This window comes from Dryas octopetala, chromosome 1 (genome assembly GCF_963921425.1).
Source record: "Dryas octopetala chromosome 1, drDryOcto1.1, whole genome shotgun sequence".
In the NCBI taxonomy this organism is placed as follows: Eukaryota; Viridiplantae; Streptophyta; class Magnoliopsida; order Rosales; family Rosaceae; genus Dryas; species Dryas octopetala.
The window spans coordinates 21,150,948-21,211,895 of record NC_141366.1 but is presented as its reverse complement, the minus strand read 5'-3'; the positions used below and the strand labels follow the sequence as shown (position 1 = coordinate 21,211,895).

The 60,948-nt window shown below is 36.2% G+C and overlaps 5 protein-coding genes and 2 long non-coding RNA genes across 17 annotated transcripts; 3 read left to right on the top strand and 4 right to left on the bottom strand.

Moving 5' to 3' along the window:
- Positions 1-412: 412 nt before the first annotated feature.
- On the top strand, positions 413-7,889 carry LOC147299066 (rRNA biogenesis RRP36-like protein). The gene is made up of 12 exons (XM_086229898.1): positions 413-601; positions 758-857; positions 1,013-1,120; positions 1,950-2,072; positions 2,187-2,320; positions 2,428-2,494; positions 6,062-6,114; positions 6,619-6,673; positions 6,761-6,835; positions 6,990-7,107; positions 7,299-7,345; positions 7,461-7,889. The coding sequence occupies exons 4-12, from the start codon at positions 1,992-1,994 to the stop codon at positions 7,563-7,565; spliced, it is 735 nt and encodes a 244-aa protein (XP_086086024.1). The 5' UTR covers positions 413-601; positions 758-857; positions 1,013-1,120; positions 1,950-1,991; the 3' UTR covers positions 7,566-7,889.
- A 746-nt stretch (positions 7,890-8,635) lies between these two features.
- LOC147299065 (RING/U-box superfamily protein) lies at positions 8,636-12,778 on the top strand. 2 transcript variants are annotated; one of them, XM_086230160.1, is made up of 5 exons: positions 8,636-8,880; positions 9,777-9,837; positions 9,985-10,393; positions 11,479-11,510; positions 11,631-12,778. In XM_086230160.1, the coding sequence occupies exons 3-5, from the start codon at positions 10,069-10,071 to the stop codon at positions 12,600-12,602; spliced, it is 1,329 nt and encodes a 442-aa protein (XP_086086286.1). In that variant the 5' UTR covers positions 8,636-8,880; positions 9,777-9,837; positions 9,985-10,068; the 3' UTR covers positions 12,603-12,778. The 2 variants fall into 2 exon arrangements, with proteins under 2 accessions (XP_086086286.1, XP_086086287.1); XM_086230161.1 differs by lacking the exon at positions 9,777-9,837.
- An 840-nt stretch (positions 12,779-13,618) lies between these two features.
- On the bottom strand, positions 13,619-18,518 carry LOC147299064 (membrin-11-like). Its single transcript, XM_086252166.1, has 6 exons — positions 18,256-18,518; positions 18,027-18,142; positions 16,707-16,984; positions 16,479-16,599; positions 16,239-16,388; positions 13,619-14,125 (listed from the first exon to the last, which is right to left on the bottom strand). Exons 3-6 carry the CDS (start codon positions 16,952-16,954, stop codon positions 13,964-13,966), a joined length of 681 nt encoding a protein of 226 aa, XP_086108292.1. The 5' UTR covers positions 16,955-16,984; positions 18,027-18,142; positions 18,256-18,518; the 3' UTR covers positions 13,619-13,963.
- A 15,142-nt stretch (positions 18,519-33,660) lies between these two features.
- LOC147299063 (uncharacterized) lies at positions 33,661-37,706 on the top strand. Of its 8 annotated transcripts, none has more exons than XR_015123454.1 (12): positions 33,661-34,310; positions 34,446-34,502; positions 34,640-34,655; positions 34,792-34,831; positions 34,974-35,036; positions 35,242-35,306; positions 35,524-35,651; positions 36,658-36,766; positions 36,852-36,945; positions 37,071-37,101; positions 37,255-37,338; positions 37,464-37,706. It is a non-coding gene; the product is annotated as an uncharacterized LOC147299063 (long non-coding RNA). The 8 variants fall into 8 exon arrangements; XR_015123451.1 differs by having other exon boundaries at positions 36,852-36,953; XR_015123442.1 differs by having other exon boundaries at positions 35,161-35,306; positions 35,578-35,651.
- A 5,819-nt stretch (positions 37,707-43,525) lies between these two features.
- Positions 43,526-46,004, bottom strand: LOC147299062 (membrin-11-like). Its single transcript, XM_086229520.1, has 4 exons — positions 45,742-46,004; positions 45,261-45,381; positions 45,012-45,164; positions 43,526-43,980 (listed from the first exon to the last, which is right to left on the bottom strand). Exons 1-4 carry the CDS (start codon positions 45,996-45,998, stop codon positions 43,819-43,821), a joined length of 693 nt encoding a protein of 230 aa, XP_086085646.1. The 5' UTR covers positions 45,999-46,004; the 3' UTR covers positions 43,526-43,818.
- A 2,216-nt stretch (positions 46,005-48,220) lies between these two features.
- On the bottom strand, positions 48,221-52,662 carry LOC147299061 (uncharacterized). The gene is made up of 5 exons (XM_086229329.1): positions 51,033-52,662; positions 50,788-50,918; positions 50,591-50,666; positions 49,532-50,514; positions 48,221-48,292 (listed from the first exon to the last, which is right to left on the bottom strand). The coding sequence occupies exons 1-5, from the start codon at positions 52,660-52,662 to the stop codon at positions 48,221-48,223; spliced, it is 2,892 nt and encodes a 963-aa protein (XP_086085455.1).
- Positions 52,663-54,643: 1,981 nt separating this feature from the next.
- On the bottom strand, positions 54,644-56,315 carry LOC147299060 (uncharacterized). 3 transcript variants are annotated; one of them, XR_015120004.1, is made up of 5 exons: positions 56,177-56,315; positions 55,864-55,923; positions 55,709-55,759; positions 55,002-55,062; positions 54,644-54,874 (listed from the first exon to the last, which is right to left on the bottom strand). It is a non-coding gene; the product is annotated as an uncharacterized LOC147299060 (long non-coding RNA). The 3 variants fall into 3 exon arrangements; XR_015120003.1 differs by having other exon boundaries at positions 55,864-55,943; positions 56,177-56,253; XR_015120002.1 differs by lacking the exon at positions 56,177-56,315 and having other exon boundaries at positions 55,864-56,128.
- Positions 56,316-60,948: the final 4,633 nt, after the last annotated feature.

Here is a 60,948-nt window from a genome sequence, read left to right as displayed (position 1 = left end):
AAAAATATGTTTTATATAAATTATAAAACATTAAAATAATAAAACATATATAAATGTAATAAAAAGATCAAAGCCCAAAACATATGTTTTATAATTTTTATAAAACATTAAAACATATGTAAATGTAATAAAAAGACGAAACCCCACTCTTGTCAAACCCCATAACATATGTTTTATAATTTTTATAAATCATTAAAACATATGTAAATGTAATAAAAAGACGAAACCCTAATCTTGCCAAACCTCAAAATATATGTTTTATAATTTTTATAAATCATTAAAATATATGTAAATATAATAAAATGACGAAATCTCAAAGGAAAACCAATCTAAATTCTAAACCCCAAAAATAAAAAAACTTTAATTCACTACGACAGTAAAACACAAACAAGCTAAAACATAAACCAAACCCCAATCTCGCGCCGCCCTCTCTCTTTCAGTCTCACAGTCCGACTCATCTCTCTCAGTCACCGACTCACTCGACTCACTCAGCTCTCTCGCGCTGGCCTCTCTCTCTCTCTCTCTCTCTCACTCTCTCGCCATCTCTATCGAAGACTAGAAGGTCACACCGTCGCAGGCTTCGCAAATCGCAACTGAACAGGTATGTCTCATTGTCTCTCACTCTCAAGTCTCAATGTCTCATCTCTCTTTTTCTCGTCTCTCAGACTTTACCCTCTCATCTCTGTCTCTCATCTGTCACTAGGGTTTCGAATTCTAATTTGGGGATTTTTGTGTAATTGCACTGCAATTATTGCAGCTCTCAGTCATCTCTTTCACTCTCTCGCCTCTCGCCTCTCATCTCTGTCGAAGACTAGAAGGTCGCACCGTCGCAGGCTTCGCAAATCACAACTGAACAGGTATGTCTCATTGTCTCTCACTCTCACTCTAAGTCTCAATGTCTCAATGTCTCATCTCTCATTCTCTCGTCTCTCATACTTCACCCTCTCATCTCTGTCTCTCATCTGTCACTAGGGTTTCGAATTCTAATTTGGGGATTTTTGTGTAATTGCAGCTCTCAGTCATCTCTCTCACTCTCTCGCCTCTCGCCTCTCATCTCTGTCGAAGACTCAAAGGTTGCAGGGTCACAGGGTCGCAGGCTCGCAGCTTCTAATCTGAACAGGTATGTATGTCATCTCTCTCACTATGAAGTCTCGTCTCTCATCTCTGTCTCTCACTCTAAAACAGTGAAACTAGGGTTTCGAATTCAAAGAATCAAATTTGGGGATTTTTGTGTAATTGTTGCAGGTTTCGAAATTCAATTAATTAGGGATTTTTGTGTAATTGCTAAAAGAAAGTGACTTAGGAACCGAATTGATTTGTTTATATGTTGTGCATCTTTCATATTTGTTTATATGTTGTACTTGTGCATCTCTCAGATTTGTTTATATATTGTGCATCATTCAGATTTGTTTATATATTGTGCATTTGTGCATCATTTAGATTTGTTTATATATTGTGCATTTGTGCATCATTTAGATTTGTTCATTGCCTTCTCTTATTTACTGCATTTAGGGTTTAGGAGGGATGGACCCCCAACATCAGAAGCAAGACGAGTGAATAATAGCCCATTAGGCCTAGAACCGTGGTGGAGAACCGCACCGCACCTTGAATGGTCTGGTTTGGTTTGGTTTTTTTTATTTCTTTCACGGTTTTAAGCACCAAACTGCACCGTGTATTAATGTCCGGCGCGGCGCATGGTTCCAGGGGAAAAGTGAGTCGAACCGCACCGCGCCCACCCCTAATGGAATGGGTTTATGGATATGGGCTGCCGACTGCCAAAAATCTTGAGTTTTTCTGAACTAGTGATGTGAATGGGTTTACTTTGTATTATACGCACAAAAAAATAAAAACTTGAGTTTTCTGAGGTGACCCTTTGTTAGAAGTTCCTGGCTCCGCCACTGCCAATAAAAATTATATGTTTTTTCAAATTAAGTAAACTTTGATTTCAGTTTTAGGGCAAAATCCAAACGTGTTTTGCTCAGAAAATCGAAATGAGGAAACCTCACAGCACAGTCGCAACATCAAGCAAAATAAAGCTCAAAGAACCCGAATCTTCCTCTTCTTCTGAAGATGTAAGTAATCAAAATAAACTGTCGTTATTATTATTATTGTTATTATTATTCTATTTTTAAGAAAATTCAATTTGTTGAAATTTGGTTTCTTTTTTTTATTTCAAATTTTTAAAGGAGGAGGAGGAGATAGAGCATGAGCTTGCAGAGGTGACATTTGGGGAACTGCAGAAGGCGCGCTTGAACGGGTCGCATTTAGTGTACCCAAAGCCTAAAGAAGAGAAGAAGGGTGGCCGGGCAAACAAGAACCGGTAATTTTAGCATGTATTTGATTGTTTTCCATTGGTTTTTGTTGGGTTATTTTGTAACATGGTTGAAGTAGCTGAGTGCGGGTGTGTGTGTTTATGTGTCTGTGAAGGCCAATGGAGGTTAGTTGCAAGAGGCCTGTAAAAAGATTTCGAGAGGTCATTCAAGCTTCAAAAAAGGTGAGCTTTTGATATTGAAGTTTGCTCTGCTTTGTAATTTATATGAGTTAATTAATTAGGATTCAACCTTATTTTTCGGATCCCTGTTTGTGTTCCATTTGGTTCCAAATTTTCATGGGAAAGAATAGGTAATGTAAATATTTTACTATGAATAAAACTTTACAATAAAGAACTGCAGCTTGTTGCTTGATTTTGTGCTTTTATGTTTTTTCTATGAACTCTTAGGAACCAAACCTGGTTTTGATATTAAGCATGACATATCGGAATTATGGTTTTTAGTATTTCATGTGCCTTTGGTGTTTAGGATACTTTCTCCCTTTGGAAATATTTGACGTGTCAAAGTTATGTAAAGCTAGAAACATATGAGAAAAGTTGAGTTGTCAATTGATCATAAAGCTAGGTATTTCCATACGTATAACATCTACTTATTAAGACAATTAATGGAGGATTGGAGTCAAAAGAAAGACTTACATGTGATATTCCTTGACTTAAAAAAGGCCTATGGTAGAGACAAACTTTGGTGGACCCCACACAAAGAAGAGCTTTTATTAACTATTTTAAAATTATTGAAGATATTTATAAAAATGAAAAAACCTGTAGTACCTGTTACATGTGGAGAAACTAATGACTTTACAATAAAAGTAGGACTATACCAAGCATCAAGACTAAGCGCCTTTACTTGTTTATGATAGTGATAGGTGAAATTACAAAATTTATTTAAGAATTCATTCATGATGTATGTTTGTTGATACATATGAACTGTCACTTGCAGCAAAACTGGTAACATGGACAAACGCATTAGAATCAGAAGGTTTAAGAATTAGCAGAACTAAAGCTGAGTATATGGAATGCCAATTCAATAAAGATACAAAACAATAATAGTTTAATAATAAATCAGGAGCAAAATATCAGTTAATGCAAAATGACGGGGAATAGATGATAAAGTAATAGATAGAGTTGGAACATGTGAAAGTACATGAAATACTAAATTGAAATAAAAATCAACAGTTAAAAAAGCAAATCGAATTTAAATTTGTTTAATATCTTCTGAAATAGTCTCCAAAGACATTAATCAAACATTAAATTCTCAATTCATCCAATCCACTTCAAAACAAACATCTCTGTCTGCAAGAAATGTTGAAATCAAGACTTTAGTTCTTTATTATCCATGAAAAATCAGTTATATGTGTTTTGAATGAGTTTTTAAACCTTGAGAGAAAATAGTTTGGGATGCAAAATTCTTAGTTTTAAAACAGTGCAAAGTCTTACACTGTGACGTGCATAAAATCCCATAGAGTAGCCGTATTGAATGCAAAGTCAGAATTTCACACCTGAATTCTCATACCAATGTGGTAGATTCAAATATCAATATAGTCCAATTACAACCATTACAATCCTCTTCGAAATATTTACAGTCTAAAACAACTGAAACAATCACCTATACTGAGCCTCAACTCACCAAAATGCTTAAGTTCTAGCAGTCAACAAAAGATGAAATTCCAACGTATGACTCCAAAAATTCAGCAAACTGACTCCCAAAAGTCTCCATCTAGCAGCATCTGAATTGTTAGAGAAAAGGATGAACAAAACAACTATGCTCAGTAGGAAAGAGATTGAATTGAATTCTACCTGCTTTTGCTTTTTTTTTTTTTTTTTTTTTCTATGATGAGTATGATATATCCAAAACTTTCTTGTTTGTTTGCCTTCTCATGCACAAACTATTGATAAAAATTATTTTTGTAACATATGTTTGTTTCCAAACCACATTTCACATCATGTCATGTTGGCTCAAAGTAAGCATGAGAAGACCCATTAGTAATTTGTTGAAGTATCATCCGATTTCCCTACCTCAATGCACTATGATGGTGTTTAATTGTTCAAGGAGTGCTCACTATTAGCTTGCCTTTTGTTGGCTTGATCCTCCTTTTGCTATTAAACACCACAAACATGATTTTTAGTTTTCAATTTGTTTTTTATTTGAAATCGTCTTTATCGATTTTCATCTTCTTATAATGTATCAATTGCTGATGCGAGTCTTTCCCTCTTATCCTTAGGTTTGGAATCTTCACTTCTGTAGAAACTTAATTGATATTGAAATTGATTGAATTTCTTCTCTTTTATCTTCAATTTAATGTCTCTTTGTCTCGTGTGGGTCTATAGAAGGGATTGACTACTTGAATCTTCCAAAATATTTTCCTGAAATTGCATTTCAGTTGGTTGGTTCATGAACCATCGTTACTCTTTTACCATCCATCTCAAATGATTTGGAAGGCTAAGATTTCCTTGCAAGGTTCAAGTACTTGTTTGGATAATTTCTCATGCGAGCCATGCGAGGGTCAGTACTTGTGATTCCATTCAATGTAGGAAGGCATAAGTGAGTCTTTCATTATCTTGGTGCATGGAAAAAGAGTGGAACTTAGATTGTAGCATCTGCTCTTTGCAGAGGCGAGAATGATTTGGGTGGTTCTGGCCTCTTAGGTAACATTATTGGTCGAAATGCGTTGTGCCTTAGGGGAAGCTTCTAGGGCAAGAGTTTTGTGATGGCTGTTTTTTTTAGGTGATCTGGTTAGAAAGGATGATAAAATTATTGAAGATAGGATTGGGGCGGAGTCACTTGTATTGGAGTGGAATAGATTGAGATTATGTCCTTGTGTGCCACAGTAATTGTTGAATCGAGGGACGTTCCCATTTTTATCCTTCATCCAGACTGGGGAGCTTCAGTTTTCTGAGTTAGAGGTTTGTTTGTGGGTCTTTGAGTGCAGTTTGTACACTGTTTGTTTTAGATAGAATGTTTTGTGGTGCATTCTAGATAGTGACCTGACACTCTCTTTGTTTATTATTTAAAAGAAAAAAAAAGACTAAGAGACCAGCCACGACTAACATGAGAAGAAGTAATACAAAAAGATCTGAAAAAAATAGATGTAATAGGAGACACTGCATATGATATAAAACAAAATGGGAAGTAGAGAATTTATGCAGCTGAGTGGATGGATTTAGGACAAACAAAGGGTGATAACAAATGAATTTTTAAGCACAAGTGGATGCATCTTTCATGCTTCATAGAGTGTCACACTGTGCTTTCTAGTTTGTCTATCTGAATGGGCTTTCTAGTTATTATGCTCATTTCTTTGCGATGGGATTTCTCGGTCATGATATATCTTATGTAATGCTTATAAAAAAATGTTGAGATAAAGTAATAAGTATAAAAAAAATGTTGAGATAAAGTAACGCTAAAAAAAAAAAAATGTTGAGAACAATCTTATCTCAACAATACATTAATCTGCCAATAGCTTATTGTTTCATTATTTATTAATTAAGTACTTTGGTTGAAATTCCTTCTTGTTATGGGGCTTAATATGCCCATTTCTTTGTGATGGGATTTCTAGGTCATGATAAAACATGAAATGCATGTTCTTATGAAAATAAATGTTGAGCATCTTATCCCAACCATTATTCGGCGAATAGATTATTGTTTCATCATTTTGTTCATTAATGTTCAGTATAAAGCTTTGTTGCATTAATTATTAATCAGTTACTTTGGTTGAAATTCTTTCTTGTTTTGTTCAGGTGGTACGTGACCCACGTTTTGAATCTTTATGTGGAACACTTGATGAAGAGGGGTATAGTCTCTCTCTCTCTCTCTCTCTCTCTCTCTCTCTCTCTCTCTCAGTCTCTCTTGCCCCCTCAATTTTTGGTGTATGTGTGGCAAATAACATTTATTCTAGATAGGGGAAAGGTGTTATAGAATTCTAGAGAAGGGAATGGTATTATGGAATTGTGGGGTGTTTTGGCTGGAAAGGAATCAAAGGATTTTTTTTGAAGTTTTTAAAGGGGCCAGGGTAGAGGTCTTATGGGATAAAGTAATGTTTTGGACATCACTTTGGGTTTCAGTTTCTTTGGAGTCTCAGGAAATTATTTTATTTTTTGGTGCTATTCCTGCGGATTGGAAAGCTGTTCTTTTCTAGATTTTATAGTTGCATACTTGCATAGTAGCTAGAGATTTATTGCATTGCCTATTTGTTTGTAGCGGACAGCTTGTCCGTAAGACTAGTAATGGCTTTGGCTTCGACAAAGTTATGTTTTATATAAAAAGAAAGAAAGAAAGAATAACATGTATTCTACAGGACTATGAAGAGATATGGTTTCGTATATGAGGACTTGATTCCTGCCCGAAGAGAGGTAAATTTTCTTTAATCAGTTATATATCTTCAGTTTCCTCTATCTGTGTGTTTATTATTTTTTCTGAGTTTTGTTTGGGTATGACAGGAACTACGGAAGCAATTGAAGAAATCCAAGGACCCAGAAGACATTGAAAAGCTAAAGAAAGATTTCTCTTGGCTTGTAAGTGCTTGCCTTTTTGAGACATTGAATCTCTCATTTATTTGACCACGCTGTACAAGCATACATTCCTTCTAACTTCCTATATTGTTTGAAGCAAAATTAGAAATATTGGTTCAGTCACTATTCAATTTTCTTCATTGTTGTGTCTTTTCAGGATAAAATGCAAAAACCTGAGTCTGCTAAGCGTACTGAGGGTGTAATTCTGGCTGAGCACAAGAAAAAGGAGAGAGAAGCAGCAAAGCAAGGGAAACAACCCTATTTTCTTAAGAAATGTAATGCCCTTCCCCTTTCTCCCACCCTCTCCCTCTTTAGTTAGTATTGGTTTAGCTTTGGTAATTTGTATTGAGATATCGCCCTAATAGTACCTAATTATATAAAGACATGAGAACATTAGATAAAATGCTAATTGATGATTGAGCACATTTGCTAATTGATGATTCATATTTTCTTTTCTTATTTGCAGCTGATATCCGAAAGAAACGACTTATTGATAAGTATGAACAACTCAAGGTGCATATTCTCTTTTTTCTCATGATGTGTATTTTATATGCTAATATACATTGTTGGGACTAGTGCCTAGTTATCATGAGTTTGGAAACTAATATTAATATTTTCATATGATTAGGGATCTGGGAAGCTTGAAGCCTTCATGGAGAAAAGGCGGAGGAAGAATGCTGCAAAGGACCACAGATACATTCCATACCGTAGGCCTGACAATACTGAGCAATAAATTTAATGGTTTCATCACAGAGTCAATTTTGATTTCTGCTTTCAAAGCATGATTAATGGTTCATCATCTAGCTGAGGAGGTCAGATCATTGTTGGCGCTAACTAATCTCTCGAGTTTTTGTTATATACCGAGAGATGTTATATACCGAGAGAGCGTAATAGGATTGCTCACTTAGTATTGACGGAACATTGTATGTTCTTTTGATTAGAGAATGACCTCACGTGGCTTATGAATTGTATTTAATTTATGCATCTTGTAACCGATTTTGATTCTTAATAAAATTCAGTCTCTTCTTTAAAAAAAATTATAAACACAAGATCATCACAAAAATAAGAAGAGGATCCTAATTTGTCCAATCATCCCTTATCTGATGTTTATTTTTATTTATTTATTTATTGAAGTTTTATTAAATTAAGCAACTAAAAAATAAAAAAAGGGTTAAATTGGACATTTTGAATTTAATTTAATTTTATAATAAATTTTATTTTTGTTTTGTACCCGGATGTATGTATTGCTTAAATCTTTGGGCATGGCCCATTGTTTTATTTAACATCATTACATCACCAAATGGAAAAATGGAATGAAATGACAAATGAATTAGAAATTATTTGGTATAACTAATCACCGTCATATGGTGTAACTAATAGTGTAATTAATATATGTGTTATAATATGAGTGAATGTGAATAATATTATACTTTAGGAGAGATAAATATGTTATTCAATAATACATTTACATATTGGATTAGTTACACCACCTAATGGTATATCAATTACACATAAAAATTATCGGCAGCTAGCTAGCACATTGCATTCATTTTTTGATAATTGATACCATGCAAGTAGCCCATTATTATATTTATTTATTTTTGGTCAGAAGAGTAGTATACTACTATACTCTATATGATGTATGAAGAAAGCATATAAAAATAAAAAATCACATAAAGAAAGAAGAAAAGGTGCAGGCTTAATGCCTAAAAGCAGGATTAAAAAAAAAAACCCAAAAAAAAAAAAAGAAAAAAAAAAAGAGAAGAGAGCTCAAAACGAAAAGCAGGAAAGACCCCAGACGTGGCACAATTCCCCATGCGTTCCCACTTCCATAGTTCCATTCCCTAACTCCGTCACAACGATCGTCGTCCCTTTCTGCCGCCAATTCCGACCCCTCCACTTCCACGCCGTTATTCTCAACACCGCTTATATCCCTCTCTCTCTCTCTCTCTCTCTCTCTCTCTCTCTCTCTCTCTCTCCCTCTCCCACCTCTCTTATTCTGAGGACGAAGAGGAAGACCTTCCTCGCTCTCTGAAACCCTAATACAGGTGATTCTCGGCGACTTTCCCTTTTCTATCCATTTTGGCTTTTCCATTTCTGTTTCCTTCACTTCGAACAGTTTTGCAAACCCTAGGTTTATTCTCTAATTTTTTGTACGCATTATTGTTGAGCTTTGCAGCCAACAGCCAGCTATGACCTTCTAATCCAAGTTTTGAATGCATGTCTAGGTGAAATGCTTTCAGATTTTGCTAGTTCTAGCTGCTAGGAAGTTTTTATTCTTCTGATTTTTGATGATTATTGGATCCATAGAAAATGTTATTTATTTAGGATTGTTGTTTCTGTATCTATTAGGCTCGTTATTACTTTACTTGATTCTTAATTTTTTTTTCCCCAAATTGTTGTAATTTTTTTTTTTTCTTTTTGGTGTGTGTGTATGGTTTCAATTTGATTTGGTTTGGTTTCATTTTTGAATTTGAAGCTAAAGGAGTGGGTGGACTTTATACTCAATGAGTAAATGTTGAACTAAACCTCACTTTTACTTGCTACCATATAGTATGCTTCATTTAAAGCAACCATATGTTGTTTAATGTTATGGGTTTCGGTGGTATCAATCAGGAATGAGTTTGTTTCTTGGTATTAATATGTGGCCATTGCATTAAGTTTTCTAGTCAGAATGCAATAATGTGTATAATGTTCCTTTACAAGCCAATTCAATACAACAAATTATGCTGCAGCAAATTAAGCATATAAGTATATAACATGGGAATTGAATACACCAAATAGCGCTGCAGTTAATTGGGTACAACAGATAATGTGGCAGCAATTTATTTGCATTTTCCTTTCATAAGGAAGGGCTCATATTGATATTTTATTTTAAGTTTTGGATTTGGGTTCTTAAGCATGAACGACAGACTAAATCTTTTTCCCTTTTTGTACTTTTCAGGGGAGTAGCATTTCAGTTCTCTGTGAGAAAATGGTTTGAAGCAGTTTTTGAAATTTCTTGTGTGCGTATATTTCTTGGAATTGCAGTTGCTCTTCTTTTTTCTTTTTACCTCCCTGCTTATATGCAATTGCTCTTTTAGTTGTGATTCCTGTGAATGATAAAGTCAAATTGTGATTGTTTTTCTTTGACCTTTTTTTGTCCATTACAGGGACTTTTAGTGTTGTCTTTATTCTCTGTGCATTCTATTGTGGTCTGCTAGCCACTGCAATAGACTTTCAGTATCTGGGCAATCATGGGGTCAGCTTGTTGTGTTGCTGCAAGGGAAACAACCCACCCAAACAGAACTGGAGGTGAAACATTGCGCAGGAATGCCATATATTCACCATCATGGAGTTTTCGGTGGGATAATCGACGGCGTGTTGCTGGTGAAATTGATACTCCATATCAAGCCACTCGTGGAATTAGTAGCAATGCTAGCATGGAGTTAAAAGGGCCATTAAGTTCTGAAAGAGGTAATTTCTCGGATCTGGGAAGCCCACTGGAGAATTTTGGAACACCTACCTCCCAAAAGTCCCCTGTTCATGGGGGAACTACAAATCTGAGGACTCCATCTTCAGGTGAACCTTGTATTTAATTATAATTTCCACTTCTGGAAAATGAAATGTTATGATTTTCCCACTTTTCATCCTGAAATTACATACAGTTTAAATAATCATGCTTGTTCCAAGTTTTAAATAATCATGAAATTACATAATTGTGTGCTATCTTGTTTAGAAGACTAATTTACAAAAGTTTGAACGGAGTGAACATGCAATGGGCTCTAGTCCTGGGTTTATAAAGTGCCACATTAGAAATGGCTGTCAGGTGAAAATATATTTTTCCAATCCTCTCTAGTGATGTAAAGGACACAACGATATCATGTTTGCATTGTAGGACTTTCTGGTAGTGATGAAAGACCAACCTAAAAAGGAGTTTGTAACCTTGTATCTTAAAATTTATGTTATAACTTAAAAAATTGCGTACTGCTATATGTTTTTCCATATATACGCAAGAACTCAGCCAAATTGGGTGTGTTTATAGGAAACTGCACAAGTATGCACCCTCTGTCAAACACAAGAATATTTCCACTCTTCACTGCTCGCTTTACATTGGGCTCTGATTACTCGGACAGCTACATGCAGCATTTTTCTTGGATGTGGGGGTGTGGGGTGTTGTAAATCCGAGTTTTAGGATGACTGGATCTCTCTCATACTTTTTTATAAAGTTCAGATTTTCATTTGGTCATTAGAAATAAAATAAGGTTCAAATGTACATTTTTGCTTTTGACAAAATACAAACTATTGATATTTTGATGTTTCACTGTATTAAGCATGTTACAGATGAAGTCTTACTCCCATCTTTTTGTGACAGAAAATATATTTTAAAGTTTACAAAATATATGTTATTATAAAAGAGTTCAGTGGTAACCTGTAGTTTCCTTGTCGTGAAATTACTTGCTCGGTGAAATAATGGTAACTGTTGTCAGATAAGATCTTATCAGTTCACATCTTTGGATGCTTATATGCGATGCTTTACACACACACATCATCAGGCATACTTCCATTTTATTTTAGGCTGACACATGTAATTAAACTCTTGGATTGCTATTTTTTGTTGGGCCATTCGTTGTGATTTTACTGATCGGAGTATGTGCTTTTTGCAGATCTATCCATGGGAAGCAATTATTCTCCAGACGTGAGTTTGACCCAGTTGAAACTGGATTTGTTGTACTGGGAGTTATGCTTTGTTTGATGCTCTAGCCTTTTTACCCTTTGTCATTAAGATTGTCTTAACCTCTTTCCAACTGCATTTTAGGTGAAGAATTTGGAAGAATCACCAAGTATTGCAGATTCATCTGCATTTAATCTGTCATTGTCCATGCCTACAACTATTTCAATACCAACTGCAGAACCTTCACCTGCCCCTAGTTACCCACTTTTCGCCAACTCAACCCCATCAAGACGGGCCCGTCGTTCACCAGGACATCAGCTGTTGAGACAGGTTTCGGATAGTCGAATATTGGGATTGAAATCTCCAAATAACAACTCAATATCCGAAGGAAGACAGTCTTTTGTACTGTCCACTTGCAGCAATGACTTAGCAACTGGATCCAAAGCTGGGTCTTCTGATGGCTGGTCTATGCGTACCTTTTCTGAGCTTGTGGCCTCTTCTCAAAGGGAAAGGTGGTCTTTTGACAGTGAACACTTTGGTTCTATCCATGGAAAGCTAAGTGGATGTAGCAGCAGGTTCTCATGTTCTCCTTCCATAGATTTGCAGTCTTGTGGAGTCTGCTCAAAGCTCTTAACAGAGAGAACTTCATGGAGCATCCAGAAAATTATTTCCAGTAGTGAGATCTCAGTGGTTGCTGTGTTGGTCTGTGGACACGTTTACCATGCTGAGTGCTTGGAGACTATGACATTGGAAGCTGATAGGTTTGACCCGGCATGCCCAATTTGTGTGGTCGGAGAGAAGCAACTCTCGAAGATGTCGAGAAAAGCTTCGAGGGCAGAAGCAGAGTTGAAGGCAAAAGCCCACAAGATATCAAAAAATAGAGTTGTGGATAGCTACTTTGATGGCGATTATGATGTTTTTAATCATCATCAAAATTACAGTGATAGAAAAGGAAAAGTAGTTTCTAAATTAGAACCCAGTTCCAGCACAAGGAACTCCTTTGCAAAGCCTTTCTTGAAACGGCACTTTTCGCTTGGGTCCAGGTGGAGTAGATCCCTCTCAGAAAACGATTCGGCTAGGAAGAAGGGGTTTTGGGCCAGATATCGTAAAGATTGAGGAGAGCATATCCCTTGCCCACCCGAGGTGGTATTACATGTAAGATCAGGCAAGCAGCAGTCTGATTATAATAGATATTAAGTTCCACCAGCAGCAGCATTTTAGGATTTTTCTTCTGAAAAATGTACTAGTCTCTAGCTTCACTAATAAATTCAGTTTCATTTCAAATTTGCTTTTCTCGGATTTTTTAGATATATCTGTCTCATAACCAACCCTGCATGTATCACTATGTATCTGCAAATACAGGCTCAAGAATTCTTCAAATTGTCATAGAGGGAATGCGATGACAATGCCATTAAATATTATTACAGCCAGAAAGACCATAGCTGTACAAGCTTTTTCCACTAAACCGAGATTACAACTCAACGGAGGTAGGCACCAACCTTCCTTACCGGAAGCAACGCCATGACTGGCCTCCCCTGGCTTTCTTTCATTTCTTTTTATCAAGTTTTAAAATAACAAAAAATTAATACTTTAAAGGGTTAGCGTTGGGATATTTTAAAATCAAGCTTTATACAGTGATAAATATCATAATTTTTAATTCTTTTGGCTGAAATGGGGGGGTAATGCAGTAAATGCACAACCGTTATGTGCCTCGAGCCTCAAGGCTCAAAGCTTTGGAGTTCATAGACTTACTAGCATCTGCCCTTCGTCTAAGAAGCTCAAGATCACAGGTTCTGATACCCCAGCAAACTTTGGCAAGGAGCAGCTACAACAGTCACTATTAGATTTCAAATTCAGGAGTAAATCAAAGCTACTGGTGCAACCCAAATATTTCTTCTTCATTATCTCGGCCTAGAGACAATGGTTCTTATTGATATTTGTCCAACTGGCTTAAGCAAAGTACTGCTCTATTCATATGAGCATCCTCAATTTCCAAATATAAGGTATTGAGGTGAACAATTGAGGGCATCAATACTAAAGAAAATGAATTTTTCAGAGGCTTAAATAAAAAGAAACTTCAACAATTTTTTTTAAAGAAGGTGGGTAGAAAGAGCAATAAAGGGGGTTCAAACTTCAAATAGAATGATCTTTTCTTTACTAACATTAAAATGAATGTTAGTCCAAAAACTAAACAAATACAACATGTAACGCATTTCCGAGATATCAATACTATTATACAAAGGCATTGACCCATTGAGACATTTCCAAATTGTTACCTTTTCCCCTCCCCCATGTTACCATGTAGCACAAACCACAAACAATCTTGTCCAGTGAGTTGAGCCATATCAAAGGAAAGGTGGACCACTATTGGACGTAAATTCATCTTCATAAGTTTGTGAGTTCTAAAATATGGCCTTGTATATCCTCTCTTTCCACAAAGTATAAATGAAATACAATCGCAACATCTGAAGCATAGATCATCGGGTCCACCTCCAAAAGAAATACACAATAATGACTGTCACAATCATGCCTGCATACTTGATCCACTGATCCGTACGGTGCCGCCTCTCGATGAGCTTCAACACAGAGTTTGAGAGACCCACAGTGTTCAGGACGTCCAGTGCTTTTCGTTGTGCTCTCTGAAACAGGAGAATAAAGGATTCAACAAGGTTTACAGAAGCATTAGTAAGCAACAAACATGCATTGCATCACTAACTGTTACTTATCAAATATATTGTATATAGCTATTGGCCCTTTTCTTTAGCTTCATTTAACCTGAATGAAGTTAGATTCCCTTTTGACTTAGCTTCAGATTGCTTCCAAAATTCATTCTAAGGAAAATTTAGAAGATAAAAAAGCCAACAGAAACTGATATATATCATTTAGGAGTTAAGCCACCTGGATGGCGGAATTCACTTGGTTGCTATTCATCATATCTTTTATCCTATAATTGGGGAACTGCTACATCGAGTATTTTCTGTGTGGATATGCGGAGAAGATTATCATACTTGTAGAGTCTGCTAATTTTCAAACCATTCAGTATGAGACATATCAGAGTGTGCTTCAACTAGAACTTAGTTGCAAGGATCTTGTATTTATGATGGTTGGCGGACGATGGATATCCAGTTGTACGATAATGATAGTTCAATGCATTTTATCAACTCTCTAGTTTACTGTCACATCAGTAAGACTCTCAACTCGATGAAAAATTATATAATGGTTTCATTGATACATTTAAGAATTACTTTTTCATGAAATTAGCTCTACATTTAGTACCCAAATTGATGACATTGATAAAAATTTAGAGGACATAAAAAAACAAAGCTCTTTTATTGAAAATAAAATTTCTAATAAAGAAAGATCTTTGGAGGCAATGACAAATACTATTGAAGATGAAAAAAAAAAAAAAATTGGTGAGTGAGAATCCTCCTCTTTTCTTCAAGCCTATCAAAAATAATAAGAAAGTTTAAAGGAAACCAAGGCGATGGTTGTGCTTCCAGAGAATAACAGGTAGTTTTTCAAGTGCACGAGAAGTACAACATCAAAGGCAACGGAGTTAAAGCAATTTTTTGAGTGGAATGGTGCCATTAAACAAGTCAAACCATTCACTGATGTGACATGGGAGCTTTCTCAACCATTTATTATATTATTCTAATCAATTTAATTTTGTGGCTAGCTGGCGAGGTTCTTTGTTACTCATGTAGCTCCCAAATTAAGAAGAGAAGTTAATTGAAATTCCAAGTTTGATGATGCTTATACTTTGACATCACAAAACTCAAGTTTAATATGTTAATGAGTCTTTTAGTAAGGAGTCTTAAGAAGTTCTATTTGAAGGTTATAAATAAGGCTATCTCTTGTAATGCCCATTAAGTGTTGTTGAAGGCTTGGTGGCTTGATATTTTGTTTACATTCTCCTCTCTCTTCCCTAAAATTACAGCAACCCTAAACTTCTTTTTCTCTAAACCTCTTTTAATTACTAAAATTTCTACCATGTAAAGCCCACCACAATCCTAGGCAACACCCACCTTGTGTTGTCCTACATCAGTTTTAGGCATAAGCACAAACTTAGGAATTAAGTTTACTCTATTTAGTTTTTACTTATTAAAATTGGAATTTTTGGGGGGTTATTTATTTATTTATTCGGATGTATTTTTGACAATTTATGGTCTAATTGTTAGTGTTTCCTATTAAACCAGGGCATTTTAGGTATTAACTAATTACTATTATGGAATTGCCTTATAGGCCTTATTGTGATAAAGCTGTAGACTTTTGGCATACATTGAGTGATTAGGAATATTGATTTGAGTTATCCTATCCTTGTTTTAGTTCTTCTCCCTATTATCTCTACTCTCTCTGCAATTCTCTCTCCTGTCCTGCATCACATATCTCATCTAAAAGGATTTCCCTTGTTGTGAATCATATTTCATATCTGTGCCTTTCAACCAGTTGAAATCTAATTAAAATCTCTAACCTTCACTCAACCAATTTTCTCACAGTACCTATCTTATACAATTAGAATTTGCTACACAAAAACTGAGTAACTACTACACCCACACACAATATCAAAGAAGGGCTACCATTACATAAGAGCTTATTAATGAATGTTTTAACTAGAGAAAACAACAAAAATAGGGAAAAATAGCAAATTCCCTATCCCTTATTTTGTTTTTTGTTTTTTATTTTTTATTTTTATTTTTTATAGAAGATCAGTGAAAAGTGAGGTGAATAATGGTGAGCACAAGCATGGAATACCTTTAAGCGTTCCCTTTGTCCTGAATATTTTAAAAGAATAGCTTCGCCAATGGCACTGGCTTCTTCAAGCATGCGAGAAGAACTATGAACTGACTGCATTGCTTGTGCCTCCTCATCGAAGATTCTCAAAACATGAGAAGACTCCCCATTCTATAGCATAAAACAAAGGCATAAGCATGTGTAGTAAACAAGAAGTAAAATGGGATCCAAACAAAGGGCAAGGGAATGCAAAGTTCATACAGCTCTTCCAAGCAACTCTGCCCTCTCTCTGGCTTCCATCATCCTCTTCTGATTTCTTAAGCTATACTTATCCAAACTTTCCTTCAAAGAAGCAGCCTCTTCCGCTACTTGTTCCACTTTTCTGCATAACAATGCAAAATAGGATCCAGTTAATGAAACCCAGTTACAATATACAAAAATGACCAAAACCCACCTCAAGGGACAAGGAATTAACTACACAAACCCTACCTTTTCCAGAGATCGCGTTGGGACTTGGCGGGTACAGAGCGCCAGAGGCGGTCCATCTCGGCACAGAGGGATTGGATCTGAGTAATGTCCTTTTTGATGGACAGGGAAAGGTCCGGGGAGTCGATGCCACTTGAGTACTCCAACCTCTCCAGCCTCTCAAGGCTGTCTCTCGTCCTTAATAACAACTTCTTAGCGCTCTGATATATCTCCGACAGCGTCCCTCCTCCCATTTCCACCGCCATTGCCATTGCAATATTTCACTATTTCCTTCTCTTTTTCTGTTTTACCCACATAATTGAAATTCAATTAATTTTGATTGCTACGGATGTATAAATCACAGCCACCAAATCACCAATAATTGCACAGAATTACAAGATTTCAGTAACATTTTCATGCTTGGCCCCAAAATTTCAACAATCACAATAATTGGAAAATTTTTCGTGAAATCTGAAGCTGATCTGCAGACCGGCAGGTAGCAAATATATCTAATGGCAGCTCAAGAGTGAAAGAACTTTTTCTTTCTATTTTTAATGTTAAAATAAAATGAAAGATCTGAGAGGGAAAGAAAAAAAGACTGAGGAGCCCACATCAGGTGCTCCATTAGTATTGTGCCATGGTGATGTCATGAGTAGGGGTCGGTGTCTGTCAGTTTTGGTCGGTTTGAGGCCCAAACCGCAAACTGAACCAGATGGACTCACTTTGCAGTTTGGTCGGTTTGTGTTTGCTTTTCATTTGTTACTAGTAGTGGGTAGAGGAGCAGCAGGAGCTGGGAGTGATGTTTCAGCTGGGGTACGATCAACTTGTTATGAATGTGGTGGTTGGGATTGTTCTTCCATCACAAAAGATTCGCAACACACACTCGATGTATAAAATCTTTTTTCAAACAAGCCATAAATATTAAACTGCCCCACCAAGAACACATAATCAGATTTCAAACAAGCCATAGATTACCCCCACCGATCCATAAATTAATTATATATCAAATAATCAAACAATAAATTCAAGCATTATCCAAAACAAGCAAAGTAAACCAGTAAAAAAAGATTATAAAAAAAAAAAAAACCCCTAAATCAAAATATTCAAACAAACCAGCAATCACATGGTAAATCTCTCTGCTTGTGTTCATATTTTGTAAACAGATAGATTTGAAACCGACACTGGTAGCAAGCAATCACATTACAATTTACAATCAGAGTACTAATATCACATTAATAATAAATATGTCAAACAACCCCAGCAAGAAGTACCCACGGTCTCAACCAAAATTCAACCAAAAAATCCAATTTTTATAATAAAAATCATAAGAGAAAGAAATTATACCTCAAGATCAGCAGCACGAATTCCACAAACAGATCAAATTCAAATCTCAGCTCAAAGCTTCAACCTCAAAGCCTCAAACCCGAATTGAAACCAATAACACAATGGTGCATTCAAGGCTAAGACAAGAAAAACAAAAAAATTTCTTAGATATTAACCTAAAATCAAACCCGAAATGATCATTGAAAATTAAGAGTATACTCTGTCAATAAAATATGAAAATTGGGTTTACCCTCTTTCACTCACGGATCGAGACAGCAAATTGGGGGAAATCAATCGGGTAAACAATTAGGGATTTGGGTGTTTATTGCTTAGAGAATTGGAAGATGGGGTCCTTCTTCTTGGGTATGGAGATCGGATCGTTCTTCTTGGGTATGGAGACGGAGATTGATCGATTGGGAGGGATGGAGTGGTGGTCTATGGAGAAGCGGACTCAGGGAAAAGCAAGCGTACAAGGAAATGGATTTTCAATTTTCTGGGTTTATGTGATTTTCAATTTTATTCTTTTTTGATGAAGTGATTTTCAATTTTCTTTTTTCTTTTTTTGGCAAATAAGTGTTTTTCAGTTTTATTCTTTTTTGATGAAGCGATTTTCATTTTTTTTTTTTTGGCCAATAAGTGATTTTCAATTTTCAAGTGAGGGAGGAGAAAATATATTTATTTTTGGGCTTAGATAGACAATCTCCTGGGCAAAGAGTAAAATTTTGGTTTTGAGAAAATTTTTGTGGAAATTTTGATTAAAATTTTAATTTTGATAAAATTAGACAAAAACGATGAAAATTACTATTAAAATACGAAAATTTTGAATGAAACTTAACCATATGTTTATTCAACATATTATCTACTACATTGAAAAAAAACATTAAAAGAACCAAATTATATAATAGGTTTTATATGATATAAGGTGAATATAATACGCGCTGGAGGTAAATACTATTAAAAAAATGAGTCACTAATTAATAACCTTAATTCTATATTGTTTAGGATATGATATAAGATATTAAGATTTAGGTCATTTAAGATATTTTTAATTATTTTTTATATATAAATATATTAGGGTTTAAAAACAACTAAACGAAACACCAAAATAGCCTCAAATCTCAAACCTTTTTTTTCATTTTCAATTGCCTAAAGACCCCAAACCTCAATCGACCCTAAAACTTTTTTTTTCTTTGCTTTTTTTTTCTTTCCTTTTCCTTTTCTTCCCCCCTGACTTCCAGTTTTCTTCTCCTCTGTGATTCTCTGTGAAACCTTTTGTTTCTCTCTTCCAGTCTCTCAATCCCTCCTCCCTCCCTAATCTTTCTTCCCTCTCCCTCCCCCGATCTCCCTCTCTTCCTCCTCTCCCTTCGACGACGGCGCCTCTGTAGCTTCATCTCCGATCTCTTCTCTCCTTCCGACAACGACGCTCTGCCTTTGCCTCCCCTCTCCCTCTGATCTTTACATCGAATATTTCGAGGATTTCAAAAAATTTCGCCGAAATTTTTCGAAATTAATTTGGTATGGTGTTAAAATTTCTATACCCCTAAAAAATGAAATTTTCTGTGAAATTTTGCTAGGTGTGCTTGTGCTATTGGCACACCTGAATGGTAAAAATGTTTACATTTTACATAAGAGGTGCGAATTTATAATGTTTTTTTATTTAACATCAATTTATTTAGGTACCAAATTACAATATTTTTATCAATAATGCTACACTTACCACATTTTTATACCATAATTTCATACCATCTTACATGGCATTAATACATTGGACACTACAAATTAAAAAATAAAACCTAAAAAAGAAAAAGGAAATACTCTTCCAGTAAAGTAATGACACATCAGGTGGGATACAAATATGGGAAAAAAAATGTGGGACAACTAGCATTATTGTATTTTTATTTTAATTATTAAAACAACTTTATATTATTCAAGTTTACGTACTAATTTTAGTTTTTATAGGTTTTGAATCCCTCTCTTGATTGAGGGTAAGTTTTTGTTTTGTTTTGTCGAGTCCACTTTCTTATTCTTTGAAAAGGTTTATTTAGGGTTTTCTTATGACTTTTTTTATCAATAGAGTCACTTTCTTAATTGTTGGTTTTTATTCAGTTGTTATTTTAGGTCCGATGGTGATTTATATCCTATTTTGGGGGTGGGTGGTGCGGGTACGATTGTTCGTGATCGCACAAATAGATTGTGGTGGTTATGGCCCTCTATCTTGGTCGTATTGCTTCTTCTCAACAAATAGATATTAGCATTTTTGCACGGGATCCATTTTGTCTTGGGTGCTGGGTTTTCTTCTATTCTCTTGGAGTTCGTTCAATTTCAGAAGATGGAGGAGGATTTAGTTCCTAACAGGCGGGCACCTTTTGGAGGAGGCTAAGAGAGTTTTAGATTCAATTATTCGAGATTTGCTATAGTTATGTGTCTAAAATTATAATGGGATGCCACATGCTTTTGCCTGCTTTGTTTTACATTGTGTAAATCTTATTAGTTAGGTGAGCGAAGCTCCTGTATGCCTTCAAGTATAACTTCAATTGGATTGTAACTCTTGTTTAGTTTTCTTCAATAAAGTATTTTTCAATCAAAAAAAGTCTAATAAAAAAATGTCATTCTACTGGTTGTAATATGTAGATTTGCCAATCAATCTGCCAAACAATATTTTTTATTTACAAGTAGTCAAAACTTTTTGACCGAGTCATAATAGTCACAATTTATTTCTTTACTTCCTTTTTATTAATTGTTGTATTCTGATTTAAAGCGTAAATTTTAAGGGGATGTAGGTAGTCAATTATGATTTTAATGGACTTTAATTTGTGGAATTGAAAAGTCTGATGGTATTCAGTTTAGACTTTTAAAGAGTCCAAAATTTGATGATATTCAAATAGGACTTTTAAAAAGTCTGTAGGTATTCAATTAAAACTTTTAAAATATCTATAAAAGTTTGTTAGTATTCAATAAGGACTTTCAAAGAGTCTTTACAAGTAATTTGGTAATCAAAAAGTTATTGACTTTTATAAAATTCAATAAACAGTAGAATTTGATGGAGTTTGGAGTGTGAGGTATAAATACTAATTCTCCAACCTCCTCCCTATAGATTTCTAAGGAATCAGGTTTAAAAAAAATTCACGCTAAACAAACTTTTCTGAACAAGTGAGTTCTCAACACAACAATCTTCCATCATAGACAACTTTCTCATCTCATCTTCAGGTAGGGTTCTCAATAATTTGATGTTATTCTTTTATGTAATATAGATCTATGTGTTTCTAGTTTATGACTTCTCTTGTATTTAGCTAGGGTTTAGGGTTTTCTTGGTTTTATGGTTTACGGTTCTCTTCTATAGGGTTCATGGATTTTCAACATGCATCATCTATACCATTTACAAATTTTAAAGGGGAGTTTTTTTTTTTTAGAAACTTCAAGGATTTGAGATGCACAAGTCTGCATATCATCTATAGTTGCATAAGAACTCCAAAGTACCACACCACCAAAATATATCACTACTATAAAAATTGTCATAGATGACATTTTTATGAGTCATCTAAGACCCTTTATGACTCTTTAAAAAGTGTCATTTATGTGAGTGTCATTAAAAGTGTCACAAAACGCATCATGGTATATTTATCAAGACGCTTAAAAAGTGTCATAAAATCTCATTTGAAGCATTATTATATCCATTACATGACATTTAAAAGTGTATTTAATTATTAAAAAAAACATCGTTAAAAGGAATAGAAGACATGTAAAAAGCGTGTTTAATTCAAGAAAAATGTTGGTGTGAGTCAACACGTGTGATTATTGTGTAATTATTAGAATTAATTAGGTGATTTATTAATTCCTGTATTTTAGTTATAGGCCCATGTATATAAACCACTTTTAGTGGTCTTATTCAATTAATCAGAAAATATTGAAACCCTAAACCTAAGCCTCCTCTGAACATGGTATCAGAGCATGGTTCTCTATCCTACTGGTTTTTTTTGAAGAGTTTTTTTTCCAGAAAAAATTCTACTGTTCATTGCCTTTTTTCCAGCTTTGTGGTTAAGTGCATGCAGAAGCCGCCGGACGCCTTCAGACCCTGACTTCGAAGGCTGGTATCTGACTTCAGCAGCGACGCCGCCGGACGCCTGCCACCATTGCTCGCGGGCCGGACCCCTGCCACCGTCGCGTGCTCTCTGCTGCTGCTCCACGTCGGTCCGTCCACCATTAGCGACGCCGACACCATCGCTGTCCCCCCTGCCTGCGCGCCGCCGCATCGCTGTCCCCCCTGCCTGCGCGCTGCCGCATCTCTGTCCCCCCTGCCTGCGCGCCTCCGCCCCTGCCTGCGCGCCTCTGTCGCACGCCGATCAACAGCGACGTCAGCCTGCGCGCCTCCGCCACACATCAGCAGCCGTCGCCTGTCCGCCTGTCAGCCTGTCCGCCTCCGCCTGCTCCGTCGCTCGCGTCAATCACCAGCGAGTCGCTCCGCCTCTGCCTGTGCGACGCCGACCTGGTCTGTCGCGTGTAGGGGCGCTGTTTTGCTTTTCTGTTTTTTGTTGATTTTCTGTGTTGCTTTGTACTGTAGCAGTGCAGTGGACTGTTCCTCTTTGTGATTTTTTGGCTGTTTGCTCCACGTGCCATCATGTCTCAAACACCTCCCTCTAGTCCTGGAGGCTCGAACGGAAATAAGAACAAAGATGTGGTTAACTCCAAACTGCCGTTGCCTGCTCTTCCTCCGTTAAGCTCCCAGGATGTGTCATCACTTGTCTCACCCGAGAAACTTGATGGCTCGAATTATATTGATTGGGCTCTCATTGTGCAAAATAAAATTAGAGGTCGAAAACGGTGGGGTTTTATCACAGGAACACGAGCAGCTCCAGAAGATGTGAATTCGGATGAGTTTGAAACATGGGAGGATGAGAATTGCATGGTCAAGTCTTGGCTTCTTGATGCTATGACCAAAGAAGTCCGTTCTCTCTTTATTCGATTACCGACGGCGAAGGACATCTGGGACGCGGCCAAACAGACTTATACAGTGAGCCAAGATGCTTCCAAAGCCTATCAACTCCATTGTGAGGTAATCTCTGTACGTCAAAATGGTGGATCTATTATTTCCTATTTTGGCAAGCTACAAAAACTTTGGCAGGATATTGATGCAATTGAACCTTGCATTATGGATTATGCGAGTGATGTTGAAAAATATACCACTATGATTAACTCTCAGAGATTATACATGTTTCTAGCTGGTTTGGATTCTCATCTAGATGGAGTTCGGGGTCGTATTCTTGCCATGTCTCCTCTGCCTAAATTACAGGCGGCCTATGCGATTGTGTGCTCCGAGGCTAATCGGCAAGAAGCTATGATGGGGAGTACTGATGGAGCGGTCGCTATGGCGGCCCGAAAATTCTCCAATAAAGATGCTAAGAAACCTGACCGGAAGTGTACTCACTGTGGGGGTACAACTCATATGGTCGAAAAATGCTTTAAGCTTCATGGCTATCCAGAGTGGCATCCGAAGGGAATGAAAGCCTCTTCTTCTTCTACTCCGAAGGTTGATAACTCAAGCTCCAGGGTGAACTCTGTTAGTTCCTCCAGCTTTGTTGCCAAGTCAGGTATCTCTAACTCTGTTTTGAGTACTTCTGCTTGTACTAGTAATGGTGCATGGATAATTGATACAGGTGCTACGGATCATATGACTTCTGATCGTTATGTTTTTAGTCATTTTTCATCTGTCTGTCCTAAACCAGTTATTGTTAATGCTAATGGTGTGTCATCTCCTGTTCTAGGGGGCGGCACGGTCTCCTTCTCCTCTGTTTTATCTTTGCATAATGTGCTGTTTGTTCCTTCCCTAAATTGTAATCTTATTTCTGTTAGTCAACTAACCAAAACTCATAATTGTGTGTCCACATTCTTTCCTACTCATTGTGTTTTCCAGGACATTCATACCAAGGAGAAGATTGGCAGTGGTAGAAAGAGTGGTGGTTTGTACTATCTGGATAGTGGGGTTTCCGCTTCAGACAGTAGTGGCATTGTGCGTTTAGTTCGTGATGGCTCCTCAGAAAATAAGAAGAAGATCTGGTTGTGGCATCGCCGACTTGGTCATCCTTCCTTTAGTTATCTTCGACGTTTATTTCCCTCGTTATTTCTTGGTTTAAACATTTCCGTTTTTAATTGTGAAGTTTGTGTGTTGGCCAAAAGCCATCGTTCTGTGTTTCCTTCTTGTGATAAACGTATGGATGTTCCTTTTGCTTTGGTACACTCGGATGTTTGGGGTCCTGCCCCATGTGTTACACATAAAGGAATGAAATGGTTTGTGACTTTTATTGATGATTGTACTCGAATGACTTGGGTTTATCTTCTGAAACATAAAAGTGATGTGTGTGCTGTTTTTCGCCTTTTCCATAAAATGGTTCTCACCCAGTTTGCCTGTCCTATTAAAGTTTTGCGCTCTGATAATGGCGGTGAGTTCGTTAATACTGAGTTGACTCAGTATTTTGCTTCTACGGGGATTCTTCATCAAACTTCTTGTGCTCATTCTCCACAACAGAATGGGATTGCTGAACGCAAAAATCGGCATTTATTGGAAGTCACTCGGTCCCTTCTTCTGGGTGGTCACGTGCCATCTTTACTCTGGGGTGATGCTTTGAGTTCGGCTGTCTATCTGATTAATCGGACCCCGTCTAGTGTTCTTGACTTTCGGCGACCGTTGGATGTTCTCTCGGATTTTGTCTCTTTACCAGGTATCCTTCATTTGGAACCCAGGCTTTTTGGGTGTGTTGCTTTTGTCCATTTACATTCTCATCAGCGATCTAAGCTCGCATCTCGGGCCTTGGAGTGTGTATTTGTTGGTTATGGTCCATCCCAGAAGGGGTATCGGTGCTATCATCCCTCTACTCAGCGCTTCTATGTCTCTATGGATGTCACTTTTCATGAACATCAACTTTTTTATTCTCCACGTCCACTGGATTCTACCCTTCAGGGGGAGGTTTCTAGTGAAGTGCAGAATCGAGATGATGTGTTGTTTTTTGATAAGTTTGGTTATGGGAGTAGTAGTGAGGAAGGGTCAGAACAGACTGCTGATCACCCAGTGTCTGAGGATGATACTGAGAATGCGGAAATTACTGCGGATGATACTGAGGATGCAGAAATTACTGAAGATGATACTGAGGATATGGTAGGACAAGAACCTACAAATTCTGAGCCTGAGGAGTCACCACTCCATGATAGTACCGCCATCTCTCCTACTCCATTGAATCAATCTTCTTCGTCTATTGAGGTAACCAACAATACTCTTGATTCACATTCTGGTTCAGATCTTATTTCTAATGCTTCTAAATTTACGCTTCCTCCTCGGTCTAACCGAGGACAACCACCAGCTAAATATGAGCCAGATCCAAATGCCAAAGTTAGGTACTCAATTAATAATCATGTGTCATCTGTTAGGCTGTCAAAGTCATATGAATCGTATGTTCTGCAATTATCTTCTGTTTCCATTCCTAGTAGATTGCAGGATGCTCTTGCAGATTCTAGATGGACCAAAGCTATGGCTGAAGAAATGGCGGCATTACAGAAGAATTCAACCTGGGAGTTGGTTTCTCTACCTAAGGGGAAGAAGACAGTTGGATGCAGATGGGTGTTTGCAGTCAAACACAAAGCTGATGGATCAGTTGAAAGGTATAAGGCAAGGTTGGTAGCAAAGGGGTATACACAGTCCTATGGCATAGACTACTTGGAGACGTTTGCTCCAGTGGCCAAGTTAAACACAGTACGGGTTCTGTTGTCTTTGGCTGCTAACAAAGATTGGCCACTTCTTCAGTTTGATGTAAAGAATGCTTTTCTCCATGGTGATTTGACTGAAGAAGTATACATGGATCCTCCTCCAGGTATACCAGAGTTTGATAATACAAGATTGGTGTGTAGACTGAAAAAGTCTTTATATGGTCTTAAACAATCTCCGAGAGCCTGGTTTGGGAGATTCACCCGTGCGATGAAGAACTATGGTTATCGGCAGAGTAATTTTGATCACACTTTGTTCCTAAAGAAAAGGGGGAGGAAGATTACTGCTCTTATTATTTACGTTGATGATATGGTTCTGACTGGAGATGATTATGAGGAAATCTCTAATTTGCAGAGGTACTTGTCTCAAGAGTTTGAAATGAAACAGCTGGGGGACTTGAAGTTCTTTCTTGGGATAGAAGTGGCTCGGTCTAAACATGGCATATTCCTATCTCAAAGGAAGTATGTTTTAGACTTGTTGTCTGAAACTGGTATGCTTGGGTGTAAGCCAGCTGTCACTCCTATGGAGCAAAATCATAGACTTTTTGAGTGTTTGGGGGCTTTGCCTGCAGATAAGGGGCGATATCAGAGACTTGTTGGAAGATTGATATATTTGTCTCACACTAGACCTGACATTGCTTATGCGGTTAGTGTAGTAAGCCAGTTTATGCATGCCCCGTGCAAACCTCATATGGATGCTGTGGAGCGAATTTTACAGTATCTAAAATCTGCACCTGGTAAAGGATTGTTGTTTGCTAATCATGGTCATGTAAATGTTGAAGGTTTTTCTGATGCAGACTGGGGAGGTTCAGCAGATGATAGAAGGTCTACCTCAGGCTATTTTACCTTTGTAGGAGGAAATTTGGTGACTTGGAGAAGTAAGAAGCAATCAGTTGTATCTAGGTCGAGTGCAGAGGCTGAATACAGAGGTATGGCACTTGGAGTAGTCGAACTTTTGTGGTTGAGACATTTATTGACTGATTTAGGATGTCCACCCACCAAACCTATGGACTTGTTTTGTGATAACAAATCTGCTATTGATATAGCACATAATCCTGTTCAGCATGATAGAACAAAACACATTGAGATTGATCGACACTTCATCAAAGAGAAACTTGAAGCAAAGATTATTAACTTTCCATTTGTAAAGTCCGAAGATCAGCTTGCAGATGTGTTGACCAAGGCTGTGGCAAATCGGGTGTTTTTGGACTCACTAGACAAGTTGGGCATGTGCGATATATATGCACCAACTTGAGGGGGAGTGTTGGTGTGAGTCAACACGTGTGATTATTGTGTAATTATTAGAATTAATTAGGTGATTTATTAATTCCTGTATTTTAGTTATAGGCCCATGTATATAAACCACTTTTAGTGGTCTTATTCAATTAATCAGAAAATATTGAAACCCTAAACCTAAGCCTCCTCTGAACAAAAAATATGTCATGATACAAAACCCTGCACTTTTAATCATTACTACAAAACTTTAAAATTGAGAATAAAATGAACAACACTTTTTAACAATTTTTTTTTAAACAACTTTCCATAAAATGTACTCTTCATACTGTCAGATATATAGCTTCAAGAAGTGTCCTGCTGTAAGTGTTAGATTAATTGAGTTGTGCATGTGAGCAAGAGGGAGAAAGAGAGAGTTGCTTTCTTGTGATACAATGTTTTTCATCTTTATTTAAAAAGATCAAAAAGTTCAAATTAATAAATGTGTACAACTCAATAAATAACTCACTTAAATTCTAGGCATCCAAACTCTCGAATCCTCAAAAGCAGCTTACTGACAAATTCCAATGACATTTTAATTTAGACAAAAAAATAAGAGACAGGAAAAGGAAAAACAAAAATCTGTTAGAGCTGCACCATTCTTCGTCAGTATTCTCTCTCCCACGTACTTGTGCATTTGTGAAGTAATGCTTCCTTGAGGCCTGGACCAAAGAAAATGTTGAAAAAACAAACAAACATGCATACAAGGAAGATTCCATCCATCATTAATGTAAGTTTAGACTGCAGCAACCTCAACCCACTACAAGAAATATGGCCAAAGATCACTTTGAATTGAAACTAGATTGAAGTTAGTGGCAATTGACATTTTTTTGAGTCACCAATTAATATTTTGGTTGTTTTAAAAATTATGGTGGAGTTAATGGTTACCTTAGGTCCCACTAATTGGTACAATAGTTGACTCATAGTTAGCATGATAAAAATTGAAACCAACTTGAAAGATTAGTGGGATAATTATTCTTTTCTCACTCCAAATTGGCAAAGGTGGGGAAATGTGGGATTAATAAAATTTTCATAAATATTATTTGCCACTTAAGACTCAACCATAAATATTATTAGTTACAAGCCCATTCCACTATTACAGCCCATTCCCGCTAAACATAACATCAATCTAGTCCCACTAAACATAACCTCAGCCCATTCCCACTAAATAAAGCTCTAAATATAAAAACTTTAACTCCTTTTTCCTGTTAACATTAGTTGCGCCTCCCTCCATCTATGTCTCTCACGATTTGAACTCCTCCCTCCCATCTGTCTCTCACGACCTCACCTCCCCCTCCCTTTCTCTCAGTTTCTCCAGCGATCGCCTCCTACGAAAGCCAAAAGCCCAGACCTAAAACTGCCCAAAATAAGTCCTACCCACTCGCTCAGCTCCCTCTCTGTCGTCTGCCTCCGCCTCTCCTAATTTTCTTCTCCACCCTCAACCTAAAAACCCTAAGATCCCTTTAAATCCCAACATTCCATACCTAAACCCAATCGCAAAAAAGGTAATTTTTTTTTTTTTCAGATTTTGTAAATTTTTGATTAATGCCTACATGTTAGATTGCTAGATTTTTTTTGTTTGAAAAAGTTCATTTTTTCAAGTTTCAAGATAATTCCTTCTCTGCTTTCTCTATTGTTCTTAGCTCTCTCTACTGCTCTATGCTCTTGTTTGGGTATATGAGCTTCCTCTAATCTCTATTTTTACAAGTGTTTTAAATTTCTGATAAGTTTCTTGAGTTTTGAGACAAAGAGATTGATTTTGGTTTAATAATTTTTTGTTATGTTCCTACAGGGTACAAAATTTCGCATATTCTTTGCTCACATATTCTGGTGTTTTTTTATTTATTTATGGTATTTGCTCTATATATGGTTCTCTGGATATGTTCTTTTTTTTTTTTTTGGTACAAGAGGGGCCAAAGCCAAAAAAACCTAAACAACTACAGCTCTAGGACAAGGAGTACCAAGAGCATCAGCAGAAAGAAGAGAGCAGACCTCATGAGGGGGGGAATCAAACCAATGAACACCCAAAGCCCTCCCTACACTTAAGGAGGCTAAACGATCAGCACAAAAATTTTGCTCACGATACACATGCCTCACCAAGCAATTAGCAAACCCACCAACAAGCAGCCTGTAATGTTTTTCTCTGGATATGTTCTTTGCTCTGTAATGTTTTTGTACCTATTTATATATATATACACACACACGTAAATAATACTTGAGGCTTTAATGCACCCACTTTACCACAAGAAAGTTCATGGAATATTGTGTGAGGTTGTGAGCATACGAATTACATGACAACTTATTTATCATACAAATTTCAACTTTTGCCCCCTCACAGTGCTGCACTGACTTCCCAAATTTGATCCTGCATTATAGGGTTTATATATATATACAGGCTCCTTCTATTGAGGTATACTTCAACTTAATTATGTTGAGTTATGACCTTGTTAGGGCCCACACAAGTCGTTTTGTGTCGATCCGAACCGTTCGCAAGGATCATCTTCATTGATAGATCATCCTTGCAAAAAATTAGCCAAATCAGAAATCATTTGCCTATCTGACTTTGATCAAACAAATGAACGGTTTCATCGAAAATATTTTGTTCGTCCATTTATTTGATCAAAGTTAGATAGGCAAATGATTTCCGATTTAGCTAATTTTTTGCAAGGATGATCTATCAATGGAGATGTAAAAATTGAACTGTTCGGATCGACACAAAACGACTCGTGTAAGCCTCAATAGAGTATACCTCAACATAAATAAGTTGAGATATACCTCAATAGAAGGAGCATGTATATATATATATATATATCTTAATTACTAATGTTTTTATCTTTGCAGATTGTGGACAACATTAAGAACTATTTCGACATCACTATTAACTGAGCAACCTCCATTCAGGTTTCGATCTATTTCAAGTTGCTTAATTCTTTCTTAATTAAACAATTTGAAGATAGAATGTCATGCCTTCACACTCACTGTTATTGAAGTTCTTATCATATCTTGCAATGTTATACTATAAAATTATAACAATTTACTGTTATTGGTAAGGATGAAGACATTTTATATAACTTATTGGGTAAATGAAGTTGTTACAATTTCCTTCACTCTCTCTGTTTTTTTTTTTTTTTTTTTTCTGTGAATTGGAGGATGTAAACTTGGAAGACTGTGAGGAAGACAGTGGGATCTAGTGCTCTAAACACCAACAAATGCAAATGTCAATGAGTTGGTGATAGCTCTAGTGTACATTAGATTATTTTTTTATTTGTATATAAGTTTTTGGCAATGTGGGGGTTCTCTATTTATGAGGGTCAATTTTTCCCTTTTGAGGTTGTATTCTTTTGTAAATTGGTGTAAATAAAACTTATTAATTTATGCATGGAATGAGTTGTAATGTAACATTTAATTGACATTGTGTTGTGGTCTGACTTTGTGCATAATTCTTGCTGCAATGTAAGTATCAGCAAGCACTATTGGAAAATAATAGGGTGGGAAAAGGGTCTGCAAATAGCCCAAAACTAAAAAACTGCAGTTCAAATAGCTGCAATTTTAATTTGGTGGAAAAATGCATTTTGAATCCTAATTAATTAGTCACCAAAGTCCATGGAGGCATTATTTAATAATATAAATGTTCTAGAAATTGAGCAACTATCTGCAACATTGGTGGAGGTAGAACCTGTCAGGAGAAAAGTACAGTTTTGGTCTATAAACTCCACCATTTCAAAAAAATGGTTTTCTTAGCCACTTTGTCATCCCATTCTGAACAACCATCAGCTTAATGGTGACTGCAAGGTGACAATTGCTAAATCAAAACTATTGATAGTGGCTACTGCATCACACTACTACAAAAAACGTAATAGACATCGGTCAATAGACAACGTTTTGTATTTTTGCCGTTATCTTAATTTACCACACAACGGTTTTTAACAAATCGTTATATTAATATATATTATCTCATGGTATTTGGTTTGATAATTTTTCCTAACAATTAACAGACAATAGTATTAGGGAATACCGTTGTGTTGGGCAAGTTTCACAAAAATAGAAAATTTTGCGGGTCTTTCTATTTGACAAGTCCATGACCGCGTTAATGAAACATATCGCGCGCGCCTTAGGTCTTTTTGGGTCAAAGCCCTCTGACTTCACCTTTCAGAAACTCACACACACACACTTAGCCCACAACTTAGTCTTCATCGATCGATTGATCTTCCCTCCTCAACTCAGTCCTCTGGCTTCACCGATCGATCTTCCCTCTAGCGCATCAATCTCTGTCCTCATCGCGCGTCAATCTCCATCTCCGACGTTGTCCCTCGCTCTCCATCTGCACGTCTCCTGACGTCACCGACCTCCATCTCCGTCCTCAGCGTCTCCACCCATTCCTCATCGCCCGGCTATCTCTGCACTCCCCTGAATCATCTTCGCGCATCTCTGCACTCCCGTTCAGGTACAGTTGGGTTAGGGTTTGATTTTGGGGGGTTTTTTTCTTATTAGATTTTGTTCTTTCTTTTTTTGTGCATTTCTGATTTTTGTTCTTTGAGGTTCTTCTAACCCTTTTTGTTTTGTGTTTTTGCTCAAGGTGAAGTTCATATTGGTGATATTTGGTGATATTGTTGAGCTTGGGGAAAGAAAATAGCTAGGCTGCCGATTGGATTGGAAAGGTGAGTTCATCAGGCCCTTTTTTTTTTTTTTTTTTTATACAACTGGGTTCCTTTAAATTTTCCAATTAGCTTATAAGTTCGCATGTAATTGAATTCTATGTTTAGTTTACGTTTTTTCAGTGTTATTTTCTCTTGATGTTATTTACATTCACCAAGTGTCTTTTGATACAATCCTTGTAATGCTTGAATTTAGTTTCCTAATTTTAGGACTTGAACTTGGCATTGAGTTTATTGCCAAATTCTGATGGCCCTTGTGTGTTTGATGTTGGTTTCATATATTTCTTTGTACTCAAATATATTACTTACTCCAAAGAGGAGGAAGCGGTTTGTTGTATTCAAAATGTACATGGGTTTGTCTTGGAGGGTAAATCTTTGAGGTACGTGCATTTTACACCTATTTGAGACTGTTCTCTTATTTAACGATTGCATGATTTTGCAACATAGAGTTGTCAGCATCATAATCTTTTAGGTGTATGTTTCAGGGCTTGCTTCGGGACTACAAAGTATTGTCATGCATGGCTGAGGAATGTGGTATGGATCATTACATGGTCTATCTAGTTTGATGAAATGCTCTATCTTGTAGATCCTACATTGAATTTGAAAGAATCTAGTTGAGTATTCACTTTTTGTTGTTTCCAGCCTTGCACCAATCCAGATTGTTTGTATCTGCATGAGGTTGGATGTCAGGAAGATAGTTTCACTAAAGATGAAATAATATCTGCATACACTAATTTAGTTCTCTATCCCGGCCAATATTTTGTTAAATGATAAGAGTGCTATATTTTTACTTGTCTTGTTGAGGTTATAATCTATCAGTATTCAGGAGGATTCGGAAAAGGTATTTATTGTGACTTCATGTCATTCCTTTATGATTATTGATGAGAGGTGTTTGTGGAGATAAAGGTTAAAAAGATTTAATATTCATTAAAATGCTTTAATGAAGATTTTTGTGTAACTTTAATATACTTGTCATTGCTTTCTGCTTTTTGTAACTTCTGGTAGTGTTTTGATTGGATGATTAATTAACTTGCATAATGGTTTAAAGGAGTAGAGTACAACAAATTACTGGTGCTGCACACAGTATGCAATGATGTTCAGGGAGTGTGTTGCCTCTGCCACTAGATGATTATTGTAACAGTAGTTCTGCTTCTGCTGGACGACCTATTATTAAAAATGGTTCAAGTGTAAGTGTCATATATTTACTACAAAGTTATGGAACTGTAAGAATGAGCTAGATGCTATTGTTTTTTATTTGCGTTCTTGTTTTGCCTTGATATAGTTTAGGTGTATTTGATTAAAATTCTGGAGGAATAATCTGAAATGGAAGTTAAATTTTTCTTTATTTAGTAGATGTGACTATCAAGTTGCAGAGTTGTGATGTTTAGTTGAATATTAGTTGTGCTATTTTTGAGGCATATATTCTTGTTTTGATTTTGTTTTTTGTTTTTTTATATTGCAGAATACTGGAAGCCTTATTAGAGGTTCTCCTCCAAATGGAAGCTCTGGTAGATCTATTGCTCTTCCAGCTGCAGCCTCATGGTATTTGGTTATCCATTTTTTGTTTTTACACTGATTATGATTGTAATGAACACTAAAAATACTGAATGTTCGTTCACTACAACAAAATTGTCAATAGATATCACCTAATTTATATCATATTTGAAATCGACTGATATTGTAAAAATTATAATATCAGATAATTTTTTGACTGATTTCTAAACTCTATTAGAAATCATCAGATTTTTTAACCTGATATATAATGTTTTCCCTTTTTATAAAAATTTTGTAAAGATATCAATGTAATCTGCCAACTGATATCTTAACACACCGCTTATAATTTTTTTGTCCTACCACCGAGCACACCTGATATGTAATATCTTTTTCCCACTTAAAATTTTTTTTGTCCTACTCCCAACACTTGCACAAATTAATTCACTAACCCTCACTCACAAAGCTCGATCAAACACAAACCCAGACCCATAACACACACACACATACACTCTCTCTCTCTCTCTCTCTCTCTCTCTCTCTCTCCTGCGAACTCGATCTATCTCTGATCGGGTTCTCGCTGTCCGGCAAGTGTGACCGGCGAGATGACCACCAGTCTCTTCCATTCCTTCTCCTCTCTCTTTCCTTGTACTTCACTCGCCCTGAAACCAAGCCAGAAACTCGAATCGAGCCACACAGACTCGATGGTCTTCTCCGACGATCTCCTAATCCTGGCGGCGTTGCGACCGAAATCCGGCCGCAATGGGTTCCCCTCGTCGATCTGGTCAATCCATGGTCTTCATTTGGCAGCGATTCGAATCAAGTTAGTTCTTCGATTAGGTTCCTCTCACTTTCGCCTGTTAGCTTAGGTCGCCTCTGAAATCTCCTCATCAGTCATCACAAAAAGCCACTAAGCCATACAAGAATACTCAGCTCCCTCGAATCAGGTTAGGGCTTCGATTTGTTTAGGTTTTAATGTTATATATGGTTTCGATTTCAAAGATTTTGTTTGGGTTTTGTTTTTGGGGATGTGTACAACAATATGGCCATGCTTCCCAAAAAGCTTAAGCTTGACAAGGAAGCCCACCCAACATTCGAGCTCCGGTTCCAACTCCCTGACCTCACCCAACCCATCAGAGTGAGTCCCCAACCTTTTTTATTTTAATTTTTAGTTGCTAAAGGAGAGGTTATGTTTATTATTGTTCCTCTGTTTGGTCAACTGAGACTGGTCTATTAATTTCTCTGTATGGCTTTGTTGATAATCTTGTAATAGGGCTCTGGGATTGGAATTTATGGTTCAAATTGCCCTCAATGGATATTGGAAATGGAGGTATTGTTTGGTCATTCTTTTCAATCTCATTTTGCTTTTGTTAATTTTTCTTTTCTGTTTTCATTACTGTGATACTTTTATATATAATCAATATATGATCAAGAATGTGATGAACAACTTGTTTAAATTTTGTGCAGGCTTGCAATGCTCACGGTTTGATTTGTGTGCTTTCAGATTTTCTCTCTCTCTCTCTCTCTCTCTCTCTCTCTCTCTCTCTCTCACACACACACACACGTACACATTGGTTGAAAGTGAAAGAAGTGAGAAATATGAATATCTCAACCTGCAGCTATTGAATCCCGATTCTAGGACTCCTCAACGACTAAAAGGTGAAAACAATGACTTGTAATTATTTATGTTATGGTTGTTTTGAGCTTGGTTGTGGTTGCAGTTATGGTTGCCGTTATCGTTAGTTTATTGTTGCTTAATTATAGTGGCCTAAACTTTGATATTTTCTTTAAATGTTATTAGGTCTGATGTAGCATAGCAAAGTGGGGAGGTTACATGATCTGTTTCTGGTCCAATACTTTCTAGGTATTTCACATCTTGCAATCCCATTTGTTGATTATATGTTTAATTTCTCTAAAAAAAATATATACCTTTAATTATTTTCTAGTGTAGTTACTGTTCTAATTATTGTGTTATATCATTCTTCTAGGAGAAACCATGGTCATCATGAGCTTCATGTGGAGAGGCAACTGATGCTCCATGTACTTACTGGATATTTTGAATGGACCAGATTTGACAAAAGGCAGCTAACAGTAGATCCACCAAAGGCAGAGAAACAAAATCCATGGATGAGAGGTGATAATACTCTTTTATCACTACATTTGCATTGATTTTGATATATAGTCTTACCTATCATTTATGATATTTGTTTCCAATACCAGTCCATATTTGATTGTTAGTTTCTAATACTATATACCATCTTTGTCATCTTACAAACATCTCATTTTAAGTTTGTTCCCAGTACGTTCTATTCCAGAAAATTTCATGATCAATTATTCTTCTTTTGTATCAGTGCGAAATTGAAAATTTCATTGTCAGTTATTCGTAAATTGTTTGGAGGATTCAGGAAAATGCAAAGGTCTCAAACAATACTACTCACAGGCATTATACATATCCTGTATTAGCCTGCACTACTCCATGGTATGTCTTATAGATCTGTTTGGCCATGCTTTATTGCATTTTGTTATTTTCTCTTTAAAATTAGCTATTCATATTTTATTCAATAACATACTATCTGAACCTAAATACAAAACAAATTTCTGTTCATTTGGAAATGAATTTATCTGCTGATGAATTCTAATTTTTGGAACTGAATATCAAATAGCATAATTCAGCGTTCATTATTTTCTAAATTGTGATGTGGTGACAAGTTCAGTAATGTGACTGGATGTTTTATATTCCAAAATGCAATATATGAAGCTAATGTTTCTAAATTCTGATGGTTAAGTTCATTACTTAATGCCTCAAACTATGAATTTTTTTTTTTTGTTATCCACTTTATTCTTTGGAACATTAAAACTATTATTTTGCATTGATTTGTCTAGGCTATGTACTTGTTTTTGTGAACCTGGTTGCTAGGTTGATTGCAAATCGTGTACCAAGGGAACTTATGATGTCCACACTCATTTTCACTGCTGGCTTGGGCAGGGAAATTTATCAGAACTCAATACCATAAAAGTATATCACAATTCATATAACAAAGTTTTATGAAAAATGTGACAACTTGATAAAATAAGAAAAGAAGTTTTTACCCAAATATCAGCACTAGAATAATCAAACTGATTATTCTGTTATGCATGGGGTTCATTGTGGCTTAATCTATTTTCATTATTTTCATCTTTATATATCATCCACAAAAACAACTCCTCTATTGTATTTTACTGGTTCAGCCTATGTTGAGGTCAAACCTTATGTAGACAGTTTGTTGGTTTGTTCTCAACTTCTTGGTGCTGCAACTAAACAGGAAGCTACTTAGTTTGTGTTTTCTGTGAGCTTGTAAATCAATCAGGATGTACCTTTCTTTAATCTCTGTTTGGTTTTTTTTTCCTAGTTACTATTCCTTCATTGCTATAAATTTGATGTGCTTTCAGTGCACTCCTATATTCTACTGTTTATACCGGGCGATAAACCATTTTACTTGCTGTAGGTTTCTTGGGAGCATGAACAGTTCTCACGGCTGAGAGTTACTGCTGCCACCCTTTCTGAACTCCCTGTCTCTCCTGAACTGTTAGAGAGCACTGGAAGTCTGGTTGATGGTAGGTTCTGTTTTTTAAACCCACTTCTCTTGCTGCTGGTCCTCTTATTATAATATTCTTTAGCTGAGATGTTGGTTTTTTGCAGGCTTTTTGTGAGTGAAACTGCAATCATCAAAAGTATCAAGTTAGTTGCTGAGAGCCTTGCGAAGAATGATATTCTTCTGTGTGTCCCTTTGTAGGTGGGTAGGTGGGTAGGTGGGTGTAGTGAGTTATGGTTTAAATGTAGTTTTAGTATAAAATCAGGCTTTCATTAAACATGGAATCCTTTATCTTTTATATTAATTAATTCATCGCTTGGTTTCAGGTTGGTGGATGAACTTGCTGCTTTGTACAAGGTATGAGAATGCACTTTTTTGTATGTGCATGTGCAGCATGTCCTATTTCCATATGTTTAAAGTTGCTTTTCTTTTCTTTTTATTTCAGCTCATAAATTTTTGTGGTGCAGTTGATTCTGAAAATGAGATAATCATGGATCTTAATTATTGCAGATTTGGTACTGTTTCCACATCTCATGGATCAGAAGCATCTAAAACGTTAGAGGATCAGCAGAAGAGAAAGGCTAGAGCAGAGAGGTTTGGTCTCATGCCTCTTTTAATTTGGTGCTTGAACAGCTTCAAGAATTTGAATATTGAAAATCTCTAATTATTTTGTTTCATTTATGTTGCAAAATGTTCTTAATGTATTTCTTGTTCATCAGGTTTGGGCTTGCTGGTTCCTCTTCCATTTGCTTATCGACACGAACAACGCCTCAAGGAAAAGTGAAGCCTTCAAGTGACAAGCCCCTTATTATTCAAGTCATATATACTTTGTAGGTGATGTGTAGCTTAGTAATTTTGGTATATGACTCTTTGAACATTAATTTTAGTTCTAATAGTTTGGTAGCTTGTAATACTTGACTTATTTTTATTATGAAATTATCAATGCAATTTTTATATTCTAATGAATGTGTAATTTTGATTCAGTGTTTATATATTCATTTTGCCCTTATATTTAAATTATAGCCACAATTGTATGTTCAATTCATTGATATCCCTTTTAGGTGAAAAAAAACTGATATATATCATACATTTCAAATTCTTTTTCTAAACTTAAAATAATAAACAATATCAGTTTTGGTCTAAAAATTGAAATGTTATACTGTTTTGATATCAGGTTCTCTCTCAGACTTGATATATAAACAATATTTAGATATCAGGGCCAGTTTCATATCTGATATTGATATCAAGATTATATATTAGAATTTATCATATACCTGATATTGATACCATGATTTTAAATCATATTCTACCTCAAACTTGATATTGATATCATGATTTTATATCATATTCTATCTCAAATACGATATGTATTGATCAGAATTATTGATATTCGAATTTTATAGATATCAGAAATAATATCAAAAATGATATATAAACAATGTTTACATATCAGTTTAAAACTGATATCTAAAATGTGAACATTAGATATCACGACGCGCTATATCAGACGACTACCCAAATAGATATCAGTCCACGACTGATATCTATCGACATTTTTGTTGTAGTGGTTGCTCAGGGGAACACGTGGTTCGAATTGTCAACCACCAGCTTCACATGTAATATGTTCAAGTGGACATTCTAAACGGAAACCTGATGCAGTCAGTTGCACATTGCCATGCTCTTCATCAGCTGTAGCCCCTGCTCCAGAGCTTAGCTTTTGTGACTAAGGTATGCATTAGTGAAGTATAAGTAACTTGACATTATGTTAGTCATGTGAACTCTGAGCAGTGATATGAAAATTGTCTTTTACTTGGAAATGTTGAAATTCTTTTATTTGTTTTGTGGCTGAAAAATTGGAAATGTAGTAAAGGAATAAAAGGAAACAAATTAGCTTAGGAGAGTGTTTTGGGTGCATGCAGATTGGGAATACTGGGTGGATTCTTTCAAACTTGTGGAAGTGGACATGTTATATAGCTAGGCCCCTGTTTGATGATCACTTGTGTGAATTTGAGGTTGATTTCAGCTTGATTCTTAATTAATGTAGTTATGCACTTATATTATTAATAACAAATTTATGAGTGGTCTAGTGCAATTTCTTTAGGCCATATATTGGGAGATTCTGTTTTGGGTGTAGTTAGCTTAGGACATTTTGCTGGTTATGTATATGTGCTTGATTCTTAATTAATGTAGTTGTGCACTTATATCATGAGCTGTCTTGGCCTTTTTTACCTAAGGGGCATATTGTTTATTCATTTCTTAGATTCATTATGTCTTCATTTTGGGTTGAATTTTCTTTTTAATTACTACTCCATTTTTGCCTTGTTTCAGTGGGAGCGAAGGAATGACAACACTTATACCCAAGAAGATATCAATGAAGTCCGGGCTGAATGGGCAAATTTTGTGGGGCAGTATATGTAGATCGAGTAGAAGCTGGATTTTTGACGTGCAACATTTTTGAACTTGATTTTGTAGGTCATGTGTTTAACTAGACTAGCTTGGGGTATATATATATATATATATCATTGATCACTTTGTTAGATTCTTTTGGGTGCTGCCAAGATTGATAGCTAAGCTTAATTAATTGCTAGATTAGATTGATGGTAGCAAATTGGTAGATTAGAATATTGATGGCTGGTTTTTGTGTTATAGATAGTTTTTGTGTATGGCATGCCTGGTTATATGGTCTTCAGAGAGCCATATAAGATTTTTTAAACTGGCATTATTTCTCCATTGGTGCAAGAATATATTAACTATCATAGTTGCTATTTGAGGTATGAGTTTTATGCCTTCTACACTCAAAAAACTGAAGCTTCTATTCTTATGCTAGCTCACCGTAGTTTCTATTGTTAATATTTGTTATTTATTTCTTGAGTTGTATCTACTTACAGATCAGCACTTGCATTAAGGGATTTTACTGTGATCAATTCACCCCAAAAGAGTCCTAAAATGTGGACTAAGAATTGGAGTGGATGGTAAGGTGCTTAAATAATCCTATTACTTTCTGATGTTTGGAACTAGTTTTTTGTAAATATGAATTGATTTATTGTATCATATCTTTTTGATCTGATTGTATTTTATTGGCAATGTACCTTCAAAACATTTTTGATTGGGTTTTACTGATATGAGGTTTGTTTATTGATTTTGTAAATTATATGGGTTTATTGATATGAGTTTACTGATATATGCTTATTTATTTTGCTTGATCTTTGTTGATTTTGTTTACTGATATTGGGTTTGTTTATTGATTTGGTTTTAGTTGAATCAGTATTTTGGTTGTTCAAAATGTTGTTTCCTTTTGTTTAGTTTTGGTTGCTCAGCTTCATATTGACAGAAAACTGAGTTCGCCACTGGAGGTCCGGTCCTCAAAGGAGAGGTCCGGACCTCAAGCCTAGGTCTCAAACACCAATCTTACTGGAGGTCCGGTTCTCAAGGGTGAGGTCCGGACCTCAAACCTAAATTTCTAAATCCAATCTTATTGGAGGTCCGGTCCTGAAGGGTGAGGTCTGGACCTCAAGCTTAGTTTTGTATTCTAATTTCTTGTGGGATTGAATGCTAGATCAGAATGAAATTTTAAAGCTTGCATGATTATTCAAATAATAAGTTGGGCACTAGAAAAATGGACCAAACATGATTTGTGCATAGACTTTGTAGTGATGATTATTTACAAAAATTTCAAAAAGATAAAAATTAATATTCACTTATCTGCAAATGAGAAACCCAACAATGAAAAAAATGCATAGACCCAACAATATTTGGTCAAGATACAAAAAGTTAGTAGATTTTCCTTCTTTCAAAACTTTCTTACTTGACCAAATAAGTGAATATTTGTATCTTTTTGAAATTTCTCTAAAGTTTATCTAAATGTGATTTTGTGTGTGTTTGTGCTCTTTTACAGGGACTTTGTTAGTTTTCTTAGAGTTTTAGAGTTTTAGAGTTGGGGCAGCTACTTAAAAAGGTATGGGGAAGAGAAAGGACAACACTTATACCCAAGAAGATATCGATGTGTAAATATACAAAATTATCAAGGATTATAATAGTGTTTTCAATTCTTTTATTTAGAGCTTGCATATGACTTACCTATTGCTTTGCATTGCATTGGTATCCTATTAGCTTTGTTTTGATTGTAGTTGACAGTAAGAAACTGGCAGATATGGATGCATATGCTTGTGACTTGGGTCAAGTTGGAAGGAAGTAAATGTGTTATGTTAAGCTAGTTTTTTTTTTTTTTTTTCTTTCTGTGCCTTTTCTTTTAAGCTAGTTTGACTGAATGTATTTTTTGTACAACTGATCACACTTATGGAACCTATCATGTAATCTTACATATATTTATGAAGTATCTTTTGGTTTAATTCTGAGCATGAGCGTGCATTGGTATACTATAATTAAGCGCTGTATTGCATTGGTTTTCAATAAAAATCAATGTCCCAAAGCATTATATACATCAAAATCAAATTGGAATTATTATCTTACACAATGGTTATATGATTAAAACCAGTTGTACTAAGTGTCGTTCTACAATGGTTTTCAACAGAAACTATTGTACCAAAGCATTATATACATCAAACTCAAATTGAAATTATTATCTTGTACAACGTTTATATGGTTATAACCGTTGTTTAAAGTGTCGTCCTACAACGGTTTTCAATAGAAATCGATGTACCAAAGCATTATATACAACAAAAGCAAATTGAAATTGTTATTTTATACAACGGTTATTATACATAAACAGTTGTCTTAATGGCTATTTCACCTCGTGGTTATACTTAAAACAGTTGTAAAATACATGCTTTAGGGTATAGAAACCGTTGTCTCTCCTATTAGTACACAACGGTCTTTAAATAAAAATCGATGTCTAGATAAGTACACAACAACGATATCTCCTAAATCATTAGTTTTTGAGGGTGTATATACAACGGTTTTAAATTAAAACCATTGTGTTAATGTTTACAAGACAACGGATATTACCCGTTGTCTATTGGTACCTCAATAGACGTCGGTCGATTAGACGACGGTATTTTGGTAACTTACACAACGGATTTTATCCGTTGTGTATTACATTTTTTGTAGTAGTGTCAATAGCTAACAGAAAAAAAAAATAGTGATCATAAGTAATAAATGGTGTAGTGACCATGGAATATTAGTCAGGAATAAAGACTACAAATACAAAGCAAATTATTGAGAGTTCTTGGGAAAAAAAAAAAAAAAAAATAGAAAAGTAGAGAAGAGAAAGTAGGGAGTACTAGTCTTTTGACTACTAAAATGGCATTGCAGATTGGTTAGTTCTAGGGGTGGGCATTAGGACCGAAAATACCGAAACCGTCTCATTCCGTGCCATTCCGTATCATTTGGTCCCATCCCGTTTTTTTTTTTCAATCCCGTACCAATCCCGTCCCGTACCAATCTCAAACGGGATGGGATCGGTCCTGAAGGTTCAATACCGGGATGGTCCCGTCCCGTACCGATTAATTAAAATTTAATTAAAAATTTAATTATTTAATAATTTAATGGACCCAAATATCACTAAACCCATTTTATTTTTTAACTTTCAGTCTTTCACCCAAAAACCCAACCCACACCCGTGAGGCCCAATGGCCCATGACTCCAATTAGTCCCAAATGGCCTACAATCCTAATTCAATAATTCCTAAAATTGAAAATTCTGAATCAGACTATCAGTAATCCCTAATCACCAAATTCGCCTAATCCCTAAAATTCTAAATCAGAAATCCCCAAATCCCAATTCTGAATTTCAATTTTCAATCGAATACTCTCACAGTCTCACTCTCTCAGACTTTAGAGACTTCTCCTAGCGGCCACTCTCCGTCGCAGCCCAACCCTCTCCCAGCAGCCACTCTCCCTCAGTCCCTCGCATCCCACTTCAGACGAAGCCGTCGCAGTCTCTCGCCGTCGCCGTCGACACAGCCTCTGGTCATCGAGTAGCATCGCACCACTGGGCATCGCACCACTGCCAGCCTTCTTCTCCTCGCGTCGCACCACTGCGCGTCGCACCACTGCCAGCGTTTCTCCTCCTCGCATCGCACCACTGCAGGTCGCCGTCGCCCAGCGTTTCTTCTCTGTATTGTTGTTTATTTGAATTTTGAATTGTTGAATTGTTGAAGTCTTGAAGATGAATTTTCAATCTTGAATAAAAACAGTTTATTACTTGAATTCCTGTTCCATTTGCATAGTTGAATAAAAATAGGTTATAGGTTATTATTTGAAGATGAATCTTGATTCAAAATTGAATAATTGATTTTTTATTATTTTTTTGTATGGGATCGGGATGGTACCGAACCCATACCGAATCACTTTGGTACGAGACGAGATGGTACCATAATCCCAAAACCCCCATCCCATCCCGTACCGATCCCGAACTCAAATCATGAGATGGGAACGGGATGAGGTAAGTCCCATCCCCCTCCATCCCGTGCCCACCCCTAGTTAGTTCCACAAACTGGGTTATCATAGGCTACATAAATAGAGGTCAATTGGACTCAACATGCCTAGCCAACTGTGATTACCCAACAGATTATTATTATTATTATTATTATTATTATTATTATTTTTTTTTTTTTTTTTTTTTCAGATTGCTAGAGAGCTTTACTACCACATGACTCTTATAAGGCATTTCCAGAAGAAAAATAGTTAACAACATATAAGGCATTTCCATAATATCAATACTACTATATAAAGGCATTGATCCATTGACTGAGTGTTAACTCACCTTCAAAATATAAACTCTATTGTCCCAACCAAAGAGCTGCCTAGCTGAGACTCAAAGTTTAAACCATCCATATGAAGAAGACAACATATTAAGGGAAAGGTGGACCACTATTGGACCTAAATTCATTTATATATAAGTTTGTGTGGCACTTGGTGGGCAGCTCAGTTAAAAAGGCTGTAGAGTTTGTCTCTCTTCAACCAAATTCGATTCCCCCTCCCCTTAAATAAATAATATATAAATGAAATACTTTGATTGCTAAAATATGTGTCTTCTAAAAGATGGCCTTGTACAAAGCTAGTCTCTTTCCACAAAATATAAATGAAATACCCTCGCAACATCTGAAAGCATAGATCATCTTGTCCACCTCCAACAGAAAAACACAATAATGACTGTCAAAATCATGCCTGCATACTTGATCCACTGATCAGCACGCTGCCGCCTCTCGATGAGCTTCAATAGAGAGTTGGAGAGACCCACTGTGTTCCGGATATCCAGTGCATTTCGTTGTGCTCTCTGAAACAATACAACAGAGGATTCAACAAGGTTTTAGCAAAGCGTTGGTAGCAACAAACATGCAATGCATCACTAATTAACTGTTCCATACCGAATATGTTACAGAGCTATTGGCCTTTTACGTTTTTTTATCGGCCATATCGAGTTCGACTTCCTTTGACTTTACTTCAGATTGCTTCAAAAATTCATTCTAGAACATATAGGATCTTTAGGAGTTCTATTTGAAGGCTATAAATATGGCTATCTCCTGTAATGCAAATCAGATTTTCAATGACTGAAAAGTAAGTGTTGTTGAGGGCTTAGTGGCTTGATATCTCCTTTATTTTCTTCTCCACATTCTTCTCCGGCCATCTCTCTAGCTACTTTCCCTAAAATTATAGCAACCCTGAACTTCTTTTTCTCTCAACCTCTTTTGATTGCTAAAATTTCTACCATCTAAAGCCGACTACCATCCTAGGCAACACCCACCTTGTGTTGTCCTACATCAGTTTTAGGAATAAGCAAGAATTATGAAATTATACTAGATCATTTTAGGTATTTACTAATTACTATTATAGAATTGCCTTATTAGAGAGGCCTTATTGTAATAAAGTTTTAGGCTTCTAGCATTCATTGAGTGATTGGTAATATTGATTTGAGTTATCCTAATTCGATCCTTGTTTTAGTTCTTCTCCCTGTTCTGTATACTTAATTACTCTCTAATTCTCTCTGTTGCCCTGCATCACATATACGATATACTCACTGAAAAGTATATCCCATGCTATGAATCATATCCATGTCTTTCAACTGTTGAAAAGTAATTAAAATCTCAAACCTTCACTCAACCAATTTTCCCTCAGAAACTACTACTTACATGCTATATCGAAGAGGGGCTACAATTAAATGTTAAGAGCTTATTAATGAATTTTTCAACTATATACAACAACAACAACAGCAAAAATAGAGACAAGTCGCAATTTCCCTATCCCTTTTTTTTAATAAACATTAATGAAAAGGGAGGTGCTTAAAGGTGAACACAAACAGTTTAATACCTTTAAGATTTCCCTTTGGTCTGAATATTTGAAAAGAATAGCTTCCCCAGTGGCACAGGCTTCTTCAAGCATGCGAGAAGAACTACGAACTGACTGCATTGCTTGTGCCTCCTCATCTAAGATTCTCAATATATGATCAGAAGACTCCTCATTCTGCAGCACAAAACAAAGGCATGAGAATGATGTAGTAAACAAAAAGTAAATGGCCGGGCTCCAAAAAAAAGGCAAGGGCATGAATTAATTTCATACAGCTCTTCCAAGCAACTCTTCCCTCTCTCTTGCTTCCATAATCCTCTTCTCATTCCTTAAGTTATAATTATCCAAACCTTCGTTCAAAAAAGCAGCCCCTTCCACTACTTGTTCCACTTTTCTGCATAACAAAGCAAAACATGATCCACTCAAAGAAACTGTGGGACACACTCTACATTCATATTGTAGTTTGAAGATCGGAACTCTCTAATTTTCAGCATTTCATTCAAGATGTAAAAACTTAGATAAATCAGAACCTATTAAGACATTTAGATAAATCCACTTTGTAATCTTTTTTGCATGAATCGTTACTTAAAAGTTAAAACAATAGGCGGTGCCGCAGCTCTTATTAGATTATTGAACTATAATACAGAGTAATACGTACTACATACCTCACAATGTGGAGTCTCACAATTAGGATGTACAAAACTGATAAAAAAACTCGATCGATCACGGATGTATACACCGAAACAAACCCTACCTTTTCCAGAGATGAGGAAAGTCGCGTTGGGACGTGGAGGTTACAGAGCGGCAGAGGTGGTCCATCTCGGCGCAGAGAGATTGAACCTGGAAAATGTCGTTTTTGATTAACAGGGAAAGGTCTGGGGAGTCAATGGCGGCGGTTGAGTGCTCCAACGTCTCCAGCCTCTCAAGTCCCTCTCTGGCCCTTAACAACAGCTTCATGGCTCTCTCGTACATCTTCGACAGCGTCACTCCTCCTCCTGTTTCCACCGCCATTGCAACTGCGATGTTGCTTCAATTCCCTCTGCCTTTCTTTTTTCCTTTTTTCCAGTTGAGTTTCGAATAGTTTTGATCGATTAGCCGCGGGACTGAGTGAAAGAGATTTTTCTTTTTCGTTTTCTTTCTTTATTAATGTCGAAATCAATCGAGACAGTCGAGGACACATCAGTCCTCCAATAGTGTTGTGCCACGGTGTACATCTTACTGTATTTCTTTATCTTGGTCCACCAAAAATTAGTGGGTGTACGTACACACAATCATTTCTCCAATATTAATGTGAAAATAAAATTTTCAACTAAGAAGGAAATAAAATTTAAAGATAATTAGGCTTAAATTTTTTATAAAAACAATTTTTAAATAGAAATTAGAAGTATTTTAAAATTTATAAAAAAATTATTTTAATTTATAAAAAAATTATTTTAATTTATAATAAATTTATTTCTCAATTTGAAGGGTATTTTCCTCTATTTAAAGGGTATTTCTCCTCTTAAGGTGTAGAGTGGACTTTGTAGAGGCTGCATGTTAGGTTTTAACTTCGAGATTTTGGGTGGAACCCAAAATCTTGGAGTTAAAACCTAACATAAAGTCGTCAAAAAAGAAAAATAAAAGAACTTAATTAAAAACTCTAAATTACTACCGGTCTTAATATAAAAAAGACTCATAAAATAGACTGCATTCTAAATCTCCCTAAAATTTATCTACTCTTTCAGGGCAATTCTATCTGTATCCCAAATTGCCAATTCACTTAAAGCTTTTTTTTTTTTGGTAATTTTTAAGAGAAATTGTTTCCGCTAGCCCTCATCATCAATTCGTCATTGGCCTAGCCTGACATATAGCTTCTTGCTACATACTCTTCCCTCATAGTTGAGGAAGCTAAAAGTATTTGTTTGATACTTTTCCAAGAACAATTCCTCTTGCATATATTTCATCGTGATTCATGAATATGCAACTAGAAATAGATTTTACACTGACATCTTCAGAAGAGGTAGTAAATGTATAGGTAAAAAATAACGTATTTTCCTAACTTATGCGGTAGTGTTATGAAAATTTGATTTCTCAAAAATTTATATATTATTTTATTGTTTATTTATTTTGGATGTTTTTGCTTTATATATATATATATATATATATATTGATTAACGGGCTTTATTTTCAAAGTCATACATGCAGACAATTGGCTATAGAGTCGGAGCACATGACAATTTAATAATCAAGTGGACCTCGTATACATTTGCTTTTCATCGTAAATTTACACATGCCATAGCATATGGCAAACTCTGCCATCCTTCTAACCGTAGCCCTTGGAGCTTATAAAACCAACTTGGCACGCCAAATTTGATTTTGACTAGATGTTTACCGCACCCTTTGGAGGGGCTTTTAGAGCAACACTAATGGAGGTAGCAAATTAATAGACTAAAAATGTTTTTACTAACTTATGTAGCAATTTGACATAAAGATTTGCTACTTTAAAAATTTATCTTTAATTCTAATGAATGGGGTAAATGAATAAAGCAAATATTATTTTATTACAAAATCAAAATAGTATAGAATGAAAAATCAAACCCACATAGAGATGAGATATGACTCTCAATGGAGATCGATGATGGGCATACGAGTCCATAACTTGTAGGGTCTATAGAGTCTAATAGCAAGTTAGTGGGAAGTTTGCCAAATACTTAATGTGGCAAAATAGATATGTTTCCCAGTGGACACATCAATCGTGTTTCGTCTTATATATAATTAGGATGACAGTTATCATGCTATATTGACTACCCCACATAAAAAGGAAAACATTAACATGCCAATTAAAGAAACCCCAACAAGTACAAACTAGGGGTGGGTCGGAATACCGCTATAACCGAACCGCACCCGAAAATCGACGCGACCGATCCGCCCAGCAACCGCTCCGACGAGAGCCGACGCATTGGTTGCGGTTTTCTAACCGATCCGACAGGGGGCGGAGGCGGAGGCGGCTTCTAAACCCCCACACCGTCGGTAAACCGCACCGACCGACCCTTCTTCATCTTCTTCTTCTCTCTTGGTTTCTGGCAGCAAGCAGCTTCTTCTTCTTCTTCTCCTCTCCTGGTTTCTCTTTTTTTTCCTCTCCTAGTTTCTGGCGCGCAGCAACTTCTTCTTCTTCTTCAACCTGCAACCTCGCCGCCGAGATGGACGACCTTTCTTCTTCGACTGCTGCAACCTCGCCGCTGCGATGGACGACCTCAGATGCCGTCGCCGCGATGGACAACCTCAGATGCCGCTGCAGCTTCTTCTTCTTCTTCAACCTGCAAGTCCTGCAACCATCGCACAGCCACACCAAGCACAGCCACACCCAAACAGAAAGCTGGTCGGTTTGGATCCATTTCGAACCGATCCGACCGTCACTTGCGGTTTCACCGACAGTCAGTTCACCGACAGAGTCGGTGGCGGCAGCGGTTGGCGTTTTGCCCATTTCGACCCTTGTCGGTCGGTCGACGGTATGTAGTTGGCGGTTCGGTTACCGACACCGACCCACCCCTAGTACAAACGGTCCCTAACTCAATGATGGGAACGAGAATCGAGATACATTGACCAGTACTCGGCAGACATGTATACTAATTAAGGCATAGCAAAAATACAAAATAAGCAACTTAATTAAAGCAAGCAAAACAAAAAACAGTTGATGAGATGCTGCAAATGGTTAGCCCCAAAACATAAGTCTCAAAGCTACCAAATTAATTAAAGCATATACAGCAGATCAGCAAAATTAAGAAATTCAGATTTCCAATTTCATCAATTACTGAAATTTTCTGAGTGGAATTTATTGTGGGACTGAAGCCACCCATTTTGAAGTTTCAAAATACAATTATATATACCAACTGATACAGTGATACATAGGACATATGTGCCTCTTGACTCTTCTAGTAATAAAAACAAGAATATTGTAAATCGACTACAGCAATAATAAATATTAATTCTTAAATCATGAGCACTTCCCTCACTACAACAATAACATAGATATGCTTCTGATATATAACAGTCCCCTTTCTCTCTTGAAAGGACTGTTCTCAATCACTTATATACAAGGAGTAAAATTTCGGTTTCGAGGAAATTTTCGATGGAAATTTCGACGGAAATTTTCGAGGAAATTTCGATTAAAATTTCGATTTCGACAAAATGAGATAAAAACGACGGAAATTGCTATCAAAATACGGAAATTTTGAATGAAACTTGACCATATGCTTATTTAACATATTATCTACTGTATTGATAAAAAAAATTGAAGAAACCAAATTATATAGTAAGTTTTATGTAATATAAGATGAATATAATGTGCGCTGGTGGTAAATACTGTTAAAAAAATGGGTCACTAATTAGTAATTATATAAATTACACATTTACACCTCAAATTTATTTATATTACAATTTTAAATCATGAATTAAATAAGTATTCAATACCACATAGAGTTTCTAGGAGGTTCAAAATTGTCACTGTCTTCAGTATCATCCTGTCTAGAGTAGGTGAATTGCGAAGAATAATCACCCCAAGATACATCTCCAGCATAACTTTGCATATAATTCCCAACATGCCAACCGTATGAATCAGGAGGTGGTATTTGTGGTGGGATTTGCCCATAGCCATACTCATTTGAAGAGCTACTGCCAGACTCACCTGAGTAAAAGGGATATGGTGGGTAGACTATTAGAGGGTTTTGCCCATAATTGTAATTATCATCTGCTACCCCCATAGAACCAAAAGTGGTGGATAACGAATCCTCTTCTTCTGGTATCATACCCACATTACCTCTTTTCCTGCGATTGTAGTCCTTTCCAATGGCACCAATTCCCCGTCCTGCACGCCTACTCTCATGATCCTCATTTTGTGTTGCATGGGTGTAGTTTTCTTCACCAGTAAATCGAATGATATCGTATTGATCATCTCCAGTGTTATCTTCATTTCTACCACCACCACCACCCTCACCACCACCTCTACTTCCACTGTTGGTAGGTGTGTCTGATCCTGTGTCAGAGTTGCCTGATCGAGAAGGATTAGTGGGAACATTTTCGTTGCGATTTCTTGGACCTCGCATAAGTTCCTCAAAACTCTCAGTAGGGCCCACCTCCTCATTAAGAACTCTTTCCACATTGATGCCTTCTTGGCGTGCTTGGGCTGCAACATCAGGATCTGGATTGCCTGCATCATCATCTAGATGGATGGGTCTGATCCACTGATAAAGCTGGTTTTCCTCTGCATCATCATCTCCCATACAATTTTCAAACATATCTAGCGGATCATAGTTGTCGACGCGATCTACCTCAGCTTGTTTGTCTCGAATTGCAAGCTTCATATTATAGTAGCAATAGACCATCTTTTCTAACCTACTATATGAAAGCCTGTTTCTTTGCTTGGTGTGTATGAGAGCGAAAGTGCTCCAGTTTCTTTCACAAGCGGATGATGACGCCGTTTGTGAAAGAACTTTGATGGCTAATTTTCTTACAGTAGGCGCATCAGTCCCATACATGATCCACCATTCACCTGAATTGTACAAAATTATGAGTGTAAGTTCAACCATTCAATTGATCCAACTAATAAAAGTACGGTGTATACTCACTAGGAGACATTTTTGATCTAGCGGCAATTGCAGCTCGCTCTCCGAACATTCTCTTCGCATCTTTGAAATAAGTTAGCTAGATACAAATCATACAATATCCATCAAAATATAAAACTTAAGACAATTAAATTTTTTAAAGTGTTATGGCAAGTTATTTTCACAAAGTAAATTAAAGTGTTATGGCAAGTTATTTTCACCTCATTTCCAAATTGGGCAACTTCTGTTGAATCAGGATCCAATGTTTTATATACATTGTGCACAGCCCGAATAAGTTCACCATCATTTGCCACGCCTTCTTTATATTGGTAGCGAGGATTTAAATAGTGGGCTGCATCAAATAAATATTGAAATACATATTTAGTAACAATAATTTAAAGTTAGATAACTTAGATCAATGAAAAAACATGCGGAACTAAATTTAAATTAAACATATTTAGGTTACCTGCTGCATGCAAATCGTGTTGTAATGTTTTAAACCATCGATCATCGATGATTTTTACCACCCACCGTGCACCGTGTTTAAGTAATAATTCTTCCTTTACACGACGCATCAACTCATAAACAGATCCCATAGTAGGATACACCTCTGTATCGACAACACGTAAAACTATGTATAGAGGTTCTAACAAACCGCAAATCTTAAGCACCTGTTGCCAAAATGAGTGATCAAGTACTATGGATTCCACCTGTTGTCCTGCTTCTCCTCGCCGGAAGTTGCTATTGCCCCAATCAGTACAAGTGAACAATTGCTTCAACCCAATCATCTTTTGATACAAACTATCCAATGCAAGATAGTGAGTAGCAAATCGGGTGGGACCAGGACGAATAATATCTCCACCACAAATCTCACGCATCTTTGCCAACAACCAATTATGGTTGTAAATAAAATTTGTGATCTTTTGAGCCTTTTTTATCACCTTAGCAACCGACTGGTTCTTCCCAATCTCTTCGAACATGAGATCAATGCAATGTGCCGCACACGACGTCCAGTACACATTATATTTTTTCATTAACTTCTTCCCTGCGGCGACATATGCGGAACCATTGTCAGTGACAACTTGAACAACATTGTCCGGTCCAACCTCCTCCATTACATCCTTCAGTAGCCGATATATATATCTTGCATCCTTTATGCAATTTGAAGAATCAACGGACTTAAGGAATATAGTCTTACCTCTTGAGTATGCCATGAAGTTTATAATAGACAACTTGGTTGGACCTGTCCAACCATCGGACATGATTGTGCAACCATAAGTTGCCCAATCCTTATTCAAGTTGTTGACATGCTCTTGCATTTCATTAAATTCCTTTTCCAAATATACATTCCGTATCTGATAGGGTGATGGAGGTTCCACTCCTTCTCCTGCCTGCTGACATCCTATCACCAAGTTTTTGAAATGATGAGATGCTGCTTTTGAAGGAGGAACATTTTCGTAGATGAAGAACTTGGCTATCAAGCCCTGCATCTTTTCTTTGATTGACCCTCCAGAAAAGAGATTTTTAGCACTCTTTTGGCGTGCTTTAGATGACTTGTAGAGGCTTGGTGCTATTGGGGGTGTTGGTTGTGATTCCCTCATGCTTGATCCTCTTCTCAACTGTGAACCACTACTAGACCCAGAACCTTGTCCTCTATTCGGGACTTTATGTAGGTGTTCCCTATCCCATTGTGCTGCTTTGGATTGTCGAATTGCAGCTCGAAAATTTCTTCGCTCTTCAGGCCCCATATCATCATTATAATCATCATCGTCGTCGTCGTCACTGTCACTCAAGTTTATATGACCTTCTCCACGAAGTTCTGCTTGAATCTCTTCTATTTGTTGGGCTTTCTTGTTCCTTTGTTGTTGTTTATATCCCAAGGTGTTTGCAATGTGTTGTTTCACCTCTGGTGGGACACTAGTGCAACGTTTCACATTGCTTCCAGGATCAATACCTGCAAGGTGGTATTTCAGTCTTGTGACTCCACCACCATTCATTACAAGGCCACAATATTTGCATATTGAACCTTGTTTACTAGCCGGATTTGGAAGTGCATGCTCCCAAGCTGAATCACGTGTTCTTCCTCCACTGTCCATATTAGTACCTAATAACAAAAGACATACACAATCACAAATTCACAATCATCATAATAACAATCAAATATGCAAAATAACAATCAAATATGCAAAATCACAATCAAATATACATTAATAACTGTGGAACACTTAATTAACAATAAATCTTTTCACAAAAATAAATTAAGAAATAAAAGAATATAATAAAACAAATTATCCATTTCTTAGATAAGAATATAAGATTAATTGCCTTCTCAATCTTGTTATAGAACCATAAATTTAGTACACAACCCACTTCAAACTCACATCAAACTAGAAAATGTTGTCATGCATTCCACAAATTACCAATATTCGGATATATTAGTGCCAAAATTATATTATTATATACTTGTCAAAAAAATAGCATTATTATTTTATTAATCTTATATATTTTGACATATATTATATATATATAATATATATGCATAATGCATCACAGATTCACAGGGGTGAGGGAGAGGATCTTAAAAATTATATACTGCAAAGTTGGATTAATCCCCATTTCATTTGTTTTTTTATTTTGTTTCATTTATTTTTGGTCTAAACTCTAAACTGAAGTTACTGAACAACAAGTCAACAAGCCTCTACCATCTATTACGCTGGTATGGGATAGAAAAGCCTATTTCCTAGACAGATGCATCAGCTAATTGCATAATGGCATTCAAAGTGCTCCTCAAAATACAATTAATGTGACAGATTTGTTTTCAGCTAAGCACATTAATGGGCCGATATCAAGTGACAAAGTCACTGAACCAGAAATGAGAAAATGAAAGATCTGGCCCATCTGGGTAAAGGACATAAATTGAACTTAAATCAACAACAACAAAAAAAATATATAAAAAAGACAAAAAAACCCAACCTTGAGAACGTGAAGGTTGCTCAATTTTTACAGATTGAATCTTCTCTTCCGTTGGTTCTCAATCGATTGTGCGAAGATCGCAGCTTATCTCCCTCAGATGGGGAGACTTATCTCTCCATTTTCTCTATTCTCTCTTCAGATGGGTGTTGTAGACTTGTAGTGTAGTGGGTCATGGGTCCTATTTTACTTCTCTGGGGTTTAAATGGATCAGTCCAGTCACAGCCGTCCTTTGATCCTACAGCTGGGCGATCACTTGATCAAAAGCACTGCATAATTTATGACATTCAATTCACAGTGGGTTGTCCTATTTATTTAGAAAATACCGAGAAATTCTACTGCAACTATGTTACCTTTGCAGGGGGTCACGCCGCGCCGGAGAAGACAGAGTGAAGAGGGAGAAAGAGTCACGCCGCGCCGGAGAAGGAGGCCACTGGGAGAGAAACCTTGTGCGCAGGGGAGAAGAAGACAGAGAGAATAGGTTCAGATTTGAGTGTGTGGATGAAAAGAGGAAGAGATCCGAGTGATAAGGTAAGGCTGCAGTGCTGCACAGTGAATTTTTTTCTGTTCACAGCGAAATTTCGACGAAATTTTACAGAAATGCATGTGAGGGGGATCGAAATTTCGGCCGAAATTTCGCCGAAAAATTACCGAAAATTAAGGGTAATGTGATAAATTTTCGGGATCCCTGAAAAACGAAAATTTCGGCGAAAGTTATATACAATAGCCACAGTGCAGCGACCAAAGCAATGACAGTGTAACAGGATGGGGTCGGTATAGCACTATCCCAACCCCCAGAGCATCTGTCCTTCCTTTATTTCCAGAAAGTGTGTTTTATCTATTAATTTGGCTGCCAATTTCTCTGGCAGCAGTCAGGTCTTGTCGGCAACATACATGACTTATGTTGTAATGCGTCCACATGTGATTGCAACACTCATTAGAATCATCTATCAGTCCCATACATTAAACCATTTTTAAAAAAAAAATTAATTAGGTTGAAGTAATTGCAGCATTAAATTATTATTTGGGCAAATGGATTTCCATTAGAATCTTAGGCAACAAAATATGAACATCCACTTCATCAAAACATAACAAACTCCTAATACACGCCACAAACATCAGAAATAGATTAAAAATATTAGGACCAAATTCAACTACATCAAAAGTGGAGTAAAAACAAAAAAACAAAAGATGATCGAGAACATATTAAGAAACTAAATAAATTACAAACAGTTTCATGTTCAATGTAATCTTAAATCAACGCACTTGTAAAAGTTCCGGCCACTCCATTCATACCGCATGGATTTCTTCTTGGGTTTTGCATGACTCTTCTTTGAACTATGATCAACAAAATAGTTTTCATTGTATTGTTAACATTTCATTTGTTAAATACAAGAATGACAAGATAATTGCAATAATCATTCTTAGTTGAGTAAATTTTACTGATATTATAATTGGAACTGACCTGAAATAGAGTGAGCAAGTTGAGAATTCAACATGCATAATCATTAGCTAGCATATAGCAGCTACAAGAAATTAAAAAGAGAAATCAAGATAAAATGATTGAATAAACACAATGTGTTTAGCTAACTTATTAGGACTATCGAAAACAATGAAAAACTAAATTGATATAAAGAACATGAGGTATCCAATTTGACATGAAAAACTACAGTCACTGTTTTCAACAACTAAGAGACTGGACAAAAAAGGACCGTTCAGAACCTTTAATTCAAGAACATTTCTTGGAACATGAAATTGCTATTTCCTGGCTCTCAAGAACTTTATTGATCAATTAGCATCAAAACTATATTTTTCCTTATGTGTTTTCCTTTATTGGCAAAGCATATCATCCTATTTCAATAATTATTGTCCAAGTATATGAAAATTTTCCTGACTCATTTTTCCTACTGGATACACCTGCCCACAGTTTCAATAAAATGAACAAAGCTTGAAATCTATAAATCGATGAATCCTCAAAAATCTGAACCAAAGCAGAAGTGATCATTTTTGACAGCATACCTTAAGATCAACCAAAAAATTGGAAAGTAAATCAAGAACTCATATAAACAGATGCAAGTAGAAACAATATAAAATTTAAGGACTCAAAAGTTACATAATCAAGTTCCAAGAATTTAAAATCAGGCATATTGACACTTGGACAGAAAGACTTACGGGCGTATGACATATTTTGGTTTCCCTTCAACATCTTGTCCTATTGGAGCCCTAGAGTTAGAAGAACACATGAGAAAAATTAATTTCAGTAATACACTTCCTATAAATTGGAACTTCATGACAAAGCAGAGTTACTTATAAACAGCAAAGTATACCTCGTAATGATGCATGAAGCAACATCTAAACCCAACTTGGCAGTAGGATCAAACGTAAATCTGCCAATTTTGGGAGAAAACTACAAGAAATCTGTTACTAGGAATATAAAACATCTAATTGCATGTGTATAACATAGTCATTAATGGTTGGGATTTCATATGACCAGATTGAGTTGGTTATAGAAATTGCAACTTAATTTTTAACCCACCCCCCATTTCACCTCATGAGTGAGTAAGCAAACGAATGAGAGAAAGAGAGAGAGAGAGAGAGAGAGAGAGAGAGAGAGAGAGAGAGAGAGTCTAGGAGCTATACCTGAATAATTGAGTATTGTGGCTAACCCTTGAAGTGTCTTGCAACTTAAATTCAATCCACTTATTGGGATTAAGTGCTGAAAACACATTAAAAGTATCTATTTAAAAGTATCTATTTAGCATGAGCAACATAAGGGTGAAAATTTTGACATATGACAATCCCAAAATTTTGATATATGACAATCCAAGTATACCTATATATATGGACCGTTTGATCAAGTTAAAAAAAAATGAAACATAATCTGGCAGATTTGGGATAGATGTTATATTTATTAAGAATGAAAAAATTAATAAAAAAGGATATGCTTTGTGAGAGGGTGTTGGAGGAGCTCCTCGATCCAACCAAAGACAGAGGGAAATATTGTTCTTTGAAAATGCAGTTCTAGTCTCTAGATTCTTAAAAGTGTTTGCCAAATTAATATATAATAGTTTACTGTTTGGTCTTATACAGTAAGGATGACTTTTGTATTAATGACTAATATTATGAGTGCCCTAAACAACTGGAATTTAATGGGCAACCTCAACATGCAAGAAATTAAAGAAACCAAGAAGTGCTAACGGTCCATAATTGAATGATGAGGACAAATATGCAGTGAACAGTACTCATGCACGCACTAGTCCTAGAAGAACGTCTAACAAAACTAATAACCAGTTGATCGATGATGTTGCAAATGGCCCACCAACCCCAAAAAAGTCAAATTCACCAAATTAATTAATCAAAGCATACCAACCTCACGTAGCCATGATAGTTTTGAGATTGTCTATTATGCATTTATGCCCTTAGATCGCTAAACCTTAATCACTACAACAAGTAAATTTGAATGGTTATTACGTGACATATTTCGAATGGTTTTTAGGGAAAAACAAAAAAAGCATATTATATATAGAAGAGGAACAGATTAATGGTCCCCCACCTACTTTTATACGAACGATATGTTGGAGAAAATATTCGACCATGCATATCAGTCGGTGCGGGAGAGGAGACGGAAGAGGTGGGGCCAATAGAAGAAATAGGGAGCTAGGGATAATGGCAATAGAGTAATTTTTTGGTGTGACCCTAATACTGTTATATGATGTTATTGATTCACCTATATTATAATATATATATATATATATATTTATTAATATTACACTCTAAAAATATAATCCGTTATTCGTCCATATTTTAACACATAAATTAATAATAACACGGATAGATGTTATGGTCACAAAATTTCTCTTAGTAATCAATTAATTTTTGGGTTCTTTTCAAATTTTTATTACATTCGAATAAAACTTGTATAACAACAATATCCGATTTATATAAAGAAGTAAGATGAGTATGTCAAATATATATATGGACTGGGCCACAGGGGTGACATTAAAAAAGAGAGAATGAGACAAAATAAGGTGGGGACAGCAGATCTCCTCTCCAATCCACGTAGGACATGTCGGCCGGTGAAGAACAATGCCTTGGAGAGAATGGTGAAGCCATGAGTGTTGGGAGTTATAAAGAAAATGAAATATAATTTGGCAGATTTAGGATATTTTCTGATCTGGGTTGTGTTCGATCAAAACCCAACAAATTGGCGTAAAAATTATAAATTTAACAACCTGGTGGGGTTTTTCAGAACCAAGAAATTAAGTTACAAGTGCAAATAGTAAATTCCACAATTAATTGAAGAGCTAATCAAAATCTGAAAATGCATGGACTTAGTTATTTTACTTAATAACTGTCTCAAAAATACATGTTATGCAGTAGTGCTAGCTACTACGTAACAACTAGAAATTATAATAACAAAATAAACACCTCTGGACTACCCTTGCGATTGCTTCGCTTTCTTTTTCCCTGCAGATTTCTGATTCTCTCTTCCCAGACATTCCTGAGCAGTTGGCTGAGAAGTGGACCGCGAAGCGCCATTCCCATGCAAACCCGATCCAAGCTCACATTTAGGATGTGGCCGAAGGAGGCTAAAGCTATCGAGTTTTTGATCCTCACGAGAAGAAGACATGTTGCAGATCATATATATGCCACTACTACTGATTGCGGAAGTATTTATAGGCGGGGGGGGGGGGGGGGGTTAGTTTCGTCACATTGCAGAAGGGCTGAAGGGCGCGCTGAAGTGGCATCACATTTATAGGCGGGGGGGGGGGGGTAGTTTCGTCACATTGCGGAAGGGCTGAAGGGCGCGCTGAAGTGGCAGCACATTTATAGGCGGGGGAGGGGGGGGGTAGTTTCGTCACATTGCGGAAGGGCTGAAGGGCGCGCTGAAGTGGCAGCACATGCATTGCCGAATGGTTCAAGCTAATTGCGGCACGTTGCGGAATGGATAGTTGTAGCACTGGCACGTCGCCAAATGCCTAGGAAATTGCAGCGCGTACTAAATGTCCAAATACATATGCGTACGTGGAGGTGGAGGTGGAGGTGGAGGTGTTCGTGATTGTGGAAGATACTCCTACTCTCCTACAATTCCTCATTTCCTGAATGTCACTGATCGAGTCTTTAAATTTTAGACTACCACCTAATTTTCTATTATAATATTTGAACTAATTCATATATGCTTTGGAATTTAGCATTACATTGTCAATAGAAATGATCATAATCCCTTTGAATTTGGCCTTATTTTTGGATCGAGTACTGCTGTTTGTCCATACTTATCTAATTATATTAGCTGACCATCTTATATAGTAGTTGATGTGATCATGCCATGTCAATTAATAATACGGGTTGATATGGATTTTAAGTTTTAATTATTTGCACATCTACTCTTGTTATTAATTACTTAGCATCACCATATTAGATACCACATAAAATGGTCAGCTAATTTGGTCAGATTCATATATACAAATAGTATTACTCTTTTGAAACTTCTTGAGTCGTGGATAATTTTTGTTTTTCATTGCTTTTAGGGTCGATAGAAAGTAATTAACTAACATTTTTTATATATAAAATATAAAAGAATTTAAATTGTTATCAGACTCTACTCTAGATGGAGGAATAGCCGCTTTAACACTTTGGGGTTGAAGCTCTATTCTCCAACGTGATTTATCTTTTTGGTTGAATTTTAATGAATGAATTGGCTTGAGGCATTTACTTTGGGGAAAAAACCAAAGACTTTGGAAGTGAAAATCACACTAATGCAAATTGTTTTTATACAAAACTGCTCAAACTTTGGGTAGGAAATTTACGACAAGGAGATTGTGACATTTGGCCACCAAACCAAACGAGGGGTGCTCCAATCCACCCCTTAACAAAACTATAATATGTCACATATGATGGACCAAACCATAAATAGATGTTGAACCCTCATTCATGGGAGTCAAATTTGAAATCGATCTCTTAATTATAATTAAGTGAAAAGAAATACTATGGATTTTCTGTGAAGGAGGACTTATGGATTTTCTGTGAAGGAGGACTTATGGATTTTCTGTGAAGGAGGACTTATGGATTCACGTAGGTACGTGTGGGCAATTTGAATTCCAACATGAAGGTAAACTGATTTTTGGATATTTGAGTAGGATCTCTTGTAAATTGTGATAATATATTAATCGATCGCTTTATAAGTGTGTAACTTACATTGGTATTCCACCTGAAACTTCTCTAAAATTGACCACTTTGAAAATATTAGGTCTGACAGTCTTTAACTAATTGTACGTAATGGTAAAAATTGCATCTACATGTAATTGACGTGCTTGACCAAAATTAGGTGCGTTCACAAGAAGTTGGATATCTCAATGGATATCATGAGTTTGCAATGACTAATATTATGACTACCCCAAATTACAAATGGAAATTAATGGGCAGCTTCAACATGCCACAAATTAAGGATGCCAAGGAGTGCAAATGGTCCCTAATTAAAGACGATATGTCACATTTTTAGGGAAGCTAATTCCTCCTTACCTGCAAGTCTTATATTGTTGGATGGACTATGTTTGGCTCCTTACCTTTAAGCCAATTATAATTTGAAATATATTGATTTATAATAAAAAGTTGAAGCTAAGAGAAAAAAAAAAAAAAAAATAGGTAAAAGATTTTGACTATGTAAGAAGCTAAATATTTTTCTTCTCCGATTTCCTTTGTTATAGAAAAAGGAACTTCATATTCATTTTCACAATATTAGAAGAAGTTTTTTTTTTTTTTTTTTTTTTTTTTTTTGATTTGGTGGGAGGGGAAATCAAACTTGGGTGTAGAGTGTGTAATTTCATGGCTCATCAAACTGGGTTACCCAACAAACTGCATATTGAAAAAAAGTTTAAATTTCGAACACTATAACAAGAGAATTAAAATCCCTAGGATTAACCATCTTGGGCAAATGGTCCACCAACCCCAAAAAGTCAAATTCATCAAATTAATTAATCAAAGCATACCAACCTTACCCAAGATGATTTTGAGATCACACATGCATCTAGAACCTTTGTTATATTATATATTCGGCTATTTCATAAATGCATTAAATTGGAATATTTGGCATTATATTGGCATTAATGAGCATGTTCTTTTCATTGTATTTTGTTAATTTTTTGAACTTATTGGCCGGGTACGTAGTATGTATCCTTTTTTCCAATTTATTTTGGTGTAATTACTTTTGCTTTTGTATATGTATATATCCAAGTTTTGGAGAAATTATTCTGTATAATCGATATATTGACACGTGGTATAACCAGTCTATGTGTTATAATATGAGTGGATGTTATTAATACTATACCCTATTAATATAAACACACCGTCTAATAATACTCTTACACATTGGATTGGTTATACCACGTGACAGTATATCAGTTATACTCTATAAT

What these genes read in the sequence shown, in the direction of transcription:
- LOC147299066 (XM_086229898.1), top strand. Translation starts at nt 1,992, where the DNA reads ATGAGGAAACCTCACAGCACAGTCGCAACATCAAGCAAAATAAAGCTC. An exon ending in TCATTCAAGCTTCAAAAAAG is followed by an intron (nt 2,495 to 6,061) that starts GTGAGCTTTTGA and finishes TGTTTTGTTCAG; the next exon opens with GTGGTACGTGACCCACGTTT. An exon ending in GGAACACTTGATGAAGAGGG is followed by an intron (nt 6,115 to 6,618) that starts GTATAGTCTCTC and finishes TGTATTCTACAG; the next exon opens with GACTATGAAGAGATATGGTT.
- LOC147299065 (XM_086230161.1), top strand. Translation starts at nt 10,069, where the DNA reads ATGGGGTCAGCTTGTTGTGTTGCTGCAAGGGAAACAACCCACCCAAAC. An exon ending in TCTGAGGACTCCATCTTCAG is followed by an intron (nt 10,394 to 11,478) that starts GTGAACCTTGTA and finishes TGCTTTTTGCAG; the next exon opens with ATCTATCCATGGGAAGCAAT. An exon ending in GAAGCAATTATTCTCCAGAC is followed by an intron (nt 11,511 to 11,630) that starts GTGAGTTTGACC and finishes ACTGCATTTTAG; the next exon opens with GTGAAGAATTTGGAAGAATC.
- LOC147299064 (XM_086252166.1), bottom strand. Translation starts at nt 16,954, where the DNA reads ATGGCAATGGCGGTGGAAATGGGAGGAGGGACGCTGTCGGAGATATAT. An exon ending in CAACGCGATCTCTGGAAAAG is followed by an intron (nt 16,600 to 16,706) that starts GTAGGGTTTGTG and finishes ATTGTTATGCAG; the next exon opens with AAAAGTGGAACAAGTAGCGG. An exon ending in CAGAGTTGCTTGGAAGAGCT is followed by an intron (nt 16,389 to 16,478) that starts GTATGAACTTTG and finishes TTTATGCTATAG; the next exon opens with AATGGGGAGTCTTCTCATGT.
- LOC147299062 (XM_086229520.1), bottom strand. Translation starts at nt 45,998, where the DNA reads ATGGCGGTGGAAACAGGAGGAGGAGTGACGCTGTCGAAGATGTACGAG. An exon ending in TTTCCTCATCTCTGGAAAAG is followed by an intron (nt 45,382 to 45,741) that starts GTAGGGTTTGTT and finishes TTTGTTATGCAG; the next exon opens with AAAAGTGGAACAAGTAGTGG. An exon ending in ACCAAAGGGAAATCTTAAAG is followed by an intron (nt 43,981 to 45,011) that starts GTATTAAACTGT and finishes GTATTGTTTCAG; the next exon opens with AGAGCACAACGAAATGCACT.
- LOC147299061 (XM_086229329.1), bottom strand. Translation starts at nt 52,662, where the DNA reads ATGGACAGTGGAGGAAGAACACGTGATTCAGCTTGGGAGCATGCACTT. An exon ending in ACACGATTTGCATGCAGCAG is followed by an intron (nt 50,919 to 51,032) that starts GTAACCTAAATA and finishes TATTTGATGCAG; the next exon opens with CCCACTATTTAAATCCTCGC. An exon ending in TAGATCAAAAATGTCTCCTA is followed by an intron (nt 50,515 to 50,590) that starts GTGAGTATACAC and finishes TGTACAATTCAG; the next exon opens with GTGAATGGTGGATCATGTAT.